General features: G+C 38.0%; 4 protein-coding genes and 1 long non-coding RNA gene across 8 annotated transcripts; 2 read left to right on the top strand and 3 right to left on the bottom strand.

The window, feature by feature from the left end:
* Nucleotides 1-15,654: 15,654 nt before the first annotated feature.
* LOC104221563 (protein EARLY RESPONSIVE TO DEHYDRATION 15-like) lies at nt 15,655-17,663 on the top strand. 2 transcript variants are annotated; one of them, XM_009772627.2, is made up of 3 exons: nt 15,655-15,774; nt 16,763-17,138; nt 17,247-17,663. In XM_009772627.2, exons 2-3 carry the CDS (start codon nt 16,787-16,789, stop codon nt 17,384-17,386), a joined length of 492 nt encoding a protein of 163 aa, XP_009770929.1. In that variant the 5' UTR covers nt 15,655-15,774; nt 16,763-16,786; the 3' UTR covers nt 17,387-17,663. The 2 variants fall into 2 exon arrangements, with proteins under 2 accessions (XP_009770929.1, XP_009770930.1); XM_009772628.2 differs by lacking the exon at nt 15,655-15,774 and adding an exon at nt 15,805-15,883.
* Nucleotides 17,248-18,342, bottom strand: LOC138882597 (uncharacterized). The gene is made up of 2 exons (XR_011404146.1): nt 18,293-18,342; nt 17,248-17,888 (listed from the first exon to the last, which is right to left on the bottom strand). It is a non-coding gene; the product is annotated as an uncharacterized lncRNA (long non-coding RNA).
* An 876-nt stretch (nt 18,343-19,218) lies between these two features.
* LOC104244426 (peptide chain release factor PrfB3, chloroplastic) lies at nt 19,219-47,671 on the top strand. Of its 3 annotated transcripts, none has more exons than XM_070165270.1 (6): nt 19,219-19,429; nt 41,697-41,914; nt 42,046-42,246; nt 42,796-43,008; nt 44,175-44,376; nt 47,022-47,671. In XM_070165270.1, the coding sequence occupies exons 2-6, from the start codon at nt 41,747-41,749 to the stop codon at nt 47,306-47,308; spliced, it is 1,071 nt and encodes a 356-aa protein (XP_070021371.1). In that variant the 5' UTR covers nt 19,219-19,429; nt 41,697-41,746; the 3' UTR covers nt 47,309-47,671. The 3 variants fall into 3 exon arrangements, with proteins under 3 accessions (XP_070021371.1, XP_009798149.1, XP_009798142.1); XM_009799840.2 differs by lacking the exon at nt 19,219-19,429 and adding an exon at nt 40,182-40,466; XM_009799847.2 differs by lacking the exons at nt 19,219-19,429; nt 42,046-42,246 and adding an exon at nt 40,181-40,466.
* Nucleotides 36,859-37,355, bottom strand: LOC138883404 (uncharacterized). The gene is made up of 2 exons (XM_070164087.1): nt 36,977-37,355; nt 36,859-36,869 (listed from the first exon to the last, which is right to left on the bottom strand). Exons 1-2 carry the CDS (start codon nt 37,353-37,355, stop codon nt 36,859-36,861), a joined length of 390 nt encoding a protein of 129 aa, XP_070020188.1.
* Nucleotides 47,672-48,943: 1,272 nt separating the features above from the next.
* Nucleotides 48,944-49,687, bottom strand: LOC104244447 (probable protein phosphatase 2C 55). The gene has a single exon (XM_009799869.1). It carries the CDS (start codon nt 49,685-49,687, stop codon nt 48,944-48,946), a length of 744 nt encoding a protein of 247 aa, XP_009798171.1.
* Between the last annotated feature and the right edge of the window lie 22,402 nt (nt 49,688-72,089).

The raw sequence follows: 72,089 nt of genomic DNA on the forward strand, positions 1-72,089 counted from the left end.
GGACGAATGAATGTTTAAGTGTAGGAGTATGTGATGACCCGGCCGTTGTCTTTAGAATTAACGCCCCGATCCCCTATTAACTGCTTTCTCCAAGTTTATTTCTGCTGATGTAATTTTCGGGGATGTACGGTTTTGAGTTTCAGAGAGTTTGGGACACTTAGTCCCTAAATGAGAGCTTAAGTGTTGAAAAATTGACCGTAGTCAGAACATTGTGAAGACGGCTTCGGAATAGAAATCTGATGGTTCCGTTAGCTCCGTTAGGTGATTTTGGGGTTAGGAGCGTGTTCGGATTATGTTTTGGAGGTCCGTAGCTAATTTAGGCTTGAAATGCCGAAAGTTGAATTTTGGAAGTTTCCGGTTCGATAGTGAGATTTTGATCTGAGGGTCAGAATGGGATTCCGAGAGTTGCAGTAGTTTCATTATGTCATTTGGGATGTGTGTGCAAAATTTCAGGTCATTCGGACGTGTTTTGGTTGCATTTTTTATCGAAAACGGAATTTGGAAGATTTTTAGAAACTTAGGCTTGAATCCGATGTGTTTTGGTTGTTTTGATGTTGTTTGAAGTGTTTTGAAGATTTGTAAAAGTTTGAATAAGGTTTTAGGATATATTGATGCCTTTGGTTGAGATCCCGGGGGCCTCGGGATGAATTCGGATGGTTAACGGAGAAAATTTTGGAGTTGAAGTTGTGCAGCAGCTGGCCTTCTGGTATTTTTGCATATGCGGTTTGGGAACCGCAGATGCAGAGCTGCAGAAGTGGCTAAGCAGCCGCAGAAGCAAAAATTGGCCATCTCTCCAAGAAACGCAGATGCGGTGTATTTTCCGCAGAAGCGGTACAGCACCTGCGGGTAAAGGGCCACAGATGCGGAATCTGGTCTTAAGTAGGAAGTCGCAGATGCGACATTTGTTCCGCAGAAGCAGGACCGCAGATGCGGTCCCAGTACCGCAGATGCGGAAACTGCTGGGCATTATTTTAAAAGGGGTTCTGCGACTTGGGAGTTTATTTCCACCATTTCTAATCGTTTTTGAAGCTTTTGAGAGTGATTTTTGAGGAACACAAAGGGAAATCGCTTGGAGGTAACATCTTTGACTTCATAACTCGTTTTTATGTGATTAAAAACTTAATTAGTGGCGGGAAATTTGGGAAAAATGGTTAATTAGGGCTTGAGTTTAAGAGTCCTTTAAATGAGGATTTGAGGGGTCAATTGGACTCTGATTTCAGTGTTCTTGCTATGTATGGACTCGTGAGAGTACGAGGTTTCTGAAAATATAAATTTCACCCGATTCCGAGACATGGCCCCGAGGGGCATTTTGGTCATTTTTTATAATTTCGCATATTAGCTTAGAATTTAATTGTAGAACCAGTTACTTGAAGTGTTATTTACATTATGCAATTTAATTGAATAGTTTGGGACATTTGGAGTCGAGTACCCGTGGCAAAAGCGTGGGTTCAGGTTGATTTTGAGCTGGTTCGAGGTAAGTGGCTTGTTTAACCTTGTGTGGGGGACCTTCCCCTTAAGATTGGTATATTTGGTAATTGAAATGCCTTGTACGTGAGGTGACTAGTGCATATTTCGGGTCCAGTTATTTGCGTACTTGTGCTAATTGTTGGAAATCTGATTTTCTTAAGTAATTACTAGTATGCTTCCTTTCCTATTTCTATTTCTTGCACTATTAAGCATGTTGTTAGCTTAGGAAAACATGTTTAAGTGACTTAATTTGCTTTATTTGATTCAGCCTGCCTTACTTGAATTCTGTGCAACATGCTAGGCTAGAATCACTTGTTGCCTTAATATGAGATTTTGTCATTTCTGGATATCTTCCTGTTGTTGCTGTGTATTTATTTTGAGACTATGGATGTGGGATTCTGGTAGCTCCCCCTTGTATATTTACTTTGGGACTACGGGTTAGATTCCCGGTAGAACCCTCTGTACAGTTATATGGAACTACAGGAATGCACCCGGTAGATTCTCCCTAGTACTGGTATTTACATTTGGGACTACGGATCGGGATTCCGGTAGATCCCCGCGCATTGATAGTTGGACTACGGTACTGGATCCCAAGAGATCCTTCGGACATATATATGATGGACTACGGGACGGTATCTTGGGAGATCCACTGGACAGTTATAATTGGGACTACAGGACGATATCCTGGAAGGTGCCCCGATTTTTATCTCTATGTTGAGCTGTATTTCTTTCAGTGGCTTGTTTTGTCTCTGATCTAGTTGTTGTTGTTCTTTCAATTCTATGTTATTTCTTACTGTTGCACTTATTTATACTTTTTATTCCACATTGTTAACCCTTATATTGTATTTAACCTCAGTAGAGCCCTGATGTTTCTCGTCCCTACCCAACCGAGGTTAGGCTTGGCACTTACTGAGTACCGCTGTGGTGTACTCATGCCCCTTTTGTGCATGTTTTTCATATGCAGATCCAGGTACCGCTGATCAGGCCTACTATCGTTGAGGGAGGCGACTGCTTAGAGACTCCGAGGTACATCTGCCGCGTCCGCAAACCAAGGAGTCCCTTTCTATTCCTGCCTTTAGTATTTAGCCTTTCTGTACTTTTCAGTCCTTTATTAGAAATTCTAGAGTTAGAGCTATGTAGTATTTTTTTTCTTAGCTTGTGATTCATGGGTTTCCGGGTCTTGGATTTATGTTTGGTATTGAGAGTTAAACATGGTGTGTGCCGAGCGGCACATTTAAACATTATTATTACTTTATTTTTGTTTTAAGTTGTGTATCTCCGCAAATTTTGGTTTTTCTTCTACAAATTAGGCTTACCTAGTCGTAGAGACTAGGTGCCGTCACGATGGTTCACGAAGGGTGAACCGGGGTCGTGACAAAAGCTACTGAAAAGAGAGGTCGTGGAAACTCAACAATAATGGGAGCAAACATTGTTGAGGATACTTCTCAAAATAATAGAAAGAGAAAGCAGGCTTCTGGACCGAAAAGCAACCCAAGCAAGAAGCGGTTCAACGGAAATTGCTACAAATGTGGGAAAGCTGGGCACAAATCTATGGAGTGTCATGCTCCGAAGAAAGACAAGAAGAAGGGTCAAGCAAACATGGTTGAAAAATATGAAGATGTTGATGACTTGTGTGCTATGCTTTCTGAATGCAACTTGGTTGGAAATCCTAAGGAGTTGTGGATTGATTCCGGAGCCACTCGTCATGTATGTTCTGTTAGGGAAGCCTTTGCAACATATGCTCCTATGGGACCCGAAGAGACTCTTTCTATGGGAAATGTTGCAACTGCCAAGATTGAAAGATGTGAAAGATCTTTCTGAAAATGACTTCTGGCAAGGTGGTGACTTTGAACAACGTCCTTCATGTTACCGAGATTAGAAAGAATTTAGTCCCTGCTGGACTTCTTGTTAAGAATGGTTTTAAATGTGTTTTTATTTCCGATAAGGTTGTAATAAGTAAGAACGAAATGTTTGTAGGAAAAGGTTACCCCACTGAGTGCCTTTTCAAGCTGAATGTAATGGTTGTTGAGAATAATAATAAAATTTCAGCTTCGTCTTACTTACTTGAGTCAAATGAATTATGACATAATATAGCTTGTGCTATAAGTAAATTATGTCGATACACGAAAAATCCATGTCAATCTCATTGGATGGTAATGAAACGAGTTTTGGGATATTTAGAACATACCCAAGGCTTTGCTTTGCACTACAGTAAATATCCTGTGATGATTGAGGGATATTGTGATGCAAATTGGATCACCGGTTCAGCTGATTCGAAGTCCACAAGTGGATATGTATTCACTATTGGTGGAGGAGCAGTATCTTGGAAGTCGTCCAAACAAACTTGTATTGCCCGCTCTACAATGGAGGCTGAGTCCATAGCCTTAGATAAAGCCGGTGAAGAAGCTGAATGACTCCGAAATTTCTTGGAAGACATTCCATTTTGGCCCAAACCGTTGGCACCAATATGCATACATTGTGATAGTCATGCAGCAATTGGAAGGGCTGGGGTAAATCTCGTCATATATGATGAAGACATAAAATCATTAGGCAATTACTCTCTAGAGGAATTATCACGATTGACTAGTAAAGTCAAGTGATAATCTGTCGGATCCACTTACGAAAGGCCTAACTAGAGAGGTAGTTGAGAAATCATCAAAGAGAATGGGACTATGGCCGAGAACAAGTCATAGTGGCGGTAACTCTACCTAGAAGACTGGAGATCCCAAGATCTAGGTTCAAGGAGATCAAACAAAGTCATTGATGACGGTTCAACATTGTCAACTAAACTTTTGGTCCATTCTCGTGATGAGACAATGTTCAGTACTAAGGATAAAGTATTAAGTTTTTTTAATGATTTCTAAATTTGATACGGGGTATATCAAATAGTGTATCTACGGGATGACACATTTAGGAATCACATATGTAAGTGTGAAGTGTTAGCCGCTTTAAGGAGAACTTTGTAAGGCCAGTTCTCTACGCACCTATGAAACCAGGCAGTGTTCATGGCTGAAACGAACACAACAATGAGAACCAAAGACGGTTAAGAGTTGGTTGTATGACTTATGGTTGTCTAGGTATACACCAAAGTTTGACGGTTCAAAGATATCAAATCTACCGATTGACCGAGTATATCCGACATAAGTTCACTACAGAAAGTTCAAAGGGAAACCTACTTATCCAGATGCAATTAATCCTTGCTTGCGAATCACACAGTTTTTCATGCATATTTCCGTGATAGCCATTCCTCATTCATGTGGGGGATTGTTGGGTTTTAAGCATTAATATGGCTTAAAAGAGGGTGAATGGCAAATGGAGGAAAATAAAAATTTTGAGTGAAATTTTAAGTCCACCCTCCCCCCCCCCCATGAAGGAACATTATCCCATATTGGAAGAGGAAAAGGTTTTTAATGGGTATATAAACAATTTCTCTTCTTCTATCTCTTAAAGAGTTGAGAAGAAAGCAAGTCTCGCGACGTCGTCGTCGTCGCTCGCTTGGCTTCGACTTCGGCTTTGGATTTGGATTTGGTCAAATGATCGATTGATTGATTAATTTTTTGGCCCAAATTTGTTTGTTAATAGTAAATATTAACAGAAATGTTATTAAATATCCGTTTTAATAATAAAATATTAATATTAAATTCAAGAATATTAATATTAAAATCCAACCATTTTCAATTTTCTGTTTTCTGTTTTGGTAACAGAAAATTAACTACCCTCTTCAATTTTCCCTCTTTATTGTTGAGTAAATAGCCATTTATGTTATGACAATTATGCTGTGGCCGCTTTGCATAAATAACCATTCTGAACAGTTGTACCTCTTCAGATTTCAGCCCAACATTGGCTATAAATACAAGTCCATTCTCTCAGATTTTTCATACGATTTTCTGAGTTTCTCCTCCTTCTTCTGCATTATTTTAACTGCAAAGAAAGCAATAGTAAGTGTGATTTGTTACCGAACTTTGTGTTCGCTAAAACACTGGGACTACACTAGTGTGTAATTCGTTCTATCCTGGAAGGAAATAATCCATAACATTGGGTACTAGGAGGGGATTAAATCCTTAAGGAAACACTGTGAATTCAGTGCGCTCAGATTAACTTTGTTTCTTTACATTTTCTATTTATATGTTATTCTGTTTTTTCCAGAATTAGTTTACAAATACAGATTACTAATAAATACAGATTACTAACAGCTATTTTACTATTTTATCCTTAGTATCTTTTCTAGTTCTCAAAATATTCTTGTCAAAACAGAATTCCTAACTTCCTCTCCATTCTATTTTCATTATTCGTTCCTCTTCGTTTACATACACTTTTTAATTCATAATTTTTGTATATAGCTTTAAGGAGATACCAATCATTTTAAAAAAAAAATTGCTTTTCATCACTTTTAACAAAAATATCAATTGCTTATTTTGTTGCTTTATTATCATTGTTTCTTGAGTCGAGGGTCTATCGGAAACAGCTTATCTACCTTTATAAGGTAAGAGTAAAGTCTACATACTCACTACCTTCCTCATATCCCACTTATGAGATTACACTGGAATTTTTTTTTTGTTGTTGTATGAAATGAAAATTCATGTCAACACCAAATAGTGATCTTTAGCACTTTGATTATCAACTACTTCAAAATTCCAATCAATTAACTCAAACGCGCTCTAGGTAATCCTCAATACCCATCCAAATATTTTTGCTTGCTTTTAGTTCTATATAACAAGACTGATGCGGGGCAAGAGCACAAATAGTCATTTTCAGAGATACTATTTAGCTATTAATCAGTACTTATTTTGTCCTGTAATTTTAAACTAAAAATCTTAACTTCAGGACAATTTAGAATATTTTTATTCTGAAAATTTGAACTGAAAAATTGAAATTCAGGACGTACTGGCTAATTTCTAAATAACATCCCTTTAGAGTGCTACATGGTGCGATTTATACGTAAAAATTGCACGGGCGTCCTATTTGGTCGCCCACATTTAACCCATACCCATTTTTTAAAATGTTTTAACTTGTACCCACTTTTTAAACAACTTCAGCCCCCTTTCTTCTGATGATGTTGGTGCTGCTATGAAACTTTAGTTCATGGGTGCTGCTGTTAAACTTCAGTTCATGGGATGATTGCCATAAGTATGTTTATCAGATTATTTAAAAATAAATTATAAATAATTATGTAAGGTAGTAGATAATAATTTGTAAATATTTCCACGTAATTCTATTCTTTTCACGTTTATTGTTTCCTAAATTTATGATTTAGATACTGCTGGCAATTTGATTATTTTATAGTAGTAATAGACTATGAAACAATAAGGTGATTATTTATCTAGTATGTTAGAAAGCTTTTTCAAAAACTTCAGCTTATATAGTGCTGAAGTTTTTACAAATGAACTAAATAACTTCAGCATCTTCTACTGAAGTTTTTGAAAAAGCTTATCCAGGACAAAAAAAACTTCAACGTATTGCCTTTGCTACTTCAGGCCCGTCTACTAGAATGCTGAAATTTTGCGTGATTGTCTTTGCTACTTCAGTCCCGTATGCTGAAGTTACGCGAAAAAGTGAGTACGCTTGCAATTTTTTTTACAAAGCGGCACAAGTTAAAGGGAGAAATTCAAAAATAGCCAGATTTACAACTGGTCGTTCAAAAATAGCCCAGTTTCAAAAGTAATCGAAATTTAGCCACTTTTCATGTAAAGATAAATCTGAGCGAAAACACTGTTCAAAACCCGAAAATACGCAAGTATATTATACTGGAGTTCCAGCATAAGTATGCTTGAACTCCAGCATATTATACTGGAGTTTTAGGATAAGTATGCTGGAACTCCAGCTTAGCGTCGGGAGTCTTGTGTGACAAGAAAGTGCCACCGTTACTAAAAGGTAAGTTTTATAGAGCAGTGGTTAGGCCTGCCATGTTATATGGAACTGAATGTTGGCCGGTAAAGAACTCACACATCCAGAAGATGAAAGTAGCAGAGATGAGGATGTTGAGGTGGATGTGCGGGCATACAAGGATGGATAAGATTAGGAATGAAGATATTCGAGAGAAGGTGGGCGTGGCCCCCATGGAGGACAAGATGCGGGAAGTAAGACTCAGATGGTTCGGGCACATTCAGAGGAGGAGCACTGATGCACCGGTGAGGAGGTGTGAGCGACTGGCTGTAGTGGGCACGCGGAGAGGTAGAGGGCGACCTAAGAAGTATTGGGGAGAGGTGATCAGACAGGACATGGCGCGACTTAGGATTACTGAGGACATGGCCCTTGACAGGGAATTATGGAGGTCGAGCATTAAGGTTGTAGGTTAGGGGAAAGTTGTGAATATTTCTACAGAATAATAGAGTGAGACTAGCCAGTTAGGAGTTAGACTAAGAATGCCATTGGTCGTCTATTGATGCACGGCTTTACCTGCTAGTTTTTACTATACCAGCCATCTATTTCGTATTTCGTATTCTGTATTTCATATCTCGTATATTACTGTTATTTTATTATGCATTTTTATGGTACTAATATATTGTCTCCTGTTGCTTTCTTGAGTCGAGGGTCTCCTGGAAACAGCCTCTCTACCCTTCGGGGTAGGGGTAAGGTCTGCGTACATATTACCCTCCCCAGACCCCACTTGTGGGATTATACTGGGTCGTTGTTGTTGTTGTAATATACTGGAGTTTGGAGCACTGGTGCTCCAGTCTCCAGTATATTATACTGGAGTCAGCAAAGTATACCGGTCCAGCATAATATGCTGGAGTTCATACACAGGTGCACCGAACTCCAATATATTATGTTGGACCGGTCTCTGTTGCAGCAAAATAGTGGTTATTTTTTATTGACTTCGTAAATGCTGGCTATTTTCGAATGACCAGTCCGAAAACTGACTATATCATGCTTTTTTTATCAAGTTAAAACGTGACCCAAAAAGTGGATATAGATGCAAATCCCCTGATTTATACAACTGGTGCTTGAGCTAAGCCTGGAACTGGCCCAACTGATTCTTTGGACGGGTTTTTGGCCCAGTTGCTAACTTGCGGATTGGTCCAGGCTCATAACTAATCGATGCACATCCAATGATCCAAATGTCTCCGTTCTCCAATCTCCAACACCTTCTAAGTCTAATGGTTGACCAAGGAAACAAACTATAGTCTATAGTCTTTGAGGCACAAGACGACCTTTTCTCCTTCAGAACCCAGAACTTAAATTCTTCTTTCCCTTCACTTAACTAGAAAATATGGGGTTATACCAATGCATCATATACTCTAGAGTATATGATGTGATATTATCTGTTTCGGGTTAAACTTGCACAGATTCTATAAATAAAAATTAAATAGGGATTCCTACATAAATACCGGTCAAATTCAACATTTACTTTTTTTAGCTGATATACATAAATTATACATTGATTATATATATTTGTACATATATTATATATCCGCCAACAATATTATTTTTAATTTAAGAGATTAGGCGAGCGGCTATTTAAATTCTTCAATTAATAAAATATGTTCCTTCTTTATTTTCTTATTTTTCTTGCGCTATCATCATGAAGCTAAAATGAGAACTTTTGATCATTGCTTCTCCCAAAAAACAAAAAAAGAAACCACTGTCCATGTACCTCTGTTCAAGTTTTTGATTGAAATAACACATTGGCTGTGTCGTTAGAATAACAGGATTTGAATTAGTATTATGAATGTGTGATCTTGATAATATGTACTCTCAAAAGGCACTAAAAAAATACCATCAAGGCACTACATTTTTTTAAAATTCTAATAGTTTCCGGACCACCACCGATTCAAATTCACGTCGCATAACTACTAAAGGGAAAGTATTTTTTAGTATATTTTTTTATTTATGTCGCATAACTACTAAAGGAAAAGTATTTTCTAGTATAATTTTTTTTAAACATTCATAAGGTTCAAATTTGAGAAAATTTGGTTAGGGATAGAGGGAATCCTGTTCATCCGCCAATCCTTATTAGTAAGGCACTATATTTTAACTATTTTTTATTCTTGCTCAAGATTCCTAGCATATGGTCATACCTAGGCGTCTAGTTTCTTAATTTTGTTATTAAAAGATAAAAAGGTAACATGTACGGTCTCATACTCTTTTTTTAAAATTTATAATCTTCAATAATGAATCAACCTACATTATAACATTCGACCAGTAAATGGAATGTAATGAACCTAAGGTTGTCGGCTGAAGATGAGTTAGGAAATGAAGTGAATAAAGAGTAGGGTTAAAGATGAAAGAATAAAGGGGGTGACATGGCAGTATCGGGAGCGTCCAAGAGCACTTATAATATGTGGCTTAGATTTCATTTTCTACTAAGATCCAAGGGTGGAGATTTAATGGGGAATGTTCTAGAAACCCCTATTAGTAACAGATTCTTAACAGAATCAAGCAAGCAAATACTGGTATTCAACTAACTCTTTCTCTCTTCATCTTCTTTTTCCCTCTCGACTCTCTCTCTCTCTATCTTCTAACCCAATTCTCTTCTTCTTCTACAGGACTCCATTGAAGACCTTGGAATAGTTTGTAGTTATAGTTTCATAATATCGTAATACATTGATTGAGCTAACAAAATTCCCCTTAACTTCCGCTATTCATTTCTATTTACAATTCCTTCAATATTGAGGTTTATTGCAATTGGTATCAGAGCTCTTTCTTGGCCCTAAATAATGACAATTATAGAGACTAGATCGAAATCTACTGAAGAAAATATTAAACGAGTGGAGAATCAACTACAGGAACACATCGCCTCGACGAATCAGAAATTTGAAGATCTGAGCAGCAAACTGGATCTTCTAATGGAGAAGCTTCTCTCCACTCACGATGACATTTTAGGAAGTGATCCACGAGAAGGATTGCAGTTGGACAACTCTGGAGCTAGGAATATGTGTGGGGATACAGTAGAGTCTTCAGATGAGAGAGGATATTTCAGTCACAGATTCGAATTCCCTTATTTTGATGGAGTTGGATCTGATCCTTGTTCATGGCTACGAAGGTGTGAACGACACTTTCAATACAACCAGGTACTAGATCCTTAAAAAAAACTGGAGGCTGCAGTGCTTCATTTGGTTGGCAAGGCTAAAGCTTGGTTCTTCTCATATCAGGTGAGCCATAGAACTATCTCCTGGAAGGATTTCTGTGAAGAGACCTTAGAAGATTTGTTGAAGGAGATAATAGTAAGTTCAAATTTAATTGGTGAATTTAAAAAAATAGAACAAAAGGGTACAGTCAATGAATACCTAAAAAAATTTGAAGAACTCAAGGCTTGGGTGTTAATTAGGAGACCTACTATCCCAGAAGAATTTTTCTTAGAATTCTTTGTGGAAGGGATCAAGGAAGAAATAAGGAACATTGTGAAAATGCTCAACCCTTATACATTGAGCCAAGCTGTGGAAAAGGCTAGATTTCAGGAGAAGGTTGTTGAAGCCCAAATGAGGAAGAGCAAGGTCACCTGGAACAAGGGCCAGTGCAGAATACTAATGCTATAGTAAACAGATCTCAGGGAAATTGGTCTAGAGAAGGGCATGAGAACACATCCAATGCAGGAATGAAAAGAAACCACAATTTGTGCTACAAGTGTGGAGATAAATGGCCTCCTGGCCATCAATGCAAGAATAAGCAGCTCAATGCAATGACAGCTGAGGAAGAAATAAGGGAGACAAACCACACAAATGACCTACCTCAGGAACTGGAGTTCATTGAAGACTCACATGAGTTAGAAATGGTGGAGGAAGCTATTAGCCTCAATGCCTTGTCTGGAACAGAGGTTCCAAACACAATCACTTTGAATGGTACATCCAAGAAAAAGTTATTAACTATACTTTTAGATTCAGGAAGCACCCACAGCTTCTTGGATATGGAAACTGCTAGACAGATTGGATGCATACATAAGGAAGCTAGACCTATGAGAGTTACTGTGGCCAATGAAAACCAGTTGATGCGTCTTTATCTTGTCCTATGTTCAAGTGGAAGATACAAGGGATAGAATTTGAGGACTCAGTGAGACTAATTCAGTTGGGGGGTTGTGATTTGATACTAGGGGGAGATTGGATAAAGGCTCATAACCCAGTTCTATTGGACTTTGTAGCATATAGAGCTATAGTGTCACATAAGGGAAAAGGAGGGGAGCTCAAGGGCATGTACAATCAAGCTATGCTGCAGAGTATGTCTAGTGGCAGCATAAGATAGTTGTTCAAAAAAGGGAAGGTATTTTGGGGACACTTATTTACAGTAACAACAACAGAGATGGGAAAACAAGAAGAGTTACCTTCAGAGCTCTCAGGGGTATACAACAATATAGTGATGTGTTTGCAGAGCCAACTTCCTTGCCTCCTAAAAGACAGTATGACCATTTCATACCCCTGAAACCAGCATAAACTCCAGTCAGTATCAGGCCTTGCAGGTACAATTACTTCCAGAAAAATGAGATAGAAAAAAAAGTTAAAGACATGTTATCTAATGATATCATACAACCTAGTCACTCCCCATTCTCATCACCTATACTTTTGGTTAAAAAGAAAGATGGTAGTTGGAGGTTTTGCATTGATTATAGAGAACTTAATAAAATGACTGTTAAGGATAAGTTCCCAATTCCATTAGTAAATGATTTACTAGATGAATTAAGTGGCTCCTATGTGTTTTCTAAGATAGATTTGAGAGCAGGGTATGATTATATTAGGATGAATGAGGAAGATATCCACAAAACAGCCTTCAGAACACACTTGGGTCACTATGAGTTTAAAGTAATGCCATTTGGGTTAACTAATGCTCCTGCTACCTTTCAAAGCCTTATGAACCATGTGTTCCAGGATTACTTGAGGCAGTTTGTCTTAGTTTTCTTTGATGACATTTTAGTATACAGTCCTACTATTCAGGAGCACAAGGAACATTTAACAAAGGTGAATTGGCCTGTACCTAAGTCAATTAAAGCACTAAGGGGATTTTTGGGTCTAACAGGGTACTATAGGAGGTTTGTGCAATCATATGGGGTAATCAGTAAGCCCTTGACTAACCTACTTAAAAAGAACTCCTTCTAGTGGGGGCAGGAAGCAGAAACAACTTTTAACAACCTTAAACAAACAATGACCACTGCACCTGTTTTAGCATTGGCAGACTTCACTAAGACATTTGTGGTTGAAACTGATCCATGTTCAAGGGGGAATGGGAGCTGTATTAATGCAGGAAGGAAAACCATTAGCATTTTTTAGCAAGGCCTTAGCCCCTAGACATTGGGGATTGTCTGCTTATGAGAAAGAGTATATGGTAGTCCTAGCAACAGTAGACAGATGGAGACATTACTTACAAGGGGGACACTTTATTATGAGGACTGATCATCACAGCTTAAAATACCTATTAGAGCGGAAAATAACAACTTCTCTCCAACAGAAGGGTTTAACTAAATTGCTAGGGTTGAATTATGAAGTACAATACAAAAAGGGGACAAAGAACATAGTAGCTGATGCATTATCTAGGAGAGAGGTAGAAGACTCCAGACTATCTGCCTTCACTACTATTGAACCTACTTGGATGCAGGAAATTGTCCAAAGCTACCAGGATGATCCTACAGTGGCACAATTGACTATTGAGCTAACAACAGTCCCTGGCAGCAAACACCACTATACCTTACAATAGGAAATTATAAGGTATAAGCAGAGGATATATGTAGGAAGAGGAGCTCACCTCAGAAACAAGATTTTTAAGGTATTACATCAGTCACCCTTGGGTGGCCATGCAGGACAGATGGGTACTTATAGAAGAATTAATGAGTGTTCTATTGGCCCAACATGAAGGCTGAGATAATAAAGAAGATTTCAGAATGTGATGTTTGTCAGAGAATGAAATAGAAAATGTGCTCTCTCCAGGTCTACTACAACCCTTGCCTATCCCAGAAATGTCATGGCAGGACATAGCCATGGAATTCATTGAAGGACTTCCTAAGTCTGATAGTATGGAGGTTATATTGGTGGTAGTGAATAAACTAACTAAGTATGGCCATTTTGTAGCCCTTAAACATCCTTATACAACACAAGATGTAGCTGAGATCTTCGTAAGGGATATATAAAAGCTACATGGATTACCCAGAACTATTGTAACAGACAGGGATACTATTTTTACTAGTCAATTTTGGCAACAGTTCTTCAAAACTATGGGAACTAAGCTGAATATGACTACCTCCTATCATCCCCAATCTGATGGTCAAACGGAAAGGCTCAACAGATATTTTGGAATCCTATTTGAGATCTATGGTGTTCACTAATCCTAAACAGTGGGTGAAGTGGCTACCATTAGCTGAGTGGTGGTCTAACACCAATTACCACAACTCGCTAAAGTCCACCCCTTTTCAAGCCCTGTATGGCTTTCTACCTATACAGGTTCCCTTGGGATCCCTACCATACTCTACAAATACAGAAGCAGGACCGCTTATAGCTCAGAGACAACAAATGCTACAGAACTTGAAGGAGAATTTGAATCAAGCACAGGCTCGTATGAAACTTTATGCAGACAAACACAGGTTAGACAGAAATTTGGAGGTGGGAGATTTAGTCTATCTAAAACTCCAGCCATACATGCAAACCTCAGTAGCAGTGAGAAGAAACTTGAAACTAAGTGCTAAGTATTACGGACCGTACAAAATTACTGAGAAGATAGGAGCAGTGACTTACCGACTTGAGTTTCCACCTGGATCTCAAATCCACCCAGTCTTTCATGTGTCACAGCTCAAGAAACATGTTGGCCCATCGATCTCTCCACAATGACAGCCTCCGATTTGTGACGAAGAAGGCCAGGTGCTGGTTCAACCATTATCAATCTTGCAGATACGAATGGTTAAGGTTAATAATGCAGTGGGGGTTAAAGTGTTGGTGAAATGGACAAATTTAGGGGAAGAAGAGGCGACATGGGAAGACTGGGGCTATATTAAGGGCCGATTTCCTGATTTTGTGGCTTCACCCAGACCCTGAGGATAAGGTCTTTTTTCATCGACGGGGTATTGTAATGAACCTAAGGTTGTCGGCTGAAGATGAGTTAGGAAATGAAGTGAATAAAGAGCAGGGTTAAAGATGAAAGAATAAAGGGGGTGACGTGGCAGTATCGAGAGCGTCCAAGAGCACTTATGATATGTGGCTTAGATTACATTTTCTACTAAGATCCAAGGGTGGAGATTTAATGGGGAATGTTCTAGAAACCCCTGTTAGTAACAGATTCTTAACAGAATCAAGCAAGCAAATACTGGTATTCAACTAACTATCTCTCTCTTCATCTTCCTTTTCTCTCTCGACTCTCTCTCTCTTCTAACTCAATTCTCTTCTTCTTCTACAAGACTCCATTGAAGACCTTGAAATAATTTGTAGTTATGGTTTCATAATATTATAATACATTGATTGAACTAATAAAAATTCCCCTTGACTTCCGCTATTCATTTCTGTTTACAATTCCTTCAATATTGAGGTTTTATTACATGGAACCAACAAACTAGTCATTCCTTTAGAATTTCAGTGAATGGATTTGGCTTTGGCTGGTATTTTATGCCGACCTACTCAGCCATGTGCACATAGCGAATTAGAAGGGATTGAGTTGAGCAGTGGGTCCCATTAAACCATTCATTTGAATACATCATCATAACTACTCCAACCATTCTCCAGCGTGGGATCAAAACAGTCTCATCTATTAGCCGTTGATCATAAAACAATATGGGTACACAATTATGAAAAAGCTCAATCACCGGAACATGTCCAAGAAAAAGGTCCCCACAAGCGGTTATTATCAAGTCAATTATGAACACCTGTACACGCTTTTTATCACTTTACCGGCTGCTTTTTTGTCTTGTGCCTATAGCCGGTATATACACCGGCATATGAAAACCGGGTCCAATTGTAAACCGGTGCTTGTCATGAAATGCGGTATGGTATTCAACATTATAATGTGACGGGTCTAACTGGAGTAAAAGATTCACTGACCTGATCTTTCGTTGTTATACTTTTTATTTAATATCAGCCTAAATTTTTTTGGGTTGTAATTGTATAAAATTTAATAATCGACTCGGTTTATTGTGCATCGACCGGTTTATGGGAATAATTGACCGGAGGTGCCCGGTTGGCTATAAAAGAATATCTGGAATATTTTAATTGGAATAATATCAGTCTTCTCGAAGGTCAATCAGTGGGCTGCCTCGGTCTTATCCTAGCCTTACGTTTGGTCCCAAACCTGCTAGGCTCGGTACTTCTGCCTATAAATATAAAGACGTCAGGTCCTCCGCTGAAGATAAGAATTCATACGTGTACGAAATCCTTTCTGTAGCTGAACGAACACGTCTATTTGAAGGTACTGTAAAATCGCCATTGAATCTTGTAATGTAATTTCTAGCGTTCAATTTTCGACTTTTCCTGCTTTTGATCTGTCGATCTGTTGAATCGTTTATCTGTAAATTTTGGTACTTTTTCTGTAAAAATGATTTATTGGATTGATTTAGTACGTTCTTTTTGCTTTTGTTTTGAATGTTTATATATGCCGATAGATGAATATATCTAATATTATGAACAATTGTGATGTGTTCTGCTTATTTAGTTGTTTTTGATGGATTTTATTTAGTCAATTCGAGTCAATAGCTTGTTCATTTTGGTAAACGTCGTCCGTATTTGATGCCTAAATGATGTGAAGGGATATTCTTACCAAAAAAACAAGGGACTTTTAGGGAATTTAGTATAAAAGACCAAAATTATTGTTTGAGTAGATCTAGAAGGATTGTAGATGTTTTCTTTGTAATATGTGTTGAGGAAGAGAAAATGATCATATACGGGATAGTATCAGCAATTTTATGATGTATTAGTTACTACTTATTGTCTATGTGACTTCAATTAAGTTATGGTTTATAACCAATTTTGTGTTAGTTACCTCTGTGGCATTGGGTGCAAACCTATTGCAAAAATGTTCCCCCCCCACAAATTGATTACAATTACGGTTCCGGCTAACAAAATCTTGCATCAGCCTATGTCTGTGATTACTATTGCTTTGGCTGTGTAGTAACCTGTGGTAAATAGAATCGTTGCTTAGAGATTACACTAGATGTTAATGAAGTTTCTTTGAAATTTATCCGTACGGGAATCCTATGTTGCTCAAGGACATCAGTTTTCCGTTTCTGTCTTGTTAAATTTGATAAATTTGCTCATGAGCTTGATTTATGTATTAGAACCTGATTGTTGAAGGTTAGATGTTATTAGGTCGGGAAGAAATTCTATTTCAGTTCTGTTGATGATTTGAATGTTCGTATTCAGAGTCATACCCTAATTTGTTTTCTTCTTTTGTACTTCAGGTAGCAATTTTGGAAAAAAGCATTATGGCATTAGTTTCTGGAGGAAGATCATCGTTGAATCCAAATGCGCCCCTCTTCGTTCCTTCGTTTGTGCGCCAAGTGGAGGATTTTTCCCCAGAATGGTGGAATTTGGTGACAACTTCAACATGGTTCCATGACTATTGGATGAGCCAGAACCAGGGAGAGGAATATGGTAATGATCAATATGGAGCTGGTAATGATATGGCTGATTTGCTTCCTGAGAATATTGATCTCAATGTGGATGAGGATATCTTGAACATGGAAGCTCAGTTTGAGGAATTTCTCCAATCATCCCAAGGTGGGCAACAAGGAATTAAGTCACCTCTCTACGGTGTCAATGGAGTGCCACAATATGGTATGCACTGTCTCTCTCATTCTTTCAATTTTTTGTCATAGCTTCCAGTTTAGCCAATGGTTATTACTGTTATTCTCATGTGATTATTCTTTCATAACAAAACAACAGGTTTGCCCAATGTTTCTGATACACTGATAAGAACTATGAGTTCACCAAGATCCCCCGTTTCGCCACCAATGTACTATGAGAAGCCAGCCAAGATCGTGAGCCCAACGAACAGCTTCCGCAGCATCCAACAGCCTTGCTGAATGTGATTAGCTTAGCAAAAGCTTTTGGTTTGCATTCAGAAAGTCAGTTCTTAGTTTGCAGCTACTCTTGACAAGCAGTAGTTAAGAAAGTCTCGAGTTTTAGTTTTCATGTAACCTTTTGTATAGAGCAAGGTAGGGCAGCACTCTTGTATCTAGCCTTGTTCATAGTCTGATATCCTTTCTTTAGCTTTACTTGTAAACAACAGAACTATAAAAAGGGGAAAAAAATGTAAAATTCAGTTGACAAAAAGTGGAAAAAAGAGCAGCTTTCTAGTTTCGTTTCTCCTCTTCCCAATGATGGAAGATTATGATCATTTAATTTGCTTCTTCCCTTCCTTTGTTGTTTTCTGCCATGAGAGAAACTAAGACCTAAAAAGTATACTCATTTAGGGGTTCTGTGAAGCATAACTATGCCATTGGCTGAGGACATATCCAAGTTGCCTTCAATCTTGGGTACTTTAGTGATGCATCCTTCACTCTCCTTACAATATCCAGCATATGCCTGAGAGCAAATCTAAGATTTAGAGTTAGCACCTTCAGAATAATATATAAGATCTTCATTCTAACTTAATATAAGCCGAGAGCAATTGCTCAACAAAAGATCTGCTTTAGGACCCGTTTGTTCATAATTTTTTTTTTTCAGAAATTTTTTCAAGAACATGTTTGTTTAATGAAGTTTTGCAAGTTCATGGAAATTTTCCAAAAATGAGTTTTTCAATCAGATTTTTTTTCCACACGCACAAAATATATTTTTTCAAGTGAAATACATGTTCAAATATAATTTTAAATCTTTTTTCAAAACTTCAAATATTACTTTTTTCAAAACTTATAATTTCTATGTCCAAACGCCTACTTAAATTCGCGAGAAAAAAAAGTTGCAAAGGTTGGGAGTAGGGTCTTTTAAACCTTTTGTTGTACTAATAAATATGGGACAGCTCTAGAATGCAATAGAGAGTTGCAAAGTGGAAAATTCTTTAGTGGGGAACTCCTACATCAAACGGCTAAAATGGGTGGAGATTTATGTCTTATCAATATTTCCATCCAAAAGATGCATTACTTTCAACATCATAAAAGTAGAAAAGGTGAGCTCGACACGAGTGTGTGTTTCATGTAACGGTCAATTACATTCCTTATCCTAACGAAATAAAAAGAATATTCGTATAAAAAACTTTTTCAATCAAACCCTTGTAAGATGATTTTTCTCGATGGTGGATAGCGATGGTTATGTCCCATTTCCGCACATCATTAAGGTGCGCACAGCGGGCAAATTAGTGGGCAAGTGTCCATTGAGAAGTCTATTTCAAAGCTTTAAGATTTTTATAAAGCATGAGCCTAATTATCATATCTAATTTATAGATTGCTAATTACTATTCGTATCTATTGTTTTATTATTACCAGCTTGTATCATTTGTATTCATTCATTTTAAATGGCTGTATCATCGCATACAATACACTAGAATACAATGATACGTGCAGTTAGTGCATGTATCACTGTATGTGACTCCAATTCGCTCTAAATGGTTATATCAACGCAAACAATACACTAAAATACATTGATACATATGTGTCATTGTATGTGACTCTATACTGTATTTACCTTGGAATTTTGCTACAAAATACAAAAAGTAGCTACAAGTATGATAAATGCAGTGTATAAGTTAGTTCCACCATGTAATTTTTGAAAGCTCCCCTAGACCCACTTGTGTGTTGGACCCAGTAAAGTATTAATGGATATTCGCATTTGGGTCTGAATTCATTGTACTAAAGCAGGAAATGAAAGTGATCCCCCACATGTTACCTTGAAGTTGATTTTTCGAATTTGTATCCTAGTAATTAGAAGTAATTTTTAAGAAAATTGCACCTCAATGGAGTGTTAGGAAATTATAAAGGAGGTAATTTTAAAACATATATTGGCCTTTTCCCAATATTTTAATATCGCATGGCGGAACGTGGAGTAGCAGAAGATGGTCAATTCTCATTGAAGTGTAGAAAGCCAGAAGCCTGGAAAACTTCCAATCAAAATTATTCGGCAACTCAGCACCAGTAAGTGCTAAAAATTTAACGATTATTACTTTTTCTCTCCCGAGCAAATTTGATATTATTCTTAAATTATTTGGATCTCTGAAATCTTTGATCTTTCAAGAAATAATGGGTAAACTGGGTTTCAATTGATTTTGTTATATAAGCATGTACAGGTAGAAGAACCTTTATTATTGAATAAGAATTCAATGTGGAATAGCAGAAGGAATCTGTCAGATTGGTTAAAATTTAAGGACCATACAAATGTGTTTGTTAATCAGAATGTAACTGCTAGAGATCATTAGTATCTGACGAGGCCCCAAACTATTGCAAGATTGCATAAGTTGCCTTTAGAAAGAACAAAAAGAACCGAACCATATTGGGTCTATTCTTTTTAGTGATTACTTTAGAAAAAAAAATCACCAGAAATGTGGTGCCAAGTCAAAGCTATTGAAAGTTAAGTGACAGGTGAATGATGACATGGACATACCGAAAGGAGACAGGCTTGTGCTAAGGGGCTTAAAATTTCATGGATATCATGGACATGGAGTGAAGAAACAAGAAAGAGAGTTAGGTCAGAAGTTCCTGGTTGGATGGATCTTCGAGTTGCTGGTAAATCTGACTGCTTGTCAGATACTCTAAGTTACACAGATATATACGAGTGAGTTATCATTTCGAGTTTGTTCATTTGGAAGAACATAAAGAACTTGACTTCATAGCTTAATAGATGAAATTTTGTCAAACATTTTGAACTTGACTCATGGCTTTCCCTTTACTCTATTTCTTTTACTATGTTGTGACTATGCCGAGGGTCTATCAAAATATCCTCTTTATCTTAACAAGATAGGTATAAGGTCTACATACACACTAACCTTAAATAGTACAAACAGAGTTCTATTTAAGGTTAAATAGACATCTGAATAACAGAGTTCTATTGCTCATGAGGCCAGCTTAAATAGTACAAAAAGATACGAGGATTGAGCAGTTTCACCAAAGCTAAACTGAAAGTGTTGAATACAACAGAACAGAACAGATGAAAACTCAAAATTGGGTTATGACCATCTGTAAAAGGTTTAATCATATAATGATTTCTCATATTAAGAACTCTACTCATTTGAAACATCTTCCGCTGCACACTAAAGCAATTTCTTTCTTATTATGTAATTTCTTGAATGTTCCGTCAATTGGAATTTTAAAGCCATTGCAATAGGCGATCTTGATCCTTTACTTTCTTGAGGCCATTGGATTATCATCATTATCATCATCATATTATTATTATTATTATTATTATTATTATTTATCTCAGAAGACTTCATTTTACAACAACAACAACAAAAAACCCAGTGTAATCCCACGAGTAGATTCTAGGGAAGGTAGAGTATCTGCAAACTTTATCCCTATCGTGTGAGAGTAAAGAGACTGTTTTCGATAGACCCTCGTCTCAAGGAAGGATGAAAAAGAAGCAATAGCAATAACAACATAAAGTAAACAACATTATGATAATAGAATAATCGAAGCGAAAGAAACAAGAATGGGAATAAGAATAGCAATATCAATACTACTGGTATGTGAAAGAAATAAGCTCGCTACCTACTATCCATTTGCCCTAATCCTCTACCTCAATACCTCATATCAAGGGTCATGTCCTCGGTAAGCTGAAGCTGCAAATGTCCTGCCTAATCACCTCTCTCCAATACCTCTTTGGTCTACCTTTACCTCTTCTCATACCCTCCAAGGTTAACCTCTCACATCTCCTCACTGGTGCAGTTGTGTCCCTCCCCTTCATGTGCCCGAACCTCCTTAATATCATTTCACACATCTTGTCATCTACGGGGACCACTCCTACCTTGTCCCTAATAACTTCATTCCTGACCTTATCTCTCATGGTATGCCTACATATCTATCTCAGCATTCTCATTAGTCATTTTTGCCACTTTCATCTTCTGGATATGGAATTTCTTGACTGCCCAATACTTTTCCCTATACAATATAGTCGGTCTAACCACTACTCTATAGAATTTATCTTTTAAGTCTTGGTGGTACATTCTTGTCATATAAAATACCAGATGCAAGCCTATATTTCATCGATCCCGCTCCAATACGATGAGTGACACCATCGGCAATCCCAATTATTTTGGATTACTGACCCAAAGTACTTGAAAGTCGCTCTCTTAGGGATGACTTGTTAGTCAAGCTTCACTCCACATCCGCTTAATGAGTCATACTGCTAAACTTGCACTTCAAGTATTCCGTTTTGGTCCTGCTCAACTTGAAACCTTTTGACTCTAGCGTTTGTCTCCAAACCTTTAGTCTCGCGTTAACACCACTTTGCATCTCGTCAATTAGTACTATATCATCAACAAACAACATGCACCATGGCACCTCCCTTCGAATGTGATGATCAAAACGTCCATTACCAAGGCAAATAAAAATGGTCTAAGCACTGATCCTTTATGCAACCCCATAACAAGTGGAAGTTTTCAGAGTCCCCTTCCACCATCCTAACCTAGTCTTAGTTTCATCATACATGTCCTTAATCGCCCTAGCGTATGCTACAAGAACACCACTATCCTTCAAATACCTTCAAAAGACCTCCCTCGGGACTTTGTCGCTTTTTTAAGGTCAATGAACACCATATGCAAGTCTCTCTTATTCTCTTTGTAGCGCTCCACCAATCTTCTTACAAGGTGAACGACTTCCATAGTTGAACGCCTCGACATAAATATAAAATAGTTCTAAAAAATAGACACACTTCTCCTCACCTTCACTTCCACCACACTATCTTAAACATGGTATGACTTAGCAGCTCTATAGTTATAGTTTTGGATATTATCCTTGTTCTTGTACAACGAAATCATCGTACTCCACCTTCACTTTTCGGGCATCTTCTTTATCCTAAGGATGATGTTAAACAACCATGTGAGCCACTCCAAGCCTTCCCTGATCGCGTACTTCCAAAACTCTACTGAAATTTTGTTTGACCCGGTCGCTTTACCCCTGCTCATCCTATGCACAACCCCCTCAACCTCCTCATCCTTAATATGCATACAATACCCAAAATCACGTTGACTCTTGGACTACTACAACTCGCCTAACACAATGTTCCCATCCCCCTTTGTTTAATGGTTTATGAAAGTATGTTTGCCATCTTTGTCTAATAAGTGCCTCTTCCATCCAGGGTTATTAAAAGCGAGCGCTTCTCGCTTAAAGCGCGGAAGCGAGGCGAGGCGAGGCGCAAGGTCTATGCTTTTCTGCCCTAAAGGGAGGCACTTGGAAAAAAACACACACTTCAGGCAAAAAAGCGAGAAGCGAGGCGAGGAAAAAAAGCGAGAAAAGCTCGGTTAAGCGAGGTCCAGCGGTTGCCTACGGGTTTTTTTTAAAAAAATTTGCAAATACACTCATACGCACCTTTCTTCCAAATCCATCTGCTTCTCCAAGATGTTTTGGTGAATTCTCCAAGATGTAGTGTGTTTCTTGAATCTTATGACGCTAGTGACTCTTCAACTGATTCCAATAAAATGTTCAATTTGTTTGAGAAGACTATATTGAAAGTTAGGAAGGAAAATGTTGTACAAGTCGTTATCGATAACGCAAGTGAGAATAAAAAAGCGTGTGACATGTTAAGAGTAAAGCAAGTCAAACCTATCGTGTAAGCAGACCTCGACCTCGAGCAAGAGCGACCTCGAGGTAAATAAACAAGAACAACAAGGACAATAAAACAATAAAAAGATGATTCAGATGAGCAGTAGGCAAGAAAGTGAAAATGTATATTCTCTTCTCAATGATTGATGATCCTTATAAATGATTGAGGTCCCCTTTATATAGTAGGGGGATCCTTAATAAGGTACAATTCTAATTGTAGTAGGGAATCTTATTATACAGCTGTCTAACCGCCTACTACAAATCCATTCTGGAATTTACGCCGTGATCCTAGGGCCACTGCGGGAATCTTGCTCTTTCTGTTATGGGACCATAGCGATATTATCTCGATGTCGGTCATACTTGGCCTCGGTGTTCATCGAGCACTTCAATCTTTGAAGCTCGTACTTTGCTATCGGGCTCGCACCTGGTCTATTTCGATCTCGCTCTTGAAGTGACCCTCGAGCCCACGAAATCGGGTAGCCCCGATTTCTACCGTATACATCCTTTTAAAAGCTTGGCAAAAAATCCAGCTAGCGTTTGGACTTAAATTTAATTGAAACTTGAAAAGGAAGGTTTTTGAAGTTGTGTTGCAAAATAATTTTTGGAAGTTGAAGTTGTGTTTGGACGTGTATTTTAATTAAACAAATGTTGAAGATTGGGATAAGAAATGTCACACAGAAACTAGCCTAACCAGTTTTTGGAACTTGATTTTTTTTAAAAACCATATCAAGTTTCATGAACAACCAATATTTTTAATATTTCTTTTTGAAATAAAATAGCCAAAATTTATGTCCAAATGGGAGCCTAAACTTTGAAAAAAGCACATTTGCTCAAAAATAACTTGGCCAAACATGCTATAGATGGGATTAAAAAAGGGAAAGGAAAACTTATGGCATAACTTATATTCTAGTATGTATCATTATTTATATATTTCCCGTTTATATCACTTGTCTTTAAATAAGGACCTTTTAACTTCTTCTTTTTTTGGTTAAAAGGGATATTATATTATAAGTCTAGATAACAAAAGATAATACAGTAGAGTCATTGCTAGGGTATTGTAGTACCTCCATACTAGTAATGTTATGCACGATTATGTCTATATTACAACCCACAAAAGTTCTAACCAATTCAGTTCCTAGGATGTCTGCCCAAAATATATCATTGACAAACATCGAAGGAACTGATAATATCTTAGACTTGTTCAAAGACTTCTTTTGCTGCCTCCTTGGCCAATACATCAGCTACTCTGTTCTGCTCATGATAGGTGTGCTTCACTACCACCCTGTCCATCCTGTGAATTAGTGACCTGCATTCACAAATTAAGGGATCATAAATAAGGATTCCTTGCGTTAGCATATTGATAATTTCATAGGAGTCAGTATTTATCTCTAGGGGAGCCAAGTTATTTTGCTTCGTAAGTTGTAGACCCCTTAGGAGTGCCTGTAATTCTGCCCTAGTATTTGTTGTGTGAGAGATATTATCCCCGTACCCCATTATCCAGTCACCATTGTGATTCCTAAATACTCATCTTGATCCTCCTATCACTGGATTCTCCTTTGCTGCTCCATCCGTGTTTAGCTTGTAGAAACCTCTATTTGGGGGCTCCCATTTTATTACAATTTGATGAGTTATTTTGCTAGAGCCATTTGTTGTAAGCACAAGGTATTCAGTAGCTTTGGAAATTGTGTTTGTGGAGTTGATGTGCTCCTTCTTGTTATTGAATAAATTGATGTTTCTAGTTAGACAGATGTGCTAGAAGAAGAAGGGAATGAGGTTATCCCATAGGATATAGCTGTTAAAAGGGACATTTCTGATTGAGTTCCATGTTGATGGCCATTGAATGTTGGAGTCTGTTGTGAAATGTCTCTTGTAGATTTTGACAGTATTTCATTCCATAAGTGGACAGCATTATGGCACTCAAAGAAGATATGGTCAATAGTTTCCTGGTCATTGTTACAATAAGGACATTGGGGGTCACAGTTGATCCCAATTATATGGAGGTAGCTCCTAGTTGGGAGTCTCTTATGGGTGAGGAGCCAAATGAAATTCTTGATTTTGTTGGGAGCTTGCAGTTTCTAGACCTATTTGAAGGAGCCTTCCTCACTAGAATGAAGGCTGGTGTCAGTCTTTCTTAGGAGGGAGTAAGCAGAACTATTTGAGAATTGGCCATTTGGAGTCAAGTTCCATATGAGGTTGTCTTCCTTAGTTGTAACTAGGGGAATAAACACCGAGTATAACATATTCAGGATACTTGGGGGAAGAGCAATAGACAAAGAGGATGCGTCCCAAGTTCCTAGGTTGTGGATTGAGCTAACCTTAGCATTGAGGTCATTTTGGTTTAAAGGACCCTCAATCAACTGTTTGATTACTAGCTGGTTGGGGATCCATACATCATTTAAGAAGTTGACCTTGTTTCCCTTGTGAACTACCCATCTAGTTTCTTTGTAGCAATTATCCTAGCTCCTTAGGATGCACTGCCAGGTTGTTGATTTTGGATGTCTAGGATATTTAGAGGCCCTAAGTAACCTAGCACTGTTGGACATGTTATTGTGCTTATGGATTAGAACTCTTGCCCATAGACTGTTGGTAGTTTTGTAAGTCCTCCAGGCAAGATTTGTAAGAGAAGCTTTGTTCTTAAGACTAGCCTTTTGGAGTCCTAGACCTCTATCAGCCTTGCTCTTTGTGACCACCTCCCACTTGATTAGGTGGAGCTTCTTCTTTTCAGGAGTGGTGCCCTAAAGAAAGTTCCTTTGAATTTTGTCAATATGATTGGTAACTTTAGTAGGTAGGTTGATGTACTGCATGACATGGCTAGGAATGTTGCTTAAAGAGGTTTTGGCTAGTACAGTTCTGCTAGCCATATTATTTAGGCAACTTGTTTTCCAACCAGCCAGTTTGGATTACATGTTATCAATGATGAACTGAAAGTCTACATTAGTTTGCTTTTTATGGAAAATAGGAAAACCAAGGTATTTTCCAAAGGAGGTGGTGTGTTGGATGGACAGGGAGTTGGTAAGATTCTGTATGGAGTCCTATGGAGTGTTTGAGGAAAACAGGACCCTTGACTTTGTAAGATTTATTTTCTGGCCTGACTGTTCATTGAAGTTCTTCCTAATAGAAAGTATGGTGTTACAGTTCCTATCATTAGCTTTAGCAAAGAGATTTAGATCATCTGCAAAGAAAAGATGGGATATTTTTGGACCAGATCTGCTTATACTTATAGTTTGCCACTGGTTATCCAGAACAGCCTTGTCAATTGATCTTAATAATCATTCCATGAACATTATGAATAGGTAGGGAGACATTGGGTCTCCCTGCCTAATACCTCTTGAAGGTTTGAAAGGTTCAGTTTTTCCCCCATTGACAAGAATGGAGATGGAGGATGAACTGATGCAGGACATAATGAGTTTGGATAAACCTTGGGGGAAGTTGAAAGTAGAAAGGGTGTCTCTAATGAAGGACCATTTCAGCCTGTCAAAGGCCTTTTCTAGGTGGATTTTTAGGATCATATTGCCATTTTCCCTTTTATTTTCCTAAAGTGAGTGATGTACTCTTGGACAATGATGGCATTATCACAGGCTCTCCTATTGGAAAGGAAACTGGCTTGACTTGGCCCAATGATGTGAGGCAAGATAAGCTTTATTCTGTTCACTATGATTTTGTGACTGACTTGTAAATTGTGTTACACAGTCCTATTGGCCTAAAACTTTTTAACATTGAAGCTTGGGGGCATTTTGGGATTAGGTACAATAGGGTTTGGTTCATGGTTTCATCCATAGAACTTGAGGAAAAGTATTTTTTATAGAAGTTTGTGACAGAGTCACCAACTTTGTCCCAATATTTTTGGTAGAAGAAAGGGTGGACGCCATCAGGGACAGGAGATTTAAAGGGTTTGTGGGAGAAGACTGCTCTTTTTATCTCACTCAAATCAAGAGGTCTATCCAGGAAAACTTTTTGGCCTTCAGACAGAATGTGGGACATAGTGGAGTGGTTAGTGACAGCCCAAGGGGCTTGGGAGTGGGATGTGGTATATAGATCAGTGAAGAAGCCCAATATGGCTGCTTGGATATCCTTCTAGTCATGGAGCCAGTTTCCATTCTCTTCTTTAAGAGAGAGGATTCTGTTCCTTCTTCTTCTATTGAGGGTGGAGGAGTGGAAGAATATAGTGCTAGCATCACCCTCGTTAAGCCAATTTATCCTAGATTTGAGCTTCCAAAAATTCTCTTCATTTTTGAGGATTAAGTTAAGCTTAGTAGTCAAATTAGTCTCAAGGTGTAACAGGTAACTACTGAAGTAGTAGTTAGGAGATCTCTGGATTCCAGAAATTCTTGCTAGGATTCTTCTCTTTTGGTGGAAGAAGTTTCCAAAAGTTTCGTGGTTCCACTTGGTGACCAGTGTCTTGAAGGAATCAGTGGATTGGAGGAGGTTGGAATGATCTGAGAATTCCATATTGATGATGTTAGGAAAGGATGGGTGGCTAGCCCACATTGACTCAAACTTGAAGGGCCTTGGAAGGTTATTGTTTGGAGACCCTACCAAATTAATTTGAAGGGGACAGTGGTCTGAGTGGGTCCTAGGGAGGTGCAGTACGGTTGCCTCGGGGTACTGCTGAATCCAGCCTTCATTGGCAAAGCACCTATCTATTCTTCCCAGAATTAGCGATGTTCTATTACTGTACCTTTTTATTAGACCAAGTGTATTTACTTCCTTTATAGCCTAGGTCTAAAAGGTTACACTCATTTATACAGTGCCAGAACAGATTGCTGCGGCAGAGGGTTATGGGGTTGCCCCCAAATTTATCCCTAGCCTTTAAGACTTCATTGAAGTCTCCTCCTACAAACCAGTTAGTTGTGAGGTTCTTTGATATTTTGATTAGTTTCTCCCATAGAAGCTTCCTATTAGCTAAAATGTTACTAGCGTAGATAGCAGAGAAGAGCCATGGAGGGTGGTTAGGACTCACCTTTACCATTGCATGGATGCCTTGGGGGGTAGTGGCCACCTCTTCAACTGCCACATACTCTTCTTTCCACATGAACACTATTCCTCCAGAGAGCCCTACTGCCGGAGACTGGATGATCATATCAAATTTGAGCTCTTGAGCCAACTTCTGGTGGGCTGCCATCTTAGTTTCAAGCAGAACAAGCATGACTGTGGCTTGTGCATTTTCACCATTTCTAAATAGTGCCTCTTGAATTCGGCATTGTTCCCTCACCTAACATTCCATATGATGTAATTCATCAATGTAGTTGGGGGTGGTTGGTGAGGTCCCTCTTGAGGGTTCCATGGTCCTTGCGGACACTTCGTTGGAGGTGATGGGGATTTCCTCTTGAGACTCAGCACTGGGGTTAGGTTCAGTAGTGGCTTGATGGGACCATGGGTTTGGATGGAGACCAGACTCATTCCACACTTGACCATCGATCTGGGACAAAGAAAAACTATCACTTCGATGGTTTCTGTACTGAACTCTATCGCTCTCATTGAGTCCAGTAGGAGCGAGTCCGTTTGTGGTGTGGCATATGTTTCTCCCTCTTCCTCTGGTGTGTTTTTCTTCCTAAGGATTTCTAGGACTTTAGAGATTCCTTTTTTGATGTTGTGGAGAAGGGGTGAAGTGCTTTTCTCTCTTGGTGTAGAAGATGATGGCCTTTGTTGATTCTGATGGTCGATTATTATGAAGACCGACTCCGTCGATGGATCCTCCTTCGTCAGGTCTGGGAAGAATGGTAGGGTTTGGAAGCTCTGCAACATGTGGCTGCTGAGTGTTTGGGGGTCGGTTATCGGTGAGTTGCTGTCTCTATTGACCATCGACTGCCATAAGAGAGGCCCAAAGGCCGCTAGGGCTTTGCTCAACGCTTCCACTGTGACTCTGGCTAGGTGAACTGGGTTTTGTACAATCAAGGTCACCTTCTGATTGCCTAGGGTACAATTGTAGGAGAGGCCCTGGCCCTGAAGAGAAACCTCTAACTAAGAAGCCGGTTGGTGGTCCAGTGGCGGCGGTAGGGAGGTGATGATAGTTGGTGGCATTTCGTTTTCCATTTTTGTGTTTCTTGGCATTGCTACTTTGGGTAATGAAAGGGGTGATCTTACGGGACTGGCATTCCATCAGTACTCCCTTCAATGTCAAATCTCGGTCAGTGGAAAGGGTTACTGGAAATCGGAGCTAGGGGTGGATTGGTCATTAATTGTGGATCTATTGAAATTGATGGTTTGAGTCTTTTCATATGGAGATTGGGGGGGGGGTACCAGATAGGGCACTTGATTTTTGGTGGTGACTGTTGATATTTCCCCATTAGAAATTGTTTCAGAAGGATTGGTAGGGGAAGTGTAGGTGAGTGTATTTGGGGGGTTAGATGGGTTGACAATTGCGGATTGGGAGTGGAAACCATTTGGAGAAGAGATATCGGCCCCATTGGGTATCTCTCCATCTTTGAGATGAGAGATCTCGGTAGTTGGGCTCAAAGTGGCGCCTTGAACGAGGGGTTCATGATTGGGGTTAGTGGAGTCGTCAGGCCCCGGCCCCGCCTTCTGTTTGACCCTTGTACTGGGCTGGGCTCGCGTACAGGGTTGTGGCCGTTGTTGGGTCAGCCCTTGTGGCTTGGTGGGGCTTGCATTGTTCATTGGGCCATTGGGCCTTTTTGGGAATTTGGGGGGGGGGGGGGGGGGTTGACTTTTTTTGAATTGTAACACAGAGATTGAGTTTGAAAAAATTTACCTGAGTTAGCATCAAACAAAGTTACATGTATATGGTCCGCTTGTGGAGCTTGGTGTGGATTATTTAATCCTGCGCCATTTATATTTGTTGATTTTGCTAGCCCTTGCTTCCTTCTTCTTGGGAATGTGACAGTTTTCCACTCACTCTCCTCAGTCTGCACTGCCTTCCTCTGTTGTGTTTCCTGTGGTTCATGGGTTGTTTTGGGTGTGGCAGCCCGGTAATTGTAACCTACTGCAATATGCCCAATTCTGCCACAAGAGGTGCACAGAGTCCCTTCACCTTCATAGATCACTGCCTATTTATGGTCTCCTATTATGACCGATGTTTCCATTGGGGTTTTCAGTGGCACTTGGATACAAATACGGGCATATCGTCCCCTGAGAGTAGAGGAAGTGCAATGGTCGATTTTTAATAGTTTGTCCAGCTTCCTTCCAACCTTTTCTAGGATATCCTTATTGTAGAATTCTGTTGGTAATTGTGGAAGCCGGATTCATATGGCAGTAGAAGTGAGGGTGGCTTCTTGAGGAACGAATTTAGGTTCCCATTTCCGCACAGACAAGAAATTTTCGGAGATGAACCAAGGGCCAAGGTGGAGTGCCTTAACTATACTCTCTTCTTAATTAAATTTGACTATGTAGAAGTCCCATCCTAGGTCAATCAAGATTAACTGTTCGGATGTCGTCCATAGTTCAATTAGTTTAGACCGAAGAAATAGTGAGGCATCTTTCGCTTGAAGACTTTGATGATCACGGAGTAACGCCATGGAAGGTAGAAACGCTTTTTTTTCATCCTGGAAAAAGGGGATTGAGCCTTTTATGTGTTTCCCTTTATTGAGATCTAAATTTGGATACGAGTCAACTTCGTAGTAATCAGTTTTATGGCTCTCCAGTTTGTCCAAGAGCATTTCCTTATAGGAGTGGGTTGGTTGGATTAATTTTACATCCATTTGATTGTGCTTATCCGGAGGTTCCGGTGGAATATATGATTTGATTAATGGGGGATCCATGTTTGGAAGATACTGTTTCAAGAGATCTTTTTGAGAGAGAGAATTTTTTTTGAGTTATGATGGCTGACATGTTGTTGAACACAGGACCTCTTAACTTCAATTCTCACAATTATCGCTTAAGTATTACTCCGTGCCTCCCTCTCCACTTTCTACCGGCATTACAAGCTAGTAATATAATTTTTATACACAACTACCATTTAAAATGACTTATGAAAGTATTTTTATTTAATTTTTGTTAGTGTTCAAAAAGGTTTAAAATTTATATCGTGAAGTTCTTAAATTTCATGTTTTAATTTTTTTTAACATGCTTTCCATATTCAAAAAAAAGTGTATGAGGTAAAATTGGTTAGTGGCAGTTGGACGAATGACGAAGTGACGTGTAGAACTAAAGGCAGGTGGGACGCGAGTCAGCAAATAACTAGCACCGGATGCAAGTATGTTACCGGTGCTGGGTGAATCCCTAAGGCAGAATAGCCGACAATAAAGATTCAAAGATTGGATATCGAGAAGCATTCAATGAGTAACCATTACAGAGAATATCAATATTTATTACCAACCATTATGCAATCATCAATGACGATTTTATTCTCATTCAAGAGGAGCTTGATTTGGGGATCTTTTCTCCCAAAATAAGGCTATAAATAGGAGTACTAGCATCATTTGATGGGATACGAAACATTCTGTACACAAAAAAGCTATACTTTGCTCTCATTTTTATATTCTCAATTTTTTTTCTTGAATATTGTTCTCATTTTTGTCACTAGAAAGGCTAAATTCATTCCCAGGCTTGTGTTTCCCTTAATTTTATTTCGTATTCTTGTTTATGTTATTATTCATTTTGTACTTTAGGATCAAGTCGATCCACTTGTTTATAAACCACGTTACAAATTCAATTGTATAGTTTTAGTGGTAAACAACACGTATTTTTATTATAAACCTAAATAATGAACGAATTGAATCAGTCCAACGTCTTTTTGGCAGTGTACTAGCTGCTTGTTTGGATGGTTGTTATGTATCATTTCATAAAGTATTGTACTGTATCGTTTTGATGTATACAATATTTGGATAGATTGTATTGTTGTCGTCGTTTCTGTAGGAATATATACCACAGCGGAAGCAATAACAGAATCTTATTCACGTATAATCTAAACAACTAGCACATATGGAGATTTTAGGATTACCTCTTGAAGCGTAAACACAACAAATCTATGTCGTTCTCCAGTTCCTTAGTTGAAAACACACCAGCAGATTTCCACAGTTTTCTACTGTGTTACCCAAACAATAACCGAAAATGGAGAATTTTGGGTGGGCAAAATTCTAGTAGAAACCGTAGTCAGAATCTTGTCAAAAACGTCCAGCCCTTATATCCATATATATAGCTGCGTTTTAGGTCAAAACCATTTTCAAAACCTGTTAGGTTTCCTTCTCCCACTAAGGGACAGTTTCCACGTTTTCTTTCCCACTAAGTAACAGTTTCCACTATTTTCTATTATTTAGGCACAGTAGGGACCACAAAATTTAATTAACAAGGCTTCCTATTATGATATTAATTTCGAAATTCTGAAATTAATTTCCATCATAATAAATTACGAATTATTCCACTAAAAATTCGTAATTGCACTCCTTAGTTCAATTTCGAAATTCTTCCATAAAACCTTATTTAACTCCCCATGTTAAGATTCAGATACTAATCAATCAAATTAAATTACTGACTATTTAATTTATTGATTACTTCCTTTAGACTTACACTTAACTTATTTCATGTGTCGGATACAAAATCCACCGGTCGGGTTTACACATGAAAACTTATAAGCTTTCATAAAGGAGTATCATCAATCTCAAAATCGAGACATGGATTCCATCAACTAATTATTACTTCGCCAATGTATATCATTGTTATCCAATTTACCAGGCTTATTGACTCGCGAAAGAATCTCGCCTTTTAATAAATCAAAACAACAAGTGACATACACAACTAATAATAATTATATCAGGATTAAGAGTATAAGTACATTAAATGGACTAGAGAAATTATTTTATAAAGTCAGTATAAAATACTCATCTCTACTTGATCCGTTCAATACATACAAAATGTACTAGCACAAGAAGTTGGAATTAAACCATTCCCATAATCAAGATAAATTATATTTAATCTTGTGCTACAATCATTCCGATGATTTGTCCAATTCCATCATTAGATTGTGAACATTAACTTTTATGTCTTACAAGAACCGATGATTTAATCTTCCGTGTATAAGCTAAACTCTATACACTAAATCATCTACTATGTAAGCAATGGACGCACAAACCAACACATGATCTATTTAAAATGAAACTTTATTGAATTTAAACAAGTAAATAAATAATTGTTCATAAAGAATACTATAACAATACGCATGGCTTATAGTATATTCTAACAATCTCCCACTTAGACTAATAACCATGCGTCTACAATTTTGACACCCATTCCTTCTACATGCTTATCAAAAGTCTTCTGTGGTAAGCTCTTAGTAAACGGATCTGCCAAGTTGTTCTCTGACGCAATCTTGGTGACCACTACATCCCCTCTCTGCACTATATCACGAATTAAATGATATTTACGCTCAATGTGCTTTGCCCTCTTATGGCTTCGTGGCTCCTTTGAATTTGCAACCGCACCACTATTATCACAGTAAAGCGTAATTGGCGCTTGAATCGAAGGAACCACACCCAACTCTCTCAGGAAGTTACCGAGCCAAATTGCCTCTTTGGCTGCCTTAGAGGCTGCCATATATTCGGCTTCTATGGTGGAATCAGCAACACAAGTTTGCTTGATACTCCTCCAACTTATGGCTCCACCTCCAAGAGTAAACACATTACCTAAGGTAGACTTTCTAGAATCTCTATCTGATTGGAAATCCGAATCAGTATACCAATAGGTACCAGGTCATCCGAATGGTAGATCAACATGTAATCCCTAGTCCTTTTCAGGTACTTGATTATATGTTTAACCGCCGTCCAATGCTCTTTCCCAGGATTAGACTGAAATCTTCTAACAACGCTAACGGCAAAGCAGATATCAGGCCTAGTGCATAACATAGCATACATGAGGCTCCCCACAGCTGATGCATAAGGGACTGCCTTCATCTTTTCTATCTCTTCATCAGTCTTAGGAGACTGATCTTTAGATAGAGAAATTTCATGTCTGAAAGGAAGGAATCCTTTCTTGGAATAATGTATGCTAAACCTGGAGAGTATTGTATCAATATAAAGACTTTGGGACAAGCCTAATATCCTTTTCTTGCGATCTCTCAAGAGTTTGATCCCAAGGATATGAGCCGTTTCTCCCAAATCTTTCATATCAAAATGTGTGGACAACCACTGCTTAACTGAATTCAACATGCCCACATTATTTCCTATGAGCAGTATGTCATCTACATATAAGATCAAAAACACCACTTTGTCCCCATCCCACTTTTTGTATACACAAGATTCGTTAAGACACTGATCAAAACCAAAAGTTTTAATCGCCTTATCAAAACAAGTGTTCCATGCCCTAGATGCCTGTTTTAGTCCATAAATGGACCTTTTAAGCTTACACAACATGTGCTCTTTGCCACTTTCCATAAAACCGTCTGGTTGCATCATATAGATGCACTCATCAAGACTTCCATTAAGGAAAGCTGTCTTGACATCCATTTGCCAAATCTCATAATCATAATGAGCAGCAATGGATAAGAGAATCCTTATAGACTTAAGCATGGCTACCGGCGAGAAGGTTTCCTCATAGTCGATCCCTTCTTTCTGAGTAAACCCTTTCGCTACAAGCCTTGCTTTAAAAGTTTGTACTTTTCCGTCTACACCTCTCTTTTTCTTATAGATCCATTTGCATCCAATGGGTTTAACCCCATCAGTTGGTTCTACAAGATCCCAAACCTGATTAGAGTACATAGACTCCATCTCTGATTTCATAGCAGCAACCCACTTATCGGCATCCTTATCATGTAGTGCTTGGTCGTAATTGACAGGTTCGGAGGTAGGCTCCTCAGGGATCCTATCATATGATTCTCCCAAGAGCGTGTAACGAACTGGCTGTCTTATTTCTCTCCCACTATGACTACGCACTACATCAGTTGCAACTATATCACGTTTGATTTTGTGGTTGAACCACAACATCATCAGGAGCCTGAGTTTCCATGCTATCCACAGGGATATCAACGACTTCTTCCTATTGTGCAGTCTGCTCAACATGACTCCCACTACTTTGTGGTAGTATGACTGCGGGCACTTGTTCTTGTGGGACATTAAGTCTATTGACATTTCTCCCACTACTAAAGTGCAATGGTATGTCAAAATCGACTTCCGGGGTTTGGATATGGTCGTTTTGATTTTCAGATGACTGAGTTTCCATTCCTTTGCTAAGTTCCTGTAAAACGAGTTTACTTCTAGGAACATGGTTCATCAAATAGTCCTCTTCTAGAAACTTGGCATTTGTGCTAACAATTACCTTTTTCTCTTTAGGACAATAGAATAAACCACCTTTCGTCCCTTTTGGATAACCTATAAACACGCATACATCCGTTCTTGCCTCCAATTTATCCGTTTTCCCCTTTAGCACATGTGCCGGACAACCCCAAACTCGAATATGCCGCAGACTAGGCTTGCGCCCAGTCCACAATTCTGTAGGGGTCAAGGGTACTGACTTTGAAGGAACTAAGTTCAGAACATAATTCGCCGTTTCTAAGGCATGTCCCCAAAAAGACGAAGGCAAATCGGAATAACTCATCATTGATCTAACCATTTCCATAAGAGTCCTATTTCTTCTTTCAGCTACACCATTTTGTTGTGGAGTTCCAGGTGCAGATAATTGAGATGTAATTCCACATTCTGATAAATAACCAATGAAGTCCGTAGAGAGATACTCCCCACCACGATCATATCGTAGTGTCTTGATATGTTTATTATGTCGCTTTTCAGTCTCAGTCTTGAATTTTTTGAACTTTTCAAAACATTCAGACTTTCGACGCAACAAATAAATGTATCCATATTTTGAGTAATCATCTGTGAAAGTCACAAAATACTCAAAACCACATCTTGCTTGGACATTCATTGGACCACACAAATTAGAATGAATTAACTCTAATTTATCACTTGTCCGATTTCCTTTTGAGGGGAAATTTTGTTTTGTCATTTTTTCCTTCTAAACAAGATTCACAAGTTGGTAGTGCCTCCACTTTCAATGAACTTAAAGGTCCATCCTTGACCAACCTGGAAATTCTGTTTAGATTTATATGACCCAAACGCAAGTGCCATAAATATGTTTCACTCAATTCAGAAGAACGTTTTCTCTTACTTGGTAAATCAACATTATTCAGTTCTTTAGGTGGTAACAGTTTAGGAATAGAGTCAACAACAAAAAGACCATTAATCAATGTAGCCGAAGAGAGATAACGCTTATTATGAGTAATAACACATTTATCAACGTCATGACAATTAAAATCATAACCATCTCTCATAGCGCTAGAAACCGAAATTAAATTCCTTCTAACGGAAGGTACATATAATGTGTCTTTTAAAGCTAAAACTCTACCACTACCAAACGAAATACTAATATTTCCTAATGCTAAAGCTGGGGCTGCTGAACCGTCTGCTTGATAAACATTGATTTCTCCTCTACTTAGCCGCCGCGTTACCTGAAACCCCTGCAAATAAGTGCAGATATGATTAGTGTCTCCCGAATCTACACACTATGACATGGTAGAAACAGCCACTAAAAATGTTTCAACGACAAGTAGATGCAAATCACCTGGTTTATTTTTCAGCTTGGCCAGATAAGTTGGACACTGCTTCTTATGATGCCCGGGCTGCTTGCAGTGATAACACTTGCCCTTAGCCTTTTTCACACCAGCAGTCGCGCCACCAACAGAGGGTTTTTGAGCCTTTTTCTTTTTCTGCCCGCCTCTCGGCTTAGAAGAAGAACCTGCCTCAAAATTCAATGCCACGGGAGGAGCTTGGGACTTGATAATAGTCTCTGCCGACTGCAGCTCATTCAACAATTTTGCAAGGGACAAATCCATTTTGTTCATGTTATAATTCAGGCGAAATTGCTGAAAACTGTCAGGTAAAGTCTGCAGGATCATTTCAACCTGCGTGTCTTTATCAATGTTAGCTCCAAGGACCTCCAGTTCATTCAGAAGACTCATCATCTTCAGAACATGGTCCCTGACCGATGAACCTTCAACCATTTTGGTATTCAGAAGGGTTTTCATGGCAGTCTGCTTAGCCGCACGATTCTGATCTCCGAACATTTCTTTGAGATTTTCCAGAATGTCATAAGCAGACTCCATCGACTGATGCTGATGTTGCAGAACATTCGACATGGATGCCAAAATGTAACACCGCGCCATCTCATCAGCCTTAATCCATTTCTGGTAAGCCTTCTGTTCATCATCTGTGGCATCATCTCCAGGTTTTTCTGGACACACCTCATCGAGCACAAATTTGTACTCTTCAGCAATTAGAACAATATCCAAATTTCGTTTCCAATCAACATAATTTGGACCCTCAAGTTTGTTTTGGGTAAGAATGGCAGTAAGGGGATTAAAAGCAGTCATTGTTAATCTGGGAGACATTAAATATTTAAATAGATCAAATCAGTTTGTATTATGAACATTAAAATTCAAAACACATTATATATATACAATCTATGCACCTTGAACAACAAATTTCGATGGGAAAGAAGCTATTCTTGCAATATACATATATAATGACAGATTTTCACTCCATAAACTTAAACATGTCATACTCAGATGGAGAGTAAACTGTTAATTTAAGCCAAGTGAATATCAACATTCAACATATATTAGTCCCATTGAACCAACATGCATACTCAGATGGAGAGTAAATACAAATAATCAATGACTAGTATAACATAGTGATTATTCATAATATTTTTATCCGATATGGAAGAAGACCTACGTCAACGTGTAAAAACATTATATCACTAATTTTTAAGCCCGGGGACCAAGGGAATTGATCCCCACAATTACTGGAATTAAAAACAACTAAATTTTTTTTCAGAATTTTAGAAAAACAGCAAAAACACCATCTAAATGACCCCGAAAGCCCAAAAAATGACTTCAGTCATGATGAAATCCATTTGTATTGCTCACTGGGCCGTTTCGCATGGACCTGCCAAGTTTCAGGTCAATCGGAGTCCGTCACCTTTTTGACCTCCGATTTTCTGCCCTAATTCGGCAAAACTTGTTTTTCCGTTTTACATGATAAAATTCAACTTTCAGATTATTCTAACTCAACATCACCAATATTAAAAGGATACATCAAGTTTTCAGAATAATCAACACAATCCATAACAGATAATCACACCAAAAAACAATGCAGGTTTTCAGAAAAACAAACTTTGCATGTAATTCAAAACTTGCATATAGAACATGATATTAATCCTTATGGTTTATCCTAATTATTTAATTAGACATAAGTAGGCTCTGATACCAATTGTAGGAATATATACCACAGCGGAAGCAATAACAGAATCTTATTCACGTGTAATCTAAACAACTAGCACGTATGAAGATTTTAGGATTACCTCTTGAAGCGTAAACACAACAAATCTATGTCGTTCTCCAGTTCCTCAGTTGAAAACACACCAGCAGATTTCCATAGTCTTCAACTGTGTTACCCAAACAATAACCGAAAATGGAGAATTTTGGGTGGGCAAAATTCTAGTAGAAACCGCAGTCAGAATCTTGTCAAAAACGTCCAGCCCTTATATATATATATATAGCTGCGTTTTAGGTCAAAACCGTTTTCAAAACCTGTTAGGTTTCTTTCTCCCACTAACGGACGGTTTCCACGTTTTCTTTCCCATTAAGTAACAGTTTCCACTATTTTCTATTATTTAGGCACAATAGGGACCACATAATTTAATTAACAAGACTTCCTATTATGATATTAATTTCGAAATTCTGAAATTAATTTCCATCATAATAAATTACGAATTATCCCACTAAAAATTCGTAATTGCACTCCTTAGTTCAATTTCGAAATTCTTCCATAAAACCTTATTTAACTCCCCATGTTAAGATTCAGATACTAATCAATCAAATTAAATTACTGACTATTTAATTTATTGATTACTTCCTTTAGACTTACACTTAACTTATTTCATGTGTCGGATACAAAATCCACCGGCCGGGTTTACACATGAAAACTTATAAGCTTTCATAAAGGAGTATCATCAATCTCAAAATCGAGACATGAATTCCATCAACTAATTATTACTTCGCCAATGTATATCATTGTTATCCAATTTACCAGGCTTATTGACTCGCGAAAGAATCTCGCCTTTTAATAAATCAAAACAACAAGTGACATACACAACTAATAATAATTATATCAGGATTAAGAGTATAAGTACATTAAATGGACTAGAGAAATTATTTTATAAAGTCAGTATAAAATACTCATCTCTACTTGATCCGTTCAATACATACAAAATGTACTAGCACAAGAAGTTGGAATTAAACCATTCCCATAATCAAGATAAATTATATTTAATCTTGTGCTACAATCATTCCGATGATTTGTCCAATTCCATCATTAGATTGTGAACATTAACTTTTATGTCTTACAAGAACCGATGATTTAATCTTCCGTGTATAAGCTAAACTCTATACACTAAATCATCTACTATGTAAGCAATGGACGCACAAACCAACACATGATCTATTTAAAATGAAACTTTATTGAATTTAAACAAGTAAATAAATAATTGTTCATAAAGAATACTATAACAATACGCATGACTTATAGTATATTCTAACAGTTTCGTGATGTCATACGCCCATAATATGAAGAATAAACTTGCAATATATAAAGAAAAAGAAAGGTACGAGGTAATATTATTATATAAAAATATAAGATAAATGATAAACTAGGATTATTAAATAACAAAAAGAGGCAAGATGAGAGAAAAAATAAGGTAACGACGCTATCACATCAAATTGATCATAAGTGGCACTTTTCATCGTTACGTAACGACGAATTTAACGATACGATACAATAAAATTTAAATAACAATAAAAATAAATATTATATTTAAAATAAAAATGTCATACCATACAATAATTAACAATCATCCAAACAAGCTATTAAATAACTTGTGTCATTCCTTACAGTACAATAGGTTAGGTTTTTCATTCTAGTTTATTAAGTACTGTAACAATTTAAACCTGAATGGTAGCGTCAATTGCTGGAAAAGATATACTAGCTGTCCCTAATTTGAATATCTGGAGAAGAATCGGACAAAAGAAAAATATCTGGAGAAGAAACAATAATAATTTAGAATATATGTTGGGGATTTCTTTTTCTTTTTTTGGGTCATAAAAAGAAAATTAGACGATAGTAAAGTAAGAGCAACACCATAGAAAAATATAAAAACAGGAATGTGGCACGCGCACAGCCCCAACACCACTTCCCTCTTCCCTAAGCCCGTTTTCTTCGCGGCGGTCGGAATTTCAAGAAAGCTTATTTTATCCACCCCCATTAGTAATAGTGTACTATGGCTAAAATGGGTGCTGACCCTTTTTCTGTACGAGCAGAAGCTAGTTGTTCCTCTTCTCCTTCAAGGATATTTGCTTTCAGAATTAGAGCTTATACTAATAATCAGCATATAGATGACAAGAACAGGTTCTACAAAGAGCTTGGTCTGTAATTTCCCTTCTCTTTCTTCCCTCTTCTCTGCTCATGCTTTACTTTAACTTTTTGAAATAAATAAGTAAAACCACCATCTTCTTTACTTTAAGTTTTTAGATGAGGTAGTTGCATTGTTTAGCTGAAATTCAGAATTCATTATCAGAGTCATTCGTGTGAATTTGGCACAGTCAAGTCATTTACTTTGCTTTTATATCAAGGGTTCTTTTGTTTTTGTTGTTGTTGTTGCTGGCAGTGGTTCTTTAACTATCATAAATTCATAATTGGTAGTGCTAAGTAGACTACCTACTTAATGCTCCTGTTTTACAAGGTTGTTGTACTTGGTATGAATTCATCTACTTTGCGTTATTGATTGCTTGTGCAAGTACTAGTAGTGTGAAATAATTAGTGGTTGAGAGGACCAGTGGCAAAGCCAGGAATTTACTAAGGGTGTTCAACTTCAAAAAAAGTAAAAAATATTCTCCGAGAAAGAGTGTTCAATATATGTTAAATACCTCTAAAATTTAATATTTTACCTATATACGCAGTGTAATTTTCTGACGAAGGGTGGTCAAGTCAGTTGACCACCCTTTATAACATGTAGCTTCGCCCGTGGAGAGGACGGAGGCGGAGAAAGCTCAGTGAAAGAGTGAAAGACAAATAAGCAGGCTAATTGAAAGAAAGCTAGAAACTTTCCAAGTTCTTAGTGAATGAGAATGATAAACTAAGGCCGGGAAGGAAGTGTAAAGGTCTGGATTGGGTATAGGCATTTCACAACTTCCCTTCCCGATAGGCGAAGTGGAGTATTCGTCAAACTGGGGTTGGGTGAGAGAACATAAGGTAGAGATTCTAAAGGGAGGAAACACAGAACAGATGAAAAGAATCTTTGTCAAGAGGCATGTTGGATGGAGCACAATTCAGTTAGAATTGCCAATATATTCATATTCTACGATATCAATAAGAGAAGGTATACAATACACAATTGTGTTTAAGCAAAGGGATATTAAGGGATTAAACGTTGTCCAGTTAATAAGTAGTTTACATTTATTTACAAGTCAGTGCTGTACAATATTTCCCTTTTTAATTGATAAATAAAATAAATTCCATTAATATCAAACCAAGTCGGCATAACATAAGTTTATACACGGTATCTAGTTACTGTTATAGAATCTTTGCATTCTAGTGCGTATACAGTAGGTAATAGTCTGTTAAATGTTGGTGGTATTGATGATTTCATGATGTAGGTACATTCGCTTTGAAAAGGAAGATTGAAGATTTGGTACTCCGTGCTGAGATGTTGACACCAACAGCACTAGAATTTGAAGAAGCAAGACGCCTCAAACAGGAAGAAGTTATTCGTGAGTATGATTTGTGGGATGACGTAGCCAAGTCAGATGAAGACCTTGTTCAATTAGCTGAGAGCGCCAAAGCCATTGATTCCCTCAAAGACCTTCGATACAAGGTATCATGTCCTCAAAGCTTGTTTTCACTTGTCACCATATGTTTATTGCCTTATTTGTTAATACTTCAAAGGAAAAACCATAAAACTCAACCGTGTTATTTGATTCTATTTGATTGAGTGTGATTCTGCAGGCTGAAGAAGCTAAGCTGATTACAGAGCTGGCAGGAATGGATTCTATCAACTATGAGTTTTTAAAGCAGGCCTATACTGCCTGTGTCAGTGTGAATAAGTCATTAGATAAGTATGAACTGTCCAAACTTCTTAGGGAACCATATGATATGGAGGGAGCATGTGTCACCATTGAATCTGGAAATGAGGGCATTTACTCAGAGGTGATGCGTTCTTGCTATGTTGCCAAATATACTTACGGGTTGGTAGCAAAGGACCATATACATCTTAGGTTAAAATAATAAGTCAATGAGTTTTCTAAGGAGGGAGAGAGGGTTATATTTGTGTAGCTTTACCCCCTTGTGTCGGAGACACTACTTCGAAAACTTGAAGCTGTTATGGCTGGATTAAATTGAGGTACCCTGAAATTACTGCAAGGCTCACACTGTAAGAAACTATATAGATGAAGGATCTAAATGATAATAATAGAATGCCTACACGCTACCCTCCCTAGACCCCACTAGTGGGATTTCACTGGGCCATTGTTGTTGTTGCCTACAGATATCATCTATTGATAGTTTGCTTTTACAAGAGAATATTATTCACTTTGGCTATGTTATTGGAATTTTATCATTAAATGGCAAGAAAGGCTGTTGAAAGACAAATTAGAATGGTATAGTAACTGGGGTGTAAAACTGATAGGTATTTAGTTTTTTTATGGTTGCAATGTACTCTAGGTGGTACTGCTTCTCACTTATCCAATTATGATCCAGATTTGGGCAGAACAACTGACAAGAATGTATATCAAATGGGCCGAAAAGCAATGTCATAAGGCGAGGATTGTTGAGAAACAAGATTCAGATAGTGGTGGTATCAAATATGCGATGATTGAGTTAGAGTTCAAGTCGGCATATGGCTATCTTTCAGGGGAAAGAGGAATCCATTACATGAGTGGAAATTCTGAAAATAAATTAGATCTCTCAAAGGTATTCTAAGGATACTTAGCTCAGATTTAGTTATCCCTTTGCTATCAGTTGCCATATGCATTATCAAATTCTTATATTATGCGCTTTGTGTTCCTAAGATTGCCCTTTTCTATTCCCTCCTCAACCTTTTGAGTTATGTGTTTCTGGAGAGTTATTAGGCATGCTTTCCCTGTCAGCTTCTTAAGCTATGTTGCTCGGACTCTCCGAAAATGTCGTTAGGTTCGTGTCGGATCCTCCAAAAGTAGTGCACTTTTTGGAGGATCCGACACGGGTGCAACAACATTTTGGAGAGTCCGCGCAACATAGCTCTTAAGACAAAAACATTCTATGTTCTATTTTTTAAATAAAAAAAAAGTGGAAAACAATTCATCTTAAATCTCAGTGTTGCAGCTGCATTTTGCTTCTAATATAGTTTCTCTGACATGATCAATCAATCACAGTCACTGACAGTTAGTTCAGGAATCCTCTTTAATCTAATTCAGTCATGAAATGTGATCACTACCATTAACGTTATGAAGGAAACTGTGATTATCCACATTTAACTGAAAAGGGAGGAGAAATAATATAGTTATCATGATGTGATATTATAGCATAGAAAACTATAGTATTTCAAGTTCTGAAATAGTATATGTATAGAACGTGATAATTAATGACACAGGCTCAAATTTCATCTGGACTTAATACCAAGGTATTAGCAGTGTATCATGAGTTTGTAATGTTTAGCAGAATAAGGAGCGAAAACAGTCATATAACTCAAAGTACAATGTTCTCTCCCTATTAATAAACTCCCAATCAAAATAAAGCTATCCCCCTTTCATTTGCCAAGAAGGTGGAATATAAATCACTTGGCTAGCGATTTTCATGGTGAAGTACTGTTTATCCTCCTCTATTTAGACGTAAAAAGATCTCCTTATGCCATGATGTCCTCATAGTCTCTATTTGTGCATAAAGTTAAGATGAATAATGAAATTCCTTTCAAGTGTTAGGAAGGCAGCAAAATTTAAGCTGATGAAGTATTTAACTGACTAATAAAGGAGTGATGATTCAGCTCATGTTTGTTGACCAATGATTATGTACCATTGTACCTTACATTAACACAAGATTCTATCTGATGAGATAGATACTTGTATCTTCTTAGATGCTCATCAAAACGACAAAATTTACAGGTTATCAATCCTGATGAATTGAAGGCTGGAACTGCTGCTGTTGATGTTATTCCTCTTTTTCTTGAATCGTCCCCTGACCTCTCAATTGATGAAAGGGATCTAGAAATCACGATACGACCATCATATGAAGAGGAACAGAGCAACACATCGCCTTCACTCACCATTCAGCATATTCCAACAGGATTGCAAGTCCGATCAACAGGTAATAATATTTTTGAGCGGAGTGTCATTGGTTCTGTAGGGTGATTCCTATTACTTGAGTGTTTTTGCACTATGATCTATTTAAGGTTTCTGCATACACATTATATGCGTGTGTATATGTATATAAAGAAAGTCTATTTAATGTGTCTATGCATCTGAATATTGGTGAAGATAACGAAAAGCTCTTGTATTCAGTCCTGCTGACGGCAGAGATGTGGCGTTACTGCTCTGGAGGCACTCTAATAGAGACTGATGAGTGCGTGTCAAATTAAACTCTTCCAAAGCATACAACAACAAACAACAACAACAACGACCCAGTATAATCCCATAAGTGGGGTCTGGGGAGGGTAATATGTATGCAGACCTTACCCCTACCCCGAAGGGTAGAGAGGCTGTTTCCAGGAGACCCTCGGCTCAAAAAAGCAACAGGAGCCGATATATTAGTACCATAAAAATGCATAATATAATAACAGCAATATAAGAGATATGAAATACAGAATACGAAATACGAAATAAATGGCTGGTATAGTAAAACTAGCAGGTAAAGCCCTGCATCAATAGACGACCAATTATATTCTTAGTCTAACTCCTAACTAGCTAGTCTCACTCTATTGTGCTGTAGAAATATTCACAACTTTCCCTTAACCTACAACCTTAATGCTCGACCTCCATAATTCCCTATCAAGGGCCATGTCCTCAGTAATCCTAAGTCGCGCCATGTCCTGTCTGATCACCTCTCCCCAATACTTCTTAGGTCGCCCTCTACCTCTCCGCGTGCCCACTACAGCCAGTCGCTCACACCTCCTCACCGGTGCATCAGTGCTCCTCCTCTGAATGTGCCCGAACCATCTGAGTCTTACTTCCCGCATCTTGTCCTCCATGGGGGCCACGCCCACCTTCTCTCGAATATCTTCATTCCTAATCTTATCCATCCTTGTATGCCCGCACATCCACCTCAACATCCTCATCTCTGCTACTTTCATCTTCTGGGTGTGTGAGTTCTTTACCGGCCAACATTCAGTTCCATATAACATGGCAGACCTAACCACTGCTCTATAAAACTTACCTTTTAGTAACGGTGGCACTTTCTTGTCACACAAGACTCCCGACGCTAACCTCCACTTCATCCACCCCACCCCTATACGGTGTGTGACATCCTCGTCAATCTCCCCGATCCCCTGAATAACCGATCCAAGGTACTTGAAACTACCCCTCTTGGGAATGACTTGAGAGTCAAGCCTCACTTCAACTCCCGCTTCCGTCGGCTCAACTCCAAATTTGCACTCGAGGTATTCCGTCTTCGTCCTGCTCAACTTGAAACCTTTAGACTCAAGAGCATGTCTCCAAATCTCTAGCCTCTCGTTGACGCCGCCTCGTGTCTCGTCAATTAGAATAATGTCATCAGCAAATAGCATGCACCATGGCACCTCCCCTTGAATATGATGAGTCAGTGCATCCATCACCAGGGCAAATAGGAATGGGCTGAGCGCAGACCCTTGGTGCAACCCCGTAATAACTGGAAAGTGTTCAGAGTCGCCTCCTACTGTCCTAACCCGAGTCTTAGCTCCAGCATACATGTCCTTAATCACCCTAATATAGTCAACCGGGACCCCTTTATCCTCTAAGCAGCTCCATAAGACCTTCCTAGGAACCCTATCGTACGCTTTCTCCAGATCAATAAACACCATGTGGAGATCCTTCTTCCTATCCCTGTACTGTTCCACCATCCTCCTAATATCCTCTAAACTCTTCCAAAGCATGTTGACAAAGAATACTTGGTGCAAGAAAATACCTTGCAACTCTCTTGGTTTTCCTTTCTCCGAGGTTAAAACAATATGAGAAACCGAAAAATTATATGTCGAGAAGCACGATTCTCAAATCATGGGCATGATATATGACTTGACAGGGAACTCCTACTGTTCGTTTCCAAGATGTACGATTGGATACATTGTCAACAAGCAAATAAGTTAAATGCAAATAAGTTAAATTTCTATGAGGCACCCGATAGAACACTGTAAGTCAATATAATACATGTAAGTTGTTATATATCATCTTAATCACGTAGGCGCGTTAATTAAGTCTGGCACTGATGATACCACTGTTGAGTGAACTCAGAGGATTGCTTGATTGAATGTTAGAATCATTCCTGAAAGATTTCTTTTCCGTCAGTCATTCAAAAGTCATTCTACAGAAAAATGTGATACTTTACATGTTGGGGTGGAGAAAAATGTTCTGTTTCAAGATTCAGCAGTAGATTGTATGCTCCTATGTTGTTGACAGATTCAAGGCAGGTGTTTGAGATACTATCCTATATACCATTGATTCTCTAATGGCTGTGAGATACGATCTAAGATATTGGTGTCCAACACAAATACTTAAAATCTCTTTTTCTTCTCAATGTTTTCGACTAAGGTACGGATTTCCTCCCTGCCCTGAAGCAGACGTGTTACAGCGAGCTCTGGTATATCTAGTGAAAAAATGTTTTGTGAAAACAGGAATAAGAGAGAGCATTTGATCTACTTAAATGTTTTATGCCTTACATTTAGCTTTCCTTTTACAAATTATATTTATGTGTGCACTTTATTGAGCTGTTTCTAACTTCTCCATAAAATGTCCGATCCTTTTCATAACGGTTGCTATTTGTAGGTGAAAGAAGCCGGTTTGCAAATAAGCTGAAGGCCCTCAATAGATTAAAGGCAAAGCTTCTCATTGTAATGAGGGAACAAGGAGTCTCCGACTTGGCTAGCGTTAGAAGTAGTGCTATCTCTAGTAGCTGGAATCAAGTGGCCAGAAGGTATGTATTTCACCCAAACAAACTGGTAGAAGATGTAAAGACGGGCATCCAATTGTCTGACCTTACTGCTGTGTTAAACGGAAATATTGAACCATTTATCGGTGCCCACATCAATAGTAGACGGCATGAAATCCCATGAGCCAGATGCGAAAGGATCCGAACCTTGGAGTTCTGCTAATGATTTGATGCATCATTCTCATATTTTATATTGAAGGCCAAGATTCTTCAACCCCTTTTCTTATAAGGAAAAGAAACAAAGAGAGGTATTGTGATAAGAAAAGGAAAAGGGAAAGGATGGGAGAGAAATGGAGTCAGTGTTCCATTTTGAAATGCAAGATGATGCACTTGTTTGTCATATTTTTGTTAGAATTGGTTCTTAAATTTTGTGTTCCTAAGCTGGTGGCAACTTTTTATGGTAGTTGTGCTCCACAGATCTGTAAAACAGTGAGAGTAATGTGCTACAACTTTTTATATACTAATGTGAGAGTAAATATCTTGTGGAGATTTTCTTTACTCAAAGATTGATATTTGCATGAGCAAAGTGGTAGTACCAAAATAAATATCCGACCAAAAAAAATCATAAATAAATAAATGTTGTAAGTAATTATTTGAAGTAGAACACTCATTTGGTAGGATAGTTTTTGTTATAATAATATCTGTGTAATTTCTTCCCATCTGTCTAATTCTTGGTGGATAGAATTATCCAATATCTATACTTGCAGGAGATATCAGACACCAATAAAATAGTTGATATGCACACAAGTCACAAACTGACGTGAACACTACGTTATAAATGAACCAGAAAACAAAAAAAAAAAAAACAATATCATCTCATTTTGTGCATGAAACAAATGTTGCGAACTTAATGAAATAAGAAGCAAAAAAGTTCCAAAATACTAAATTTCAGTCATGTAGGCAAATTACTGAAGATCCTCTCTTATTTTCAACACTTTGTTAGTTACATGAATCAAGGGACTCCAGTCAGTTCATTATAGCTGCTTTAACTATTCAATTAACAGCAGCTTCATTAATTTGGCAATAAACACGTCCAAAGTTTGTTAAGTTCTATCACATGTTTCACATAAGAAAAAGTTCTTTTAGAAAACGGGTACTCTACTTTTAGCAAAGTTATAAATACCCATAGATGAACAAATATAATACTTCTGGCAATTTCATGATTAATTATGTGTTTGTGTGTGTGTGTGTTAATTTTTTTCATACTTTATAATTAGTGAGATTGAGCATTCGTTTTTCTAATTTTATGACTATTTTACTGCGCCTTCTCCTTTCAACATAACCAATCACTCTGGGATTTCTTCAACGGTACATAACGTTTTTCTTTTTAATTGTCAAGGAAGATTAATGCTAATTCTCCTGAAATTAATTCTACATTGATTGTTGAAGGAAGAAATATGAAGGTATATAGTTCAGCACTAAGCAATAGTACAAAACTTCTTGTCGTACCATGAAATCTGTATATTCATCTTTAAAATATAATTGCAAATAATTCATAGTATTGTTTATACAAAATTTTGCTAGCAATATCTAAAGGCCAAAATGTTCATCTGAACTAATTAAAGTGAGCAAGTGCAGACAAAAAAATAAGCAACCTAACAAATATAATACTTTAATTTCCACTTCGGTTCCACTTTTCTCCTCGATCGGACCCCTTATGAGATAAGTTACTGTTGTTGTTGGTTCCACTTTTCTGCTCCATCAACTTCTTCTAATAACTGAATTCATATTCGACTCAATCGACCTTTTCTCAAAATAATCACTTGAATAATTGAATATAAGCAACAATAACAGTAATACCATCAACTTTTCCTCCTTTATGACTTCGCCATTCCCTCTCAGCTGCTCTTCCAAAAGGTGTATCTGCAAACCTATCAAATGAGTTATACAACGCAACATTCCCAATTTGACTAGCCAATTCCTTTGGCTTCAACTTCTCATCAATCCCTCTTTGTACAAGTTCCTCAATCTCACTTTCATTCATATTATCAAGCAATCCATCTGTTCCAACTACTAAAACATCGTCTTTTTCCACGATTATTTCCATCTCTTGAGCAACACTAGGATTATCTTTAGCATTTCCCAGTTGATATGGACAGTTAAACCTCCGTTGTTGTATTGGCGATTTGTATATAACTCTTCCGTTTCTAACCAGAAAAAATCCACTGTCACCAACGTTAGCAGCGCGTAACGTATTTTTCTCACTGTCCAAAGTTATAATACATGCTGTTGACGATCCTTCAGAATTTGTGTTTTTGTAAGCTTCTTGAAGAACCCTTTTAGGGTTCACAACAGTACCCTTTGGTTCATTAATATCTACGGCAATAAGTGAATTTCTCATAATTTCTCTTGCGTATATTCTAGCGCCGACACCCTTTTTTCCCCAGCCACCAACACCATCTGCTACACCAATTGTTTGAAATAATTTCTGGATAAAATGAGCATCTTCACCTCGTGGTTTCATTGGGTTTTCTTTAGGTAAGTATAAAGATCCAGCCACCATTTTTAGGCTTGGTAATTTTTTAATACAGCGCGGGAGTTCTGCGCCTTGGACGACTTGAGTAATAGGAGAATGACAACCGAGCCCTACAGTAGTAGAACCTCGTGAACCGGGCAGCCTGAGAACTTCATCAAACTTGTTGAATGAATATTGATCATCATCTAATTGTGGCTTCTTTGGGTCTTCTTTGGGACGTTCGTTAAAAGATGATGCAGCCAAAAGTTTTGGACTAGGGTTGTCGAGACTAAATTTGAGTTTCTTGTTGCTATAATTCCCCAGTTGATAATTATCGTTACAAAAGTCTACGTACCTCTTCTGTGGCAGCTTGAAAACTTCATCAAAGTTCTTAAATGAATGTTCATGACCTAACACTACTAGAAATCCGGAAAAAAACGACCACAAAAAGCGACCAAAATTGGTCGCTTATGGCCCAAAAAGCGACCAAAAAGCGACCAAACACGCCTGGTAGCTATATTGATGGTCCCTTTTATTTAGCGACCAAAGTTGGTCGCTATTTAGCGACCAACTTTGGTCTCTAAGCTAAAAGGGCCAAATATTCTGATTTTGACTTTAGTGACCAACTTTGGTCGCTATATTAATTTAATAATATAAATTTGGCGACCAAAGTTGGTCTCTACATATGAAATACGTTGTTTTTAATTTATCATTAATCATTAGAAAGCGACCAACTTTGGTCTCTAATCCAAATATTATATTTTAAAATCTGGACAATAGAGACCAAAGTTGGTCGCTAAATTCAAGAATTTAATTTTTTTTTAAAGATAAGCGACCAATGTTGGTCGCTATATTTCCAGAAATTGTATTTTTTTAATAGAAATCTGGGCAGGTAGCGACCAAGGTTGGTCGCTATTTCCCACAAAATTATTTTTTTTATAGTGAAAAGCGACCAAATAGAGACCAAAGTTGGTCGCTTTTCTTGGTATATTTTTGGCAGAAACTGCCTGTTTTGGCAGCTACACCACCTGCCAGCTTACCAAACATCCTAAACAGGCATTTTATGCCAGCAACAACAACAACAACAATTAAAAGCAACAATCAATAGAACTAACACATTAAGCTAACAAAACTAAGTTAACGCTTATTACAAGCCCATTCGAACTAAAAAGAACTAACACAATAGAACTAAGTTTTTTTATCTAGTTCAAAGTATATAAAGTACTTAAGGAGTGTTCTTTCAGTATCCTCGTCCGAAAGTTGGATTGCCTCGCCCGATTCATTAGGTGGTTGACTGCGTATGAATTTCTTCTTCTTTACAATACGAGTTTCATTGAATAGCTCATCTTGCTTCATTGGCATCATAAAGCTGTCTGGTGGCTTTGGTGATTATCCTCGTGGTACTATTACTCGGGATGAACTTGGATACAGAGAATAACTTGGATACAGTACCTGACAGGGTGTGTCTTTGATCAATTGTTGATCTCTATAGCTACAATGATAATGAGAAGGCAACGACATGTGTTTCAAAATAGTGATGGTGTAGGTAGGATTTTAACATTTCCTAAGTAGATAAAAGAGGTTATAGAGGAATTCTCTACTTCACTTTCCAAGAGGAAAAGAAGTTTGATTGATAGTGACAACGGTTGATGAAGACGGAATGTGTTCCGTTGGTCATGGCAGTTCCCATAGAATGGGGATCATAAGACTCTATGATGACAGAGATTATAGGAAGTTTTGTTCTAAATTTTCTTTCAAGTCTGATCCGTACAAGCTTAATGTGATATTGGTGATATTTCTTCGGATTCAGACAATGATTTGACCGACAAAAGTATGGAAATGCTCTTAAAAAGAATTAAAGGTAAAATCTTTTCAGCATCCTTCTCTACCAAGAAAAACGTTTTACTTTTAATTCTTTTTAAGAGCATTTCCATACTTTTGTCGGTCAAATCATTGTCTGAATCCGAAGAAATATCACCAATATCACATTAAGCTTGTACGGATCAGACTTGGAAGAAAGTTTAGAACAAAACTTCCTATAATCTTTGTCATCATTGAGTCTTATGATCCCCGCTTTATGGGAACTGCCACGACCAACGGAAAACATTCCGTCTTCATCAATGTTGTCACTATCAATTAAACTTCTTTTCCTTATGGAAAATGAAGTACAGAATTACTCTATAAGCTCGTTTTTTATCTACTTAGGAAATACTAAATTCCTACCTACACCATCACTATTTGAAACACTTGTCATTGCCTTCTCATCATCATTGTCGCTAATGAGAAGAACAATTAAAGGCACACTTTGCCAGGTACTGTGTCTTAGTTATTCTTGGTGGAAGTTCTATTGCATGTCTAATAACGTCATCAACCTCTTCTAATAATCCTCCGGCAATCTAAAATTCCAAAACATAAACTAAAAGTTCAATTCATATTCTAAACCTTCAATTCATATCCACAAAAGTTCAAGTCATATCCTAAAGGTTCAACTCATATCCTAAAAAGTTCAAGTCATATCGTAAAATTTCAATTTATATCGTACAAGTTCAATTCACAAGAACAAAACCTAAAAACTAAAAGTTCATCAATTCTTATCCTACGAGTTTAAACATAAACTAAAAGTTCAATTTATATCCTAAAGGTTCAATTCATATCCACAAAAGTTCAAGTCATATCCTAAAATTTCTATTCATATCCTAAAAATTCAACTCATATCCTAAAATTTCAATTTATATCCTACAAGTTCAATTCACAAGAACAAAACCTAAAAACTAAAAGTTATATTCATATCCTACGAGTTTAAACATAAACTAAAAGTTCAAGTCATATCCTAAAGGTTCAATACATATGCTAAAGGTTCAATTTATTTCCTAAAAGTTCAACTCATATCCTAAAAGTTTCAATTCATATCCTAAAAATTCAACTCATATCCTAAAATTTCAATTTATATCCTACAAGTTCAATTCACAAGAACAAAACCTAAAAACTAAAAGTTATATTCATATCCTACGAGTTTAAACATAAACTAAAAGTTCAAGTCATATCCTAAAGGTTCAATACATATGCTAAAGGTTCAATTTATTTCCTAAAAGTTCAACTCATATCCTAAAAGTTTCAATTCATATCCTAAAAATTCAACTCATATCCTAAAATTTCAATTTATATCCTACAAGTTCAATTCACAAGAACAAAACCTAAAAACTAAAAGTTATATTCATATCCTACGAGTTTAAACATAAACTAAAAGTTCAAGTCATATCCTAACATTTCTATAAACCCTAGATTTCTATAAACCCTAGATTTTTATAAAATGTTAAATAATGATAAATACAACCTAAACCCTAGGTTTCTATAAAATACAATGTTAAATAATCAATTGAAACACTAGTCATTTGAAACTAATTCATAGCTAATAAACAAAACATTATAAGCTTACACAAAAGATATAAATTGTAATTCTAACCTAGAATTTTTAGGAGGTGGAGAAGGAGAGAGACGCAGCAGCGGCAGAGGCGACGGCGACGGGGCGGCGGCAGTTGGGCGGTGGTCGTTGGTGGCGTGGGTGGGGCCTCTGGTGCTGGGAGTTGGAAGGGGGGGGGGTTGAGTGTGAGAGAGAAAAGAGAGATTTTGGGAATTTTTTAGAAAGAATGGGAGGGGATCCCGGTTTTGACAGTCTGGAATTAAAAATAGCGACCACAGTTGGTCGCAATTTTGGTAGGTAAATCAGTTTTGAATTTTTAGAAATAGCGACCAAAGTTGGTCGCTATTTCTAAAACAATTATATTACTCTTAATTCAATTTAAAATTATATATATATATATATATATATATATATATATATATGTAGTATAAATTTAGGATTTTAATTCAATTTTATATATATATATATATATATATATATATATATATATATATATATATATATATATATATAATACAATTTAAAATTATGTACATATGTAGTATAAATTTAGGATTTTAATTCTATTTAAGCTATATATATATATATATATATATATATATATATATATATAAGCTATATTCGATATAATACTACCTAATACACTTATACTTAGTGCATAGTATAGCGTAAGTATATATATATAAGCTATATTCGATACAGTATTACCTAATACACTTATACTTAGTGCATAGTATAGCGTAAATATATATATATATATATATATATATATATATATATTATATATAAGCTATATTCGATACAGTATGACCTAATACACTTATACTCAGTGCATAGTATAGCGTAAATATATATATATATATATATATATATATATATATATATATATATATATATATATTATATATAAGCTATATTCGATATAATACTACCGAATACACTTATACTTAGTGCATAGTATAGCGTAAGTATATATATATATTATATATATATAAGCTATATTCGATATAATACTACCTAATACACTTATACTTAGTGCATAGTATAGCGTAAGTATATATAGTATATATATATAAGCTATATTCGATACAGTATTACCTAATACACTTATACTTAGTGCATAGTATAGCGTAAGTATATATATTATATATATATAAGCTATATTCGATACAGTATTACCTAATACACTTATACTTAGTGCATAGTATAGCGTAAGTATATATATATATATATATATATATATATATATATATATATATATATATATAAGCTATATTCGATACAGTATTACCTAATACACTTATACTTAGTGCATAGTATAACGTAAGTATATATATATATATATATATTATATAAGCTATATTCGATACAGTAGTACCTAATACACTTATACTTAGTGCATAGTATAGCGTAAGTATATATATATATATATATATATATATATATATATTATATATATATAAGCTATATTCGATATAATATTACCTAATAGACTTATACTCAGTGCATAATATAGCGTAAGTATATATATATAAAAGTTATATTCGATATAATATTAGCTAATAGACTTATACTCAGTGCATAATATATATATATATATATACCTAACCTGTCCAGGACGTATCTGCGGTCAATTAGCATAGTACTAGCACATACAGGTACTTTCAAGACTTCTTCAGGAAGTTTTTGTAAATCCCAAGACTACTTTTAAATAAAAGACAACACATTAATTTTGAAAAGAAAAGGCTACAGATTGAATATATATATATACACACACACACACACACACACACACATATATATAGACACACACGCACGATTCGTAGTACTATTCATCCCTTGTATTACAAAACTATTAACGACTTACATTTATAGATAGTAAATACAAAAGTGATTTTTAATTTTGACCATTGTTGACCTGAATAGAGACCAACTTTGGTCGCCATTTATTCAAGAATTTAGTTTAGTGACCAAAGTTGGTCGCTATATTTAAATCAGATTTAATTATATTTCATATAATATTTAAATTAATAATATAATTATTAAAATTGTATAACTGGATCCCATTTAAGCGACCAAAGTTGGACGGTATCTTCCTACCCTTTAAGTTGCGACCAACGTTGGTCGCAATTTTTATATTATATATATATTTATATTTTATAATTTTTTTAAAATAATAATATAATTATTAAAATTTTGTAGGTGGGTCCCACTTTAGCGACAAACATTGGTCACTAATCTCAGTAAATGTTTGACCAAGAAAGTCTGACCAGTCCAGTCAACATTTTGACTAATATAGCGACCAAGTAGCGACCAATCTTGGTCGCTATTTTGTTTCTTTTATTTATTTTATTATTTTCGCTAGTTTAGCGACCAACTTTGGTCGCTTTTTCCCACAGACCAACTTTGATCGCTAAATTTTGGTCACTTTTTTTCGGATTTCTAGTAGTGTAATGATGATATGCACGCAGCCATTGATGTGTTGATTTGCAAAACCTTTGGAAAGTAAAAATATGAGGTGATGAAAGTTTGGTTAAAAGATGGAGTAATATATATATATATATATATATATATATATATATATATATATATATATATATATATATATATATATATATATATATATATATATATAAGCGTAGTATAATCCTAGTTAGAATATGTTATGGAAACTAAAAAATAAAAGTACTGCTTGAAGAGCACATTAGGGCTTGGTTATAAGTAATTTATATATGTAGTAATCCTAGTTAGAATAGGTTAGGGAAAAACAGCTTTTGGAAAGTGAATGGAATTACAGTTTTGAAAAGTAAATGGAATTACTTTTTGAAATGCAAGATGATGCACTTGATTGACATATCTATATCTTATATTATATTAATTAAAAGGAGAGTAGTGAAGCGTATGATTAAGCCAAGCGACAATCTAAAATGAAGCCACTTGGCAATTTTAAGACAACATTAAAAGTTTGAATTACAAATGAAAACATAATTAATGCAAGTAGTTTAATGGATCTTATACATAATCTAAATAGATCATAGACAATCTAATTTATATATTTATATTTATATTTATATTTATATGTATATTTGTATCTATATCTATATCTATATCTATATCTATATCTATATCTATATCTATATCTATATCTATTTATTAATCCACTCATAAATTTTCTTCTATATTAGCTAGATGTATGGAGGTAAAAAATTAATTAAAAAACTATAATAGAAAAAAATAAAAAATATAGAAATAAGTAAATTGAGATAACATATGACTATTTATATTTTGGAGTAAGTTAAATATAAAATAAAACCAAAAGTTTCTTAAGATATTACATATTTATTGAATTTAAAAATTAAATAAATTCAAGCAGCAAATAAGATCTTACATAAAGTATACTAATTATTTATAAGGTAAGAGAAAAATTAAATAATCAGTAAAATTATTTTAATTACAAGAATAATGAAGTTATATTAATATTGATAAATCAGGCAAACAAATATTATATACGTAACTATTACTACAATATTTAGATATAATGTATTTAAACAATTAAGAAAATATTTTGTATGATTAATATTTGAATTGAGTGCAGTTAATTTACGTTTGAAAGCATAACATATATTTTTGAAAATGCGGTCCAATTCAGAAAATAGAATGTTAAAAATTATTTGAATTTGAGATGAAAAAATTATTTTTTGTCTATATTATATTAGAATGAGTGTGGTAGTAACAGATATTGAATTCAAACAAGCTAATAAAAATCCACAAGACAATATAATAATATTAGGAATTGAATAATATAATATCAAAAATAAAAACTAAATAGAGAAAAAAAATAATATTCAGATTTTTTATCATAGAAAAAAAAGGGTAAAACTAATTTAAATTTGAGATGAGAAAGTTTTTTATATTGTGGTAAGAAAAGTCATAATATGTGTTACGACCCGGCCGGTCGTCTTAAGAATTTACGCCCCGATCCCCCATTAACTGCTTTCCCCAAGTTTATTTCTGCTATTTTGATTTGTCGGGATGTTCGGTTTTGAGTTTCAGAGAGTTTTGGGACACTTAGTCCCTAAATAAGAGCTTAAGTGTTGAAAAGTTGACCGTAGTCAGAAAAGTATGAAGACAGTCTCGAATGGAAATTCGATGGTTCCGTTAGTTCCGTTGGGTGATTTTGGGCTTAGGGGCATGTTCGGATTGTGCTTTGGAGGTCCGTAGCTAATTTAGGCTTGAAATGTCGAAAGTTGAATTTTTGAAGTTTCTGGTTTGATAGTTAGATTTTGATTCGAGGGTCGGAATGGAATTCCAGAAGTTGGAGTAGCTCCGTAGTGTTTAATATGACATTTGTACAAAATTTCAAGTCATTCGAACGAGGTTTGATAGACATTTTGATCGAAAGCGTATTTTTAGAGTTTTTGAAATTCTTAGGCTTGAATCCGACAAAAAATAGGTGTTTTGACATAGTTTTGAGCATTCCGAAGGTTGAAACAAGTTTGAATAATGTTTTAGGATTGGTTGGCAGGTTTGGTTGAGGTCCCGGGGGCCTCGGGTGTTTTTCGGATGCTCAACGGGTCATTTTTGGACTTAGAGGATTGCAGAAAATGCAGCAGGTCTCCAGTTCTGGTTTCCTTCTTCGCGTTTGCGAGTGGGGTCTCGCGTTCGCGAAGAGGAGCTGGGGCTGGTGGAAGCTTAACGCTTCGTGTTCGCGATGATGGTTCCGCGTTCGCGAAGCTGAGAGGTCGTATGCCTACGCGTTCGCGAAGAGGCCGGTCCCGCATTCGCGTAGGAGGGGAAGTTGCTACCTCGTTCGCGACAGGGGCATCGTGTTCACGATGAAGGACATCAGGTCCAAGCGAAGTTGTGCTTTGCGAACGCAAGGGTCTTTCCGCGTTCGCGAAGAAGGATTTACCTGGGCAAATTATAAAATTTCAAAGTCGAGGGTTTAGCCATTTTTATCAAAACTAGAGTTTGGGAGCTCGAATTTGAGCGAGATTTTGAGGGATTTTCAGAGATATCAATTGGGTAACGATTCCTTAATCCTTTTTGCTTGTAATCCATTAATCTAAACATGAATTCATCATTTAATTTCGGATTGGAGATGGAAATTGGGGAAAAGTTGGAAGAAAGTTCTTAGACCTAGAATTCGACTTTTGATTGGTTGACCTTAGATTTGGATAATTTTGGTATGCATGAACTCGTGAGAGCATGAGAATTCTAAAAATATAAATTTTACCCAATTTCGAGACGTGGGCTCGAGGGGCATTTTGGTCATTTACCTAATTTCGTGCATTATCTTAGAATTTCTTTGTAGAATCAGTTACTTGAAGTGTTATTTATATTATGCAATTGAATTGAATAGATTTGGGTCATTTGGAGTCGAGTACTTGTGGCAAGAGCGTGTTTTCGAGTTAATTTTGAGTCGGTTCGAGGTAAGTGGCTTGTCTAACCTTATGTGGGGGACCTTCCCCTTAGGATTCAGAATATTTATATTTGAAATGCCTTGTCCGTGAGGTGACGAGTGCGTACTTGAGCTAATTGTTGAAAATCTGATTTTCTTTAAGTAATTTCAATTGTGTTCCTTTTCCTGTTTCATTTTACTTGCACTTTTAAACCTGCTGTTAGTTAGAGAACCATGTATAATTGACTTAGTTGCTTTATTTGCTTTAAGACTTAGTTGCTTTATTTGCTTTAACTGCCTTATTTGTATTACATGAAGCATGCTAGGTTAGAATTGTCTGTGTTACCTTGTTATGAAGTTGAGTTTATTTGAGTATTCCTTGTGCCATTGTTGTGTGTTTTACTTTGGGACTACGGGATGACATCCTTGGAGAACCCTGTACGCATTTACGTTTTAAGCTGAAGTGCGGGATACCGAGAGATCCCCAGCACGTATATTGAGGATACTAAGAGATCCCTAGCATATATTAAGGATACCGAGAGATCGTCGGGATACCAAGAGATTCCTAGTATATATTGAGGATACCGAGAGATCCTCGGGATACCAAGAGATCCTTATCATACATTGAGGATACCAAGAGATCTTCGGGATACCAAGAGATCCCTAGCATATATTGAGGATACCGAGATATCCTCGGGATACCGGGAGATCCCTATCATACATTGAGGATACCAAGAAATCCTCGGGATACCAAGAGATCCCTAGCATACATTGAGGATACCGAGAGATCCTCGGGATACCAAGAGATCCCTGGCATATATTGAGGGTACTAAGAGATCCTCGGGATACTGAGAGATCCCCAGTTATTTCCTTGTGATTGTTTTGCCTCTGTTTCAGTTATTGAATTCCTTGTTTTCCTGTATTAAATTTGTATTGTTAGTTTTCTAATTGTAGAAAGAATCAAAACTAAAGTTGAGGATAACTCTTTTTTGACCTATATCCCTGATTGTGAAAATGTTCCTTTCTGAAGTCGATAGGCCAGTAATTGACTTGGTGAGGAACCACTTGGTTCAACATTGTCTTAAAAAGGGTAATTGAAGCAGTCATTGAGGCATAGGCCTGGAACATTGACGAGGCTGAAGGGATGCTTGACAAACTCGCCATCTTAATTTCCACAAACATTTTCACCACTTGGCAAAAGCAGACAACTTCGTAATACTTGCATGAACTATTAATACTAGTACTAATTTTTATACTTCGACTCCTACTACCCAAGGGAGTGAAATTTTCCTTTTCTACAAGGAATTGGAAATTTATAACGAGTGAGATCCTTGAAATAGTAGATGGCTTTTTAGATTTTGTTTTGGTATTGATTTTGGTATGGTGTTTTGAAAGAAAAAAAGAATCATTAAAATCTTAAGGAAACAAGAAAAACCAAAACCAAGTTAGATAAAAAGAATCATATTAGAAGTTCACCAGTTACAAACAAAAACTTCAGCTCTAGAGCTGAAATTTGACAGTTACAAAACAAAAACTTCAGCTCTAGAGCTGATGTTCGCCAGTTACAAAAACAAAAACTTCAGCTCTAGAGCTGAAGTTCGCCAGTTACAAAAACAAAAATTTCAGCAATTACAAACAAAAACTTCAGCAAATAGAGAACAAAACTTCAGCTACTATATTTAAGTTCAGCAATTACAAACAAAAACTTCAGCACACTTGGTTCAACACACTTGCTACTTCAGTCCCGTCTACTAGAATGCTGAAGTTTTGCGTGATTGCCTTTGTTACTTCAGCCCCGTATGCTAAAGTTATGCGAAAAATGGGTACGTTTGCAAAAACTTTTTTGAAAAACAGGCACAAATTAAAACGTGACTTAAAAAGCGGGTATAGATACAAATGCCCCAAACGAAAAAGACCAGAAAACCAATGGAGAAAGAGCAGCGCAAGTCCTAATAGAGTAAATACACCGACAGATGATATCAAACTTAAACAAATAACTAAGTCTCCATATCTTGTACATAATTGTTTTAATAGTTCACTACATATGATAGTAGATGCATAGAAAAGCTTTTTTGCTTTCCTTTACTTTTTTTTGTATTGATATCCAAAAAAAATTAAAAATTAAAAATACAAAATAAATTTCTAGTATAGGTAATTTTACTATTAAAAATTAAATTTGTATCTTAAAACTAAAAAAAATAAAAAAATGCGTAAAGACATAATATGATAGTGAAAATATTACTACAACATTCAGATATAATGTGTTCAAATAATTAAAAAATATTTTTATGACTAAAATAAATTTTAAAAATATAAAATAAATTTCTAATATAGGTAATTTTATTAATGAAAATTAAAAATTAAATTTGTATCTTAAAGCTAAAAAAGAAAGAAAATTTAACTGCATCTAATACAAAAATAATTATAAGAGAACTCAATATAATACATGGAACATAATAATCAGTATTAATACTTTAGACTAATTCAAAGTTACAATTTAAAATAAAATATGATATTATTTTGGTTATAGAAAAAATTAATATAAAACTAATTAAAATAATAGTAAGGAAGAGAATGAATAAAAATATAGAGGTAGTGTGAGGATATTTATACTTTAAATTAATTTAAAAATAAATAAATTAAATAATTAAATTATATTTTAAAATATTACTGATAAATTTAAATGATTAAAACATTCCGAATAAGAGGTTACAAGCATAAAAATATATCAAATTTCAAGAATAAAATATTTATATTTTGTAAAGACTATTAAAAGGTGTCACGACCCTAAACCCGATCCCGATCGTGATGGCGCCTCTCGTGAAGACAAGGCCAGCCAATTAAACCCAATTCACTTTTTAAACAGTTAAATAACATAAAAGCAGTCTAAAACATGATATAGCAATACTAAGTAGCAAATAATGCCAATAAAGTGTGGAAGTACAACCCAACACAGCCCTAACCAGGATGTCACAAGTCATGAGCATCTATAAATCATAATACAACTCTGCTAAAACCATAAACTAGTACAATGTCTGAAAAGGGACAAAAGCAATAAAGGAGTAGAGACACGGGGGCTGCGGACGTCAACAACTACCTCAAAATCTCTGAACGCTGCCTGAAGCTGGAGGAATCAGCTCTCGGGAGCGAAACCAACAACGTCTGAATTTGCACATAGGGGTGCAGGGAGTAAAGTGAGTACTCCAACTCAATGAGTAACAAATGTAAATAATGACGGAAGGTAAGAAATCACATAAGGCACAAAGCATTCTATAATGAAGTAGTAAAACCATTTAAAATCAGTAAATCAGTGAAAGATAGATAGAATCCTTTAATTCAAATGTAATTTTCATGAAAAGCCTTTTTAAATGTTTAAACAGGAAATTGACAGTCAATTACGAAAAGTAAACACATAAAGGCTCGCCCCTCGGGCACAACATCAACAATCTGCCCCTTGGGCAACATCTTAGAACAGTACCAGCCCCTCGGGCTATCACATAGAACAATACCAACCCCTCGGGCTTAATCTCATATCACAATGGGTACCCACGCTCACTATGGGTGTACAGACTCCTGGAGGGGTCCCTTACGGCCCAAGCGCAATAACAATCCATCTCGTGACATCAAATCTAGGCCTTCGGCCTCATATCAATCAAGCCACCTCGTGGCGTATATATGTATCTCAGGCCCTCGGCCTCGTAGCAATATCAGTGTATCCTCACAACTAGGCTCGTGGCCTTACTCAGTCCGAAAATCATCACAAGCCCCTCGGGCAATAGTAAAACAGTCTTTCTCAGCCCAAAACATCATTTAAAATATCATTTAAATCTCAAAACTGAGTAAAAATGGCTGAGTAGTAAAACAGTGGAAAATAACATAATCGAGTTCAAGTAATAAGTCAAAACAGTGAGGAAATAGTAATAAAAATTCCCGAAGGGTTCAAGTAGTTAGCACAAAGCCTAAATATGGCAATCAGCCGAAATCATGATGATAGAAGATAAGTTTCAGTCAAATACGCGGTAAAATCATTAATCAGGACGAACCGAGTTCCAATCCCCAATAGTGCACGACCCCACGCCCGTCATCCAGTGTGTGTCTCACCTCAATATAGCACTACGATGTGCAATTCGGGGTTTTAAACCCTCAGAACATTATTTACAATCATTACTCACCTCGAACCGGCTAAATCTCTAGCTCGCGATGCTTTTGCCCCTCTAATCGGCCTCCATGCGCGTCGAATCTATCCAAAATCAGAACGAGAACATCAAAATATGCTAAGGGAACAAGGTCCAAGCGAAAACAATCAATAAAGGGCACAAATCCCGAAATTATCAAAACCCGAGCCCCGGGCCCACGTCTCGAAAATCAGAACTTTTCATATCAATAGATTCTTTATCTCCCCACGAGTTCATACATATCAAAAGTTCTCAAATCCGACCCCAAATGGTCCTTCAAATCCACAATTAAAGGCCTAAGTTCTCAAGCCCTAGTTTCCCCAATTTTAACCTTTGATTTCCATAATTTCTAGCCCTAATCCATGAAATAATAGCATAGGAACGAGTTTTATGTCCAAATTCCTTACCTCAATGAAGTTCTCTTGAAATCCCCCTCTTAAATTGCCCAAAAAGTTCCAAAGCCGAAGTCAAAAATGGTGAAATATCCCAAAATTCGCGAAGAACTCTTTTTATACTTTCTGCCCAGTTGTTCCGCATCTGCGACACCATTGCCGCTTCTGCGGTATCGCATAAGCGGTCTCTCTTTCGCTTCTGCAGAAATCACTTAACGGGCCCCCTTCTGCATCTGCGATCCAATCTCCGCACCTGCGACTCTGCAGGTGCGGTCCAACTACCGCATTTGTGGCTCCTGGCTCTTCCTCTCAAATCCGTTTCTGCGGCTCCCCTTCCGCACGTGCGGTACCGCACCTGCGGTCCCCAAACCGCAGGTGTGAAAACATCAGAAGCAGAAAAATCTCAGCAGCTGCAATGACATCTCAACTTCTCCGTTAACCACCCGAAATCATCCCGAGGCCCCCGGGACCTCAACCAAAAGCACCAACATGACCCAATACCTTATTCAAACTTGTTCCAATCATCAAGACGGCTCAAACAACATCAAATCTACCAAATCACATCTGATTCCAGCCTAAGTTTCTAAAATCTTTCGAAATACGCTTTTGATCAAAAACCCAACCAAACCACATCCGAATGACCTAAAATTTTACACACACATCCCAAATGACACGACGAAGCTACTGCAACTCTCGGAATTCTATTCCGACCCCTAAATCAAAATCTTGCCTATCAACCGGAAATCGCTAAAATCTCAACTTCGCCAATTCAAGCCTAAATCTACTCCGAACCTCCAAAACCCATTCCGGTCATGCTCCTAAGTCATAAATCACCTCCCGAAGCTAACCGAACCATCAGAACTCATATCCGAGCCCTCTAACACATAAGTTAACATCCGGTTAACTTTTCCAACTCAAACTTCCTTAAAAGATACTAAGTGTCTCAAACCTTACCAAAATCATTCCGGACTCGATCCGAACAACCCGATACCATAAAACATGGATAACGAAGCATAAAGAAGAAGAAATGGGAGAAACAAAGCGGTAACTCATGAGATGACTGGTCGGGTCGTCACATCTTCCCCAACTTAAGCAAACGTTCGTCATCGAACGAGTCAAGAAACATACCTAAAGCCTCAAACAGGTGAGGATATCTGCTCCGCATCTCCCGCTCAGTCTCCCAGGTAGCCTCCACCACGGGCCGACCTCTCCACTACACTTTCACTGAAGCTATATCCTTTGACCTCAACTTTCGAACCTGACGACCCAAAATAGCTACTGGCTCCACATCGTAGGCCAAATCATCATCCAACTAAACCGTGCTGAAATCCAAAACATGAGACGGATCCTCAATATACTTCCGGAGCATAAAAGCAAGAAATACCGGATGCACACTCGACAAGTTGGGTGGCAAAGCAAGCTCATAAGCCACCTCCCCAATCCTCCGGAGTACCTCAAAAGGCCCAATGAACCGAGGACTCAATTTCCCTTTCTTCCCAAATCTCATAACACCCTTCATGGGTGAAACCTTCAATAGAATCTTCTCGCCCACCATGTAGGACACATCTCGAACCTTCCTATCAGCATAACTCTTTTGTCTTGACTGTGCTGTACGAAGCCTCTCCTGAATCACCTTCACTTTTTCTAAAGCATCTTGCACCAAGTCTGTCCCCAATAGCCTAGCCTCACTGGGCTCGAACCAACCAACTGGAGATCTACACCGCCTCCCATACAAAGCCTCATATGGAGCCATATGAATACTCGACTGGTAGCTGTTGTTATAAGCAAACTCTACAAGCGGTAGAAACTGATCCCATGACCCTCCGAAATCAATAACACAAGCACGCAGCATGTCCTCCAATATTTGAATAGTACGCTCAGACTGCCCATCCATCTGAGGATGAAAAGTTATGCTCAACTCAACCCGAGTACCCAACTCTCGCTGCACAGACCTCCAAAACTGTGCCCCTATCTGAAATGATGGAAACTGGGACACCATGCAAACGAACAATCTCTCAGATATATATATATATATATCCCTACCAACCGCTCTGAGGAATAGGTAGTACACACAGGAGTGAAGTGCGCATACTTGGTCAGCCGATCCACAATCACCCAAATAGCATCGAACTTTCTCAAAGTCCGTGGAAGTCCAATAACAAAGTCCATAGTGATCCTCTCCCACTTTCACTCGGGAATAATCATCTGCTGAAGCAAGCCACCCGGTCTCTGATGCTCATATTTCACCTGCTGACAATTGAGACACCGAGCTACAAATCCCACAATGTCTTTCTTCATTCTTCTCCACCAATAGTGCTGCCTCAAATCCTGATACAACTTCGCGGCACCCAGATGAATGGAATACCACGAGCTATGGGCCTCCTCCAGAATCAACTCTCGAAGCCCACCCACATTGGGCACACAAATCCGGCCCTACATCCTAAACACCCCATCATCACCAATGGTCACATCTCTAGCATCATCATGTTGAACTTTGTCCTTAAGGACAAGCAAATACGGATCATCATACTGGCGCTCTCTGATGCGATCATATAAGGAAGACCAAGAAACCACACAAGCCAACACCCGACTGGGCTCCGAAATATCCAACCTCACGAATCGATTGGCCAAGTCCTGAACATCAAATGCAAGAGGTCTCTCTCTAACTGGAATATATGCCAAACTCCCCATACTCGTTGCCTTGCGGCTCAAAGTATCGGCCACCACATTGGCCTTTCCCGGATGGTACAATATAGTGATATCATAATTCTTAAGCAACTCCAGCCATCTCCGCTGCCTCAAATTAAGATCCTTCTATTTGAACAAATGCTGAAGACTGCGATGATCAGTAAACACCTCACAAGATACGCCATACAGGTAATGCCTCCAAATCTTCAAAGTGTTAACTATGGCAGCCAACTCCAAATCATGAACGGGGTAGTTCCTCTCATGGGGCTTCAACTGACGAGAAGCATAAGCAATAACTCTATCCTTCTGCATCAACAAACAACCAATCCCAACTCTCGAAGCATCACAATACACGGTATATGAACCTGAAGCTGATGGCAAGACCAACACTGGAGTTGTGGTCAAAGCTGACTTGAGCTTCTGAAAGCTCTACTCATACTCATCCGAACATACAAATGGAGCACCCTTCTGAGTCAACTTGGTCAAGGGCAATGCGATAGATTAGAATCCCTCAACAAACTGGCAATAATAACCTTGCCAAACCAAGAAAGCTGCGAATCTCTGTGGCTGAGGACGGTCTGGGCCAACTCTGAACCACCTCAATCTTCTTCGGATCAACCTGAACACCCTTGCTGGACACCACGTGCCTCAAGAAAGCCACTAAACTGAGCCAAAACTCACACTTGGAGAATTTTGCATAAAGTTTCTCCTCTCTCAATCTTTGTAACACAACTCTCAATGCTCCGCGTGCTCCTCCTGACTACGTGAATACACCAGAATATCGTCAATGAAGACTATGACAAACGAATCGAGATAAGGCCAGAACATGCTGTTCATCAAATGCATGAACGTTGCTGGGGCATTGGTCATCCCAAAAGACATCACCGAGAACTCATAATGACCATATCGGGTCCTGAAAGCCGTCTTAAGAATATCTGAATCCTTGATCTTCAACTGGTGATAACCCGAATGGAGATCAATCTTGGAGAACACCCTTACTCCCTGAAGCTGGTCAAATAAATCATCAATACGAGGCAAAGGATACTTGTTCTTAATTGTTACCTTGTTCAATTTCCTATAATCAATGCACATTCTCATTGTGCCATCCTTCTTCTTCACAAACAGAACCGACGCACCCCAAGGTGACACACTAGGCCGAATGAACCCTTTATCATGGAGTTCCTGAAGTTATTTTTTCAATTCCTTCAACTTCGCTGGTGCCATACGATACGGCAAAATAGAAATGAGCTGAGTGCCCAGCACCAGGTCAATACCAAAGTCACTATCCCTATCCGGTGGCATGCCTGGCAGGTCTGCAGGAAACACATCGGGAAAATCGCTCACAACTGGAACAGAATAAATACTGGGTGCCTCAGCTCCGACATCCCTCACAAATGCTAGATATGAAAGGCAACCTTTCTCAACCATACGCTGGGCTTTCAAGAATGAGATCACTCTTCTGGGAACATAATCAGTCACACCTCGCCACTCGATCCGTGGCACACCCGACATAACCAATGTGACTGTCTTAGCATGACAATCCAGAATAGCATGACACAGAGATAGCCAATCCATGCCTAAAATGACATCAAAATCTACCATACACAATAATAAAAGATCCACACTGGTCTCCAAACCCCCAATAGTCACCACACACGACCGATATACATAGTCTACAACAACAGTATCACCCACCGGGGTAGATACATGAACAGGTAAAGCAAGAAACTCACGGGGTGTACCCAAATAACGAGAAAAATATGATGACAGATAAGAAAAGGTGGAACCTGGATCAAATAATACAGAGGCATCTCTGTGGTAGACTGAAACAATACCTGTAATAACAGCATCTGAAGCAATAATATCGGGTTTGCCTGGGAGTGCATAGAAACGAGCCTGACCGCCTCCTGATCGACCTCCACCTCTGGGGCGACCCCTAGCTGACTGACCTCCACCCCTAGTTGGCTGAGCGGGTGATGGTAAAGAAACTGGCACTGAAGCCGAAGACTGGCCTCTACTGGGACGAACTAGTAACACGACGAGGACACTGCCTCCACTTGTGGCCCATCTCGCCACACTCATAACAACTCCCGGGTGCTGGAGAAGGGGACTGAAGGGAACCCCTTGCACCGGAGTGACTAGCAGATGCACTAGGCATAGAAGAACCCTGAACCGATGGAGCACGAGATGCACTTTGAGCTGGAAGGGCGCTGAGTGATGACTGGCCCTGCTGAGATCCATGATAACCATGACCCGAAGATGCCCCACGATAACCTGGGTGAGCTGACTGTGCAGGCATGAATGAACGGCCTCTACTGTGCTAAAACTGGCCCCTCGAAGAAGCGCCACTATAGCTGCCCGATCCTCGAGGCTTCTTGGCCTCCCTCTCCTCTTGATCCTAACGACGAACAGACTCAATCTCACGAGCAATATCCACCACCTCCTCGAAAGTAGCACCAATCACCCTCTCCTTGGTCATGAGAATACGAAGCTGATAAGTGAGGCCATCCACAATCCTCTTAATCCTCTCTCTATCTGTCGGAACCATCCAAATAGCATGACGAGCTAACTCGGAGAACCTCAACTCATACTGTGACACAGTCATATCCCCCTATTGCAACCACTCAAACTGCCTACACAACTCCTCTCTGCGGGACTGCGGCACATACTTCTCCAGGAAGAGAACGGAGAACTACTTCCAGGAAATGGGTGTTGCACCAATAGGCCTACGCCTCTCAAAATCCTCCCACCAAGTGAAAGCATCTCCTGATAACTGGTAGGTGGTAAAAGCGACCCTGCTGGTCTCCAGAATACCGGCAGTATGAAGCATCCTCTGACACTTATCCAAAAAGCCCTGGGCATCTTCGCCCTCTGCACCACTGAAGGTCGGAGGCTGCAATCTACCAAACCTCTCCAACCTACGTTGCTCATCCTACGACATGACAGGAACCACATAGTCCTAAGCAGCTGCAACCGGATGGGCTGGATGTGCCATCGGCGTCTGAAGTCCCTGCACGACCTGCTTAGGTGTGCGAGCAGCGAGAGTCTGATTGCCTCCCCCGGCCTGAGAAGTAGTTGCGGCTGTAGTGGCTGAAACCGCCTGAGCTAGGCCTGTGCAAACTGATAAGATCTGTGCCAAGGCCTTCTGAAGACCCGGAATCACGATGGGCACAGCTGGAGCCTGATCCTGAACTGGGGCGGTTGTTGGATCTACAGGTGCTGCCCTTGCTGCTCTGCCTCTACCACGACCACAACTGCGTCCACGGCCTTTGGTGGCCGCAGTTGGTGGTACTGGGGGCCATCCACCCCGACCAGTAGCGCGTGTCCTCATCATCTGTGAGGGAATAGAATAACAGAAGTTCAGTACTCGGATCAACAAGTTCGCATGACAAGAATTTCAAGAATATGAAGTTTTTTCCTAAAGGTTCTGCAGCCTCCGGAGGATAAATACAGACGTCTTCGTACCGATCTGCGAGACTCTACTAAACTTGCTCATGACTCGTGAGACCTATGTAACCTAGGCTTTGATACCAACTTATCACGACCCTAAACCCAATCACGGTCGTGATGGCGCCTCTCATGAAGACAAGGCCAACCAATTAAACCAAATTCACTTTTTAAACAGTTAAATAACATAAAAGCAGTCTAAAACATGATATAGCAATACTAAGTAGCAAATAATGCTAATAAAGTGCGGAAGTACAACCCAACACAGCCCTAACCGGGGTGTCACAAGTCATGAGCATCTATAAGTCATAATACAACTCTGCTAAAACTATAAACTAGTACAATGTCTGAAAAGGGACAGAAGCAATAAAAGAGTAGATACACGGGGGCTGCGGACGTCAACAACTACCTCGAAATCTCCGAACGCCACCTGAAGCTAGAGGAATCAACTCTCGGGAGCGGAACCAACAACGCCTGAATCTGCACATAGGGGTGCAGGGAGTAAAGTGAGTACTCCAACTCAGTGAGTAACAAATGTAAATAACGGCGGAAGGTAAGAAATCACATAAGGCACAAAGCATTCTATAATGAAGCAGTAAAACCATTTAAAATCAGTAAATCAGTGAAAGATAGATAGAATCCTTTAACTCAAATGTAATTTTCATGAAAAGCCTTTTTAAATGTTTAAACAGGAAATTGACCGTCAATTATGAAAAGTAAACACATAAAGGCTCGCCCCTCGGGCACAGTATCAACAATCCGCCCCCCGGGCAACATCTTAGAACAGTACCAACCCCTCGGGCTATCACATAGAACAATACCAGCCCCTCGGGCTTAATCTTATATCACAATGGGTACCAGCGCTCACTGGGGGTGTACAGACTCTTGGAGGGGCCCCTTACGGCCCAAGCGCAATAACAAGTCATCTTGTGGCATCAAATCTAGGCCCTCAGCCTCATATCAATCAAGCCACCTCATGGCGTATATATGTATCTCAGGCCCTCGGCCTTGTAGCAGTATCAGTGTATCCTCATAACTATGCCCTCGACCTTACTCAGTCCCAAAATCATCACAAGCCCCTCGGGATATAGTAAAACAGTCTTTCTAAGCCCAAAACATCATTTAAAATATCATTTAAATCTCAAAACTGAGTAAAAATGGCTGAGTAGTAAAACAGTGGAAAATAACATAACTGAGTTCAAGTAATAAGTCAAAACAGTGAGAAAATAATAATAAAAATTCCCGAAGGGTTCAAGTAGTTGGCACGAAGCCCAAATATGGCAATCAGGCCAAATCATAATGATAGCAGATAAGTTTCAATCAAATACGCGATAAAATCATCAATCGGGACGGACCAAATCCCAATCCCCAATAGTGCACGACCCCACGCCCGTCATCTAGCGTGTGTCTCACCACAATATAGCACTACGATGTGCAATCCGGGGTTTTAAACCCTCAGAACATCATTTAAAATTATTACTCACCTCGAACCGACTAAATCTCTAGCTCGCGATGCCTTTGCCCCTCGAATCGGCCTCCACGTTCGTCGAATCTATCCAAAATCAGAATGAGAGCATCAAAATATGCTAAGTGAACAAGGCCCAAGTGAAAACAATCAATAAAGGGCACAAATCCCGAAATTACCAAAACCCAAGCCCCGGGCCCACATCTCGAAAATCAGAAATTTTTACATCAATAGATTACTTATCTCCCCATGAGTTCATACATATTAAAAGTTCTCAAATCCGACCCCACATGGTCCTTCTAATCCACAATTAAAAGCCTAAGTTCTCAAGCCCTAGTTTTCCCCAATTTTAACCTTTGATTTCCATAATTTCTAACCCTAATCCATGAAATAATAGCGTAAGAACGAGTTTTAGGTCCAAATTCCTTACCTCAATGAAGTTCTCTTGAAATCCCCTTCTTAAATCGCCCAAAAAGCTCCAAAGCCGAAGTCAAAAATGGTGAAATATCCCAAAATTCGCGAAGAACCCTTTTTGTACTTTCTGCCCAGTTGTTCCGCATCTGCGGCACCATTGCCGCTTCTGCGGTACCGCATAAGCAGTCTCTCTTCCGCTTCTGTGGAAATCACTTAACGGGGCCCCTTTTCGCATCTGCAATCCAATCTCCGCACCTGCGACTCTGCAGGTGCGGTCCAACTACCGCATTTGCGACTCCTGGCTCTTCCTCTCAACTCCGCTTCTGCGGCTCCCCTTCCGCACGTGCGGCACCGCACCTGCGGTCCCCAAACCGCAGGTGCGAAAACACCAGAAGCAGAAAAATCCCAGCAGCTGCAATGACATCTCAACTTCTCCGTTAACCACCTGAAATCATCCCGAGGCCCCCAGGACCTCAATCAAAAGCACCAACATGACCCAATGCCTTATTCAAACTTGTTCCAATCATCAAGATGCCTCAAACAACATCAAATCTACCAAATCACATTGGATTCAAGCCTAAGTTTCTAAAATCTTCCGAAATACGCTTTTGATCAAAAACCCAACCAAACCACGTCCGAATGACCTAAAATTGTAGACAAACATCCCAAATGATACGATGAAGCTACTGCAACTCTCGGAATTCCATTCTGACCCCTAAATCAAAATCTCGCCTATCAACCGGAAATCGTTAAAATCTCAACTTCGCCAATTCAAGCCTAAATCTACTCTGGACCTCCAAAACCCATTCCGGTCACGTTCCTAAGTCAAAAATTACCTCCCGAAGCTAACCAAACCATCGGAACTCACATCCGAGCCCTCTAACACATAAGTCAACATCCGGTTGACTTTTCTAACTCAAACTTCCTTAAAAGAGACTAAGTGTCTCAAACCTTACCAAAATCATTCCGGACTCGATCCGGCCAACCCGATACCATAAAACACGGATAACGAAGCATAAAGAAGTAGAAATGGGGGAAATGAAGCGG

The sequence above is a fragment of the Nicotiana sylvestris genome, chromosome 12, assembly GCF_000393655.2.
Source record: "Nicotiana sylvestris chromosome 12, ASM39365v2, whole genome shotgun sequence".
NCBI classification, from domain to species: Eukaryota; Viridiplantae; Streptophyta; class Magnoliopsida; order Solanales; family Solanaceae; genus Nicotiana; species Nicotiana sylvestris.

What these genes read in the sequence shown, in the direction of transcription:
- LOC104244447 (XM_009799869.1), bottom strand. Translation starts at nt 49,687, where the DNA reads ATGGTGGCTGGATCTTTATACTTACCTAAAGAAAACCCAATGAAACCA.
- LOC138883404 (XM_070164087.1), bottom strand. Translation starts at nt 37,355, where the DNA reads ATGACTGCTTTTAATCCCCTTACTGCCATTCTTACCCAAAACAAACTT.
- LOC104244426 (XM_009799840.2), top strand. Translation starts at nt 40,322, where the DNA reads ATGGCTAAAATGGGTGCTGACCCTTTTTCTGTACGAGCAGAAGCTAGT. An exon ending in ATAAATTAGATCTCTCAAAG is followed by an intron (nt 43,009 to 44,174) that starts GTATTCTAAGGA and finishes CAAAATTTACAG; the next exon opens with GTTATCAATCCTGATGAATT. An exon ending in ATTGCAAGTCCGATCAACAG is followed by an intron (nt 44,377 to 47,021) that starts GTAATAATATTT and finishes TGCTATTTGTAG; the next exon opens with GTGAAAGAAGCCGGTTTGCA.
- LOC104221563 (XM_009772627.2), top strand. Translation starts at nt 16,787, where the DNA reads ATGGCATTAGTTTCTGGAGGAAGATCATCGTTGAATCCAAATGCGCCC. An exon ending in CAATGGAGTGCCACAATATG is followed by an intron (nt 17,139 to 17,246) that starts GTATGCACTGTC and finishes ACAAAACAACAG; the next exon opens with GTTTGCCCAATGTTTCTGAT.